At 32.6% G+C, this 72,089-nt stretch overlaps 1 protein-coding gene across 1 annotated transcript; it reads right to left on the minus strand.

The window, feature by feature from the left end:
* Positions 1-16,250: 16,250 nt before the first annotated feature.
* On the minus strand, positions 16,251-58,741 carry LOC129228581 (rho GTPase-activating protein 44-like). Its single transcript, XM_054863264.1, has 17 exons — positions 58,737-58,741; positions 51,715-51,862; positions 46,193-46,272; positions 45,950-46,061; positions 44,207-44,283; positions 42,279-42,402; positions 40,763-40,913; positions 38,467-38,594; positions 35,751-35,798; positions 35,595-35,658; positions 35,260-35,341; positions 30,956-31,036; positions 30,166-30,291; positions 26,885-26,964; positions 22,287-22,440; positions 19,493-19,749; positions 16,251-17,675 (listed from the first exon to the last, which is right to left on the minus strand). Exons 1-17 carry the CDS (start codon positions 58,739-58,741, stop codon positions 16,807-16,809), a joined length of 2,586 nt encoding a protein of 861 aa, XP_054719239.1. The 3' UTR covers positions 16,251-16,806.
* Positions 58,742-72,089: the final 13,348 nt, after the last annotated feature.

The raw sequence follows: 72,089 nt of genomic DNA on the forward strand, positions 1-72,089 counted from the left end.
TCTTTTATGCCTTCGTCCCACAGCCTATTATGCTTACCCCCGCTACAGAGCAATGATACTGAAGAAACTAGATGCTTGATTCAGAGAAGCCTTCATTCAAAATTATCACCACAATTACTATTCATATTGTTGTATGGCACCAAATTGTTGAAACAATGGGTTTTATGTTTGATCATTTAATAGGGAAATCGCATGAAATTTACTGTTTTTTGACCATAACTTTTTTTCTAACGAACAAATATGGTCAAACAAAGTAATGGGACCTAAGTTGAGCTATACTCTATCCATTAAAAGAAGAATCATCAAAATCGGTCCACTAGGTGAGACGCTGTGAGTGGACAAACAACAAAAAAAAAACATACATACGGTATGAACTGATAACCGCCTCCTTTTTGAAGTCGGTTAAAAATAATCAAGAAGTTACTTAGGAAGTTCAAACACTGGTTATCAGAAAAGAATGACATTGAATCGTATCTAGATCTTTTGATCACTCAAATTAATACACATTTATTAAATAATTAGCTTTTGACAATGCTAAATAATTTAAAGAGAGCATTACACAAACAAGTTAACATACAACTTCATCGATCATCTTTTACAGTTTCCTTTGTTCAGCATTATACTACCAGTTTTTATTTTAAAAGAAAATTAGAATTATTTTGAATAAATAACAATGCTGAAACGATTGACGAAACAGCGTACTTCAAACGTAACTTAAATGCTTGAAAAAGAATAGTTAGAGAAAAAAAAAATCTGAAATATGCCCTACGTTACTCAACTAACAGCATGTTTATAATGTCAACAATAACTAGACTGAAATTTCTTATATCTCTCCTTAAAATTCTTGTTACCTGATGTAACTGCTCAACAATAGTTTCAAAGTGACGTTTTAATATCAAAAACGCAGTAGCTCCAATTATAGCTGTGCTAAGCAGCATAAAATCAGCTTTAATTCTCAAGAACGCCTCTTCGGTTTCATTTCCTAAATTCGGCTTTCGACCTGTGATGTTTTGGTACAAATGATTATAAACTTGCTTCCGATAGATATAAACTATATCTAATATCTTGAAAGCAGCAGTGTCGAGAGTTCTGTCAGTTGTTGGATCATTTACGAATAAAATATAAAGCAACATTTCAAGGTACAAAGCTCTAGTTGTGACATTCAATGAATATCTGAGTGTTCGCATCACTCGAAATTCTGAATTTAAAATGCCACCAAGGCTGTAACTTTTACCAGATTTTGCTAAAAAATTAGAAACATTCATTGGTGTCAAATGTCGGTAGTGGGATTCGAGCTTGCTTGCCAACTGAATAGCCGTCATCACACGTAGAACGCTTTGCTGAGAAATTCTATCTTCAATATCTTGCCATTTTAATGGATGTGTTGAATTTCTACTTTTCTTCACACACTGATAGAGTTCTATAACATGGTTAGCTACAAATTTCTCGAATATTTCGACAGCGATGTATTTCACATTCTTTCCTACCTTTAGAAAATTACATGTGTTGAAAATGAACTCGACGACGTCTGAAGACCATTGAAAATCCAAAGCTGATGCAGCTGCGATACGTTTGCTGTTTCTGACAGCTAAATCAAGCAACCATTCTTCTAACAATTCCCGAGACACAGGCTTCGAATTTTCATTTAATTCCACGAACGACATAATGTATTTGGAAAAGCAAAATGGTTGGAAAATAATTCACTGAAGCAGTTCGAACTATCAATAAATAAAGAAGTTTACTTTAGGAATCGTCTGCAAAACGCAAAAACAAAAATCAACTGTTCAAAAAATAACCATAAAATGAAAAATTCCACAAAATGTATTTTTTCAAATCGAAAATCCATGGCTGATACTGATGCGATACGTTTACTGTGATCTGTTAAGCTAAGCAACCATTCTAACACTTTCCCGAAACAGACTTCGAACTTTCACGTAACATATATGTATTCGCAGCTCCAGAGCTCGAATACGCTACGTTGCGGTGTTTAACAACACTAAAGAAAAAGGTAAAACATTCCATTCCACGTGTTTTCTTTGGGGTAAATTACAGGCTTCAGACATTTTATGGTGTAATGTAATTGCAGAAGAATAGAAAAGAAAGCTTCCCACAAACACTATAAAAAATTACTGTCATTCACTAAGCGTCAAAGCAAATTATAAGTTACGGCATTTGTTTGTTTTACCTTTTTCATCCGCATTAGACAGTGGCTGCAGCGCCCCTTATTCGCAACTCCAACGAACTATAGGGGGCACTGCAGTCACTGTTTAATGGCGGAATTGAAAACTAAAACAAACGCATGTGGTAGCGAAGAAAATGCTAAAAGTGTTGTGATTTTTGTTCGTATGTATGATTTTTTCGCTTTATTCGTTTGAAAAGATTTTTCAAAGTCTTGTGGATATTCTGACCCATATAGAAAGAGATTAGAAACCAAAAAGTATTACGAAAGTAAACAATTAATGTAGAACACACAGTAAGTTGTTCTGAAGCAGATTTTCACGATGTTGAATTCGGAATTCATAAATTTTTGGTTCGCTTCGAACGGCATTTTCATTTTGTACCGTTTTTTCTATACATTAGTACATATTAAGTTCAGTTTCGTGACATTTCCAGCATTTGTTGACATTTTTGTCACATAGTGCACATACGTGGCAGACTGTCAAGAGTAACGTTTAACACTAGATAATTTATTTCTATGACTATATGATTGGATATCTAAAGAAATCATGCATTTAATTCATTCGTCATGGAAATAATTTACCTGATATGCGAAATCTTGTCAAGATACATTATTCTTTCACATAATTTTAAAACCATAACACTATAAACAGATTTTTGGCGAACTTTTATTTTTTATTGTTCAAATTCTTAACGTTCTTTCTGGATTTTTCAATCTGTTCTGCGATAAATATTTTCAAGAAAATTTATTTGCATACTGTCTATTTCAGTAGGATACTGTAGTAACAAATTTTATTTAAATCATTTATGTGGAATTAGGTTAAAGAAAAGTGTCCAGTCAATGTTGTTAAGTTCGTTTTTTTTTTCATCGAATTGAAAAACTGATATTTATTCAAATTCACTCAGAACAAAATAAATAAAATGTGTACTCACAGTTTATATATGGTGGTAGTTTTCTTTTCAGTTGATTGACCATTATTTCTTTTTACTTATCGAATTCTGTAATCTTACTATCATTTTATTCCACTCATGATAAAAATTAAAAATGGTTTAACTAAAAACGCGAAAACTCGCCAAGGCTACTTTGCTTGCACAATACAAAAACTACTATAACCCTAAACAAATTTGGCGAAACCTTTCAGCTGAGAATAAAAGGAATAAAGTAAATTCTTTCTCGGTTATTCATTTTGTTCTACGATAATATATTCAAGAAAATATTTTGCATACTATCCATTCCAACTAAATGCTGCTGTAAAATATGATTAGTTAAATTAATTTAAGATTAAAAAAACTCCCATTATCTTACAAATTCATACAAAACAATAAAAATTTTTACCTGGTATAACGTTATCCAATTTTGTTAATCCAGAGTTTTCTTGTTTACGCTTCCACCATTTAATACTTTTTTGAAAGAAATAAGAAAAACTAACATTATTTTGAGAAGCTCGAGAATACTACTAAGGGACGAATTAATTTCTGTAGCTGAAAGCAAACTAAGACACATCGATTGCGTTAATAAATACTCAGAACAAACTGCCTGTGTTTACGTCAACAGACACACGTGATGCGCAACGTGGCAATGTTTTAGGTGCAGACGCAGTTTTATAAATCACCGCAAGGTAGCGTATTCGAGCGCTGGAGTTCCGAATAGTTTATTGCAGTTGAGAATTTGGTCAAGCAAAATGCATAGAAATTAGAAAAGATAATTCACCGAAACAGTTCAAACTGATAGTTCCTAAAGAATTTTACTTCAATTAATCGTCTGAAAAACGTTTCAACGAAAACTAGATGTTCCACAAATAACAGTAAAATGAAAAATTTCAAAAAATGTTTTTTCAAACTTTTAAGTACAAATATAAATAAATTTTTAAAACGAAATAATAAATGGTTAAAATAAATACAGTAGACCTTCGTTTTACGCGGGGGTTATGTTCCACGGAAATCAAAACCGCGTAAATTGAGACCTAATACTAGTGTTAAAATAGGGGTTTGGTTCCGTAGATAACAAAATACTTCATTCTAGTGATGACAAATTGTATAATAAGTTTAATGTGTACTTACATCGATTTTTATGCACAACATGAAAAAGAAAACATAAATTAATTTCGTATCCTGTTAATAAAGAGGAGCTGGCTATGATAGTATTTTGGCAGTCAATTAGAATTTTTCTCTGTAATTCTTTGCAGAGCATTAACGCATCCATGATCACTTGCGCCATTCTAATGATAAAATCTTCCTTCACTAACAAATCAGAAAGATCATTTTTATTGTCTAGGAATGGCTCAAAATTTTCAATGTGAACGTTTTTGGTTGTGTGTCACCGACTTCGGTATCCTCGTTGGTTTTGCACTCCTAAAAGCTCTTCTTCCAGTGAGTTCCGAACTGTGTGAGTTTAATAACTTTACTTCTGGAAAGAGCTCTGGAACCAATCGCATAAAATGTCTCCAGTGGCCCAAGCTCGATTATTAGCACGACAAAATGCAATTTATTACGTGTAATCTGCTAAATTTCCTGAAAAACGATAATTTGATAAAGCGAGAATAAATGCATCAGTTAAATGAAATCTTTTAATTCCAATAGATTTGAAAACTCTTAGCCTATGAGCATTTCTGAGAGCTCGAACACGCTATCTTGCAGTGATTTGAGACATAAGCCAGGGGAAAAACATTTCAATGTTGTGCAAATAAGCCAGATAACTCATTGGACCGGTTATATTCTACATAAGTGGATGGGTCTTGATTTTACTTTTTTCAGCAGCCATTAGTCAGAGACTCTTGAATTGCGAATTCAACAGCAAGTTTTTCTCTAAGAAAACCTCAACAGCTTGCGATGTTTTTTTTTAAATTTATTTATTTTTTAAAGGCTGTGGTGGCCTGATCGGTAAGGCGTCGGACTTGTGACCGGAGGGTCCCGGGTACGATCCTCGCTGGTCGAAGATCCACCGTCTTCATTAATGGTGACTGGGGGACGTTAAATATGCTCGTAGTCATAAAGTCCTAAAAGTGAAACGATACCTCTGGGGGTGCTCGACCAGGGATTGCTCGGTTTCTGTCTGGTTCAAAAAATCAGAGCTATCTTCAGGGTCCCATCCAACTAGTTAAGCCACCCACAACTAGTGGTAGGTACGGGGGACTCTGGAGTGAAAAAAAAAATGGTTATGTTTTCAGCCTACTTTCTCGTAAAATTTAAAAATAGACCCAAGGAAAAAAAAAGCATGAAAGAAGGCCACCTTCAAAAATAAAAAAAAATCAAACAAAAAAACATCCAGTGAAACCAGTCATTCATTTGAATTTTGACGCCTTGAATTCAAATTATGTTTTCACAACCACGAATTGCAGTAGGACCCTACTCGTTAGGTTTCTTGTTTCTACAAATAGCTCATATCACAATCATAATTGCGAAAAACATAATTTGAATACAAATTGTCAATCGTTAGGTTTCTTGTTTCTACAAATGGCTCCTATCACAATCATAATTGCGAAAAACATAATTTGAGTACAAATTGTCAAAATTCAAATGCCGGAGGCTGGATGCTAGATGTTGTGTGTTGGCGATGCTGTACATTATGTGTTGGATGCTGAACGGTTTGTGCTGGATGCTGAGGGTATCTACTCAATGCATTTTGTATCGAAAAAGGAAAAAAAATCCACATTTGTTAACCCACAAAAAAAATAAATAAATAAAATAAATAAATAAAAAAACTACCCGCATTTGTATTTTTTAAAGCCTTGGGGGTTAGGCAATTGTCTCTCGTTTTTGCCCTAAATGACGGGCCTGATGATGTCGAAAATTTGCGATTAAAGAAAATTGAACTGCTAAAGGGTTGTAGTCCTTTGAAATAGTTGAAGGGAATCAACTGTTACTTTCAATGGGTGAATATGGCGGCGGTTTTTGTTCTTGCAGAACCCTGAGCGACTTATTCTTGCGGAGTCCTCATTTTATTAAAGGAAAAGTCAGTAACATTATTACTAATTACAAAATTACCAATCAAGGTATGACGGGTGAAAATTGCTTCTACATTTGAACGAAGCCATTGCCTGTTAGGCGGTGGCAGCGATTCAAGGGGGGGGGGGGGGGCGACTGCCCCCGCATTTTTTTCATCATCAAAGATTGCCTCAATGTTAAGATTTTAATTTCAAACCATTCTGGATGAGATTACCCAAACGTCACGAAATATTGTTTAAAATTTCAGTTTTTTAATCTTCAATTTTGAAAATTTTCCGAGAAAATCTCCGAGCGCACTCCCTTTTTCCTTTAAATTCAAAGATGACCTAAATTTGCATTATAGACTCCAGTTTAAGGGGGAAAAAATTCCCCTAGATAGCGTAAAACTGCATTTTAAAGACTCCAACTTCTTTATCTTTATCTTCTTCTTCTTCTTTACTAATAATAAAGCTGAAAGTCTCTCTGTCCGGAGGATGTCTGGATGTCTGTAGGATGTTTGTAGGATATCTGTAGGATGTCTGTGACGCGCATAACGCCTAGACCGTTCGGCCGATTTTCATGAAACTTGGCACAAAGTTAGTTTGTAGCATGGGGGTGTGCACCTCGAAGCGATTTTTCGAAAATTCGATGTGGTTCTTTTTCTATTCCAATTTTAAGAAAAAAATTATCGTAAGATGGACGAGTAATTTACGAAATTATCATAACGTGGAACTGTAACATGGGCACAAGCCAATTGGCGAGATTCGAAATGATCATAACGTGGAACCGCAACATGGGTACAAGCCAATTGGCGAGAAAATTCACCACACATTATTTGTAAATATACAGGCGAACCAAAAGACCTTTTAATTTTTCTATTACGGGCAAAGCCGTGCGGGTACCACTAGTTACTAATAATAAAGCTGAATGCCTCTCTGTCCGGAGGATGTCTGGATGTCTGGATGTCTGTAGGATATCTGTAGGATGTCTGTGACGCGCATAGCGCCTAAACCGTTCGGCCGATTTTCATGAAATTTGGCACGAAGTTAGTATGTAGCATGGGGGTGTGCACCTCGAAGCGATTTCTTGAAAATTCGATGTGGTTCTTTTTCTATTCCAATCTTTACTAATAATAAAGCTGAATGTCTCTCTGTCGGGAGGATGTCTGGATGTCTGTAGGATATCTGTAGGATGTCTGTGACGCGCATAGCGCCTAAACCGTTCGGCCGATTTTCATGAAATTTGGCACGAAGTTAGTATGTAGCATGGGGGTGTGCACCACGAAGCGATTTCTTGAAAATTCGATGTGGTTCTTTTTCTATTCCAAATTTAAGAACAAAACTATCATAAGATGGTTAAATTACGAAATTACCATAACGTGTAACCGTAACATGGGCACAAGCCAATTGGCGAGATACGAAATTATCATAACGTGTAACCGTAACATGAGTACAAGCCAATTGACGAGAAAATTCACAATACATTATTTGTAAATACAGGCGAACCAAAAGACCTTTTAATTTTTCAGTTACGGGCGAAGCCGTGCGGGTACCACTAGTTACTAATAATAAAGCTGAAAGTCTCTCTGTCCGGAGGATGTCTGGATGTCTGTGACGCGCATAGCGCCTAAACCGTTCGGCCGATTTTCATGAAATTTGGCACAAAGTTAGTTTGTAGCATGGGGGTGTGCACCTCGAAGCGATTTTGCGAAAATTCGATTTTGTTCTTTTTATATTCTAATTTTAAGAAACTTTTTCCGAGCAAATGAATACAACGTGGAATAGTAAATTACGAAATCATCATAACGTGGAACCGTTATGAGCCATGGGCGAGCCATTTAACATAACCAATTGGCGAGAAATTCATCCTCCATTATTTGTTAATATACAGGCGAACCAATGACCTTTTAATTTTCTACTACGGGCAAAGCCGTGCGGGTGCCACTAGTAGAAAATAAAAAAAATAAAAAAAAAATCCGCAGATTTTTTTCTGAAGTCCCCGAGGAAGTTCAAAACTAAGTTCTTATGATTTCATTAGTTCAAAATAAATAAATAAATAAATAAAATACTAGAAGAACCTCCGAAACCTTTTGTCCTTCTTTAAGTCAGTAAAAGAGAAGTCTGAAATAACGTTTTAAAAGACGTTTGAAAAACGTTTTTAAACTTTGCAAAATTTCTTAGAGCGAACCCTAAACCCCTTGCTCTAAGTTTGCTAAAGATGGCTTCAATTTGCATCTTTAAGACATCAGTTTAAGATTTTTTCCCGGGAAGAGCCTTCTTTATCCTTACGTTACCAAAGTCAGTCCAAACTTTTTAGTTTTTATTATTATTATTATTATTAATTAGGCTTTATTTTTAAATAAAATAATAGTTTAAAAACTAAAAAAACACGCTTTCGTAGCAAAATGAACTAAAAAGTGAAAAATAATCTTTGGATGATAGTAGTTGATCAATCACTTAATTTTAATGTAATACAAAAAAGCGTGGGGTGCTGTCCATTTACATTTTTGCTTGGACAACAAATGGAAGAAATTCAAGACAACTGATAAGAAGCTCCCCATGCTTTTTTGTATTACATTAAAATTAAGTGATTGGTCAACTACTATCATCCAAAGATTATTTTTCACTTTTTAGTTCATTTTGCTACGAAAGCGTGTTTTTTTAGTTTTTAAACTATTATTTTATTTTTCTGTTTTTTAGTCTTATGTTGGAGAATTATCAAGCGACGATATTATTTATAAAACGAGTGCGAGGTAATATCTTAAAGTTAAGACAAGGGCACCCCGATGAGAAGCTACTGTGAGTCATTTATGTATGTTTGTGGAAATCATATTTATATTACTTTGAAAATTTGAGATGCATTTGAATAAAAGTTTTGTTCAACAATGGTTTGATCAGCAACGAATTTCCAATTGAAGGCTCACCTAAATTTTGGCATGAAATTAGTTAAAAACAATTATATTTCATGTTCTAATTACCTTGGAACATTGGAACAAATTTTGTCTGATGCAGAAAAATTAAAGGTTTTTGTAGATATTTTTAAATAATTTTTGCGAGCATTTTTTAATGTATTTTTTTAAATTTTTCCTTTTTCACATTGTTGGATTTATGCCAAAATATTGATTAAAATTGGAGGAAACTAACAATTAAAAGAGTTAATTAATTAATTTGATTATACAATATTGCATTGTCATCGGGTCTGAGGTCGCGTGCCAAATTTCAAAAGAATCCGATCGCAGGAAGTGGCTGAAATTTGAGCTGCAAGATTCCGTTACAAGATACATACATACATACATACATACAGGTGAAGCTAATAAAAGCGTGTTAAAAAAAATACTTTACGGGGACAATCCAGGAAATTCCTTTCCATTCCTCAAACGTTGACAAAACTTCAAAAACGGCGTTTTTAAAACTGCAATTCCAAAACATTTACATGAGAGAACATCAGAAGTCCTCCCCCCCCCCTGTCACTCGAGATAGCCTAAAATAGCTTTAAACTTTCTAAAAAAAATTTGCCCCAAACACTTTTAAGCCCCACACGCCGCCTCTGCTTTTAGGTGATATTTTGATAGCTGAAATTGTAACCCTAACTCCAGTGGATTGACTCTTAACTCCAGTAGGTAGCGTTCACTGTTGACCACTTTTTCGTTTCTTCATTCTTTTGAAATGGTAGTTTTACCAGTAAAACAGTTAAGTTGCCAGGTTCAGTTCAACCTTGTCACGATAAAGCCTTTCCCTGCATGTTTTAAACATTACCAAAACATATTATCAAATTATCATGCTGAAGACGTGGCGCGAGTTTCATTGTTGAAATACGCGTGTTACTCGATAATCGGCTATTATATATAGTAAGAGGATTATACTCATCATCAATACGATGTATGTTCTCTGATTAATGCAGCATGTGATTTTTTTTTAATCGTATTTGTTACCTAATTAAGGTTTAAAAGGGGGAGGGGGAGAATCGTAGTAAAATTCTACTAACACAAACGGCACTATCTGCAAAAATGAGTTTTTCAGGTATATTATAAGAAACACGTTTTGAATTCAGTACTAACAATAAGGAAATGGTATTAAATATTTTTTTTCCTTTATAGTGAAAACCAACTAAGCAAGCTCGTGCAATAAAGTTAACATACAATAGCAGAGGCGTAGGAACTTTGTAGAAGTAGGGGGAGCTGGGACACAGTATAAGAAGTGTCTGGAATCTAAGGGGCAGAAGCAGAGGCGCAACCAGAAATTTTTTTTTTTTTTTTTGGGGGGGGGGAGGCTTTTAAACGTTTTTCCTCATAAAAAATTGGCTTCGAAGCTTCCATCTCTTATTGAATATTGTATATATACAATTGTTTATGGAGAGAATGAGGTGATTAAACTTCTGGTTTTGAAAAGGAGTCGGTTAGTACTCGAAGATGAGCACGTAGAAATAGAGGTGTTTCGGGTCTCTCCCGGAAAATTTTCAAAATTCTTTTTCTAAAATCGAACTTATAGGTGATCTTTGATAATGTTAAGGGTAAAGGTTCGAATACCCTCCCTGAAAAATTTTCAAAATTAATGTCTTAAAACGCGATTATATACCATATGTGTTGCCTTTAGTGAAAATATGACTCGAAAGATTGTCCTCGATCGATTTTTCGAACGATTTACATCTCCGTCCCAATATTTCGAATTAGAAGTTCTAAAAACGTAATTGTAGACAACCTTCAATGATGGCAGGGGAAAAGGCTGTACTAGGGCTCTACTCTGGAAATTTTTCAAAATTGAAGTCCTAATAGAGAGCGTTTTTCATGAAATAATCAGATGATGTAATCAGAAAAAGTTCAGAGGTTTTTTCTTCTTAATTTTTTCGAAAATTGTAGTTGCTGAAAAACGCGACTGTGAATCATACTTGTTGGCGTTAGGGGTCCAGCAATTTTTTTGAAATTGAAGTCCCAAAAACGGAATATTACATAATCTCCCATGTTGTTGGAGGGCAAGGCATTCAAAGGACTCTCTTCCGGAAATTTTCAGGGAATTGAGCCTTGAAAACAAAATTTGAGGCGCTCTGTAATAATTTTGGAGGAAAGGGGAGGCTTCGACAGCGTAGCATTTAGAAGACTTTCTTATTTTCTGAGAACTAGAAAAAGGGGAATAGATGAAACAGGAGGGTGGAAAAACAGAACGTTGGATATGTGTTAAAATGAACTGTTCACTATATATTATATTGTTCAGATAAATTTTTAGTTTAAAGTCTTTGAGTCTTTGATAGAAACTATAAAATATTGTTGGCTTTTTTTCTGCAATAAAAGATGAAAGGTAACAATTTTGGCATAAAAATATATCTGTAAGTGATGAAAAAATCGTAATTTTGAGAAAAAAAAATTAATTTGAATTTTGACATCTGGAATTCAAATTATGTTTTTCGCAATCACGAGTGTGTGTGTGTATGTAGGCGTGTGTGTTTGTGTCTGTGTGCAGGTATGAGTGTGTGGGTAGTTGTGTGTATGAGTGTTTGTGGTAGGGGGGAATGTGTATGTGTGTGTAGGCATATGTGTTTGTGTCTGTGTGCAGGCATGAGTGTGTGAGTAGTTGTGTGTAGGTGTGTGTATGTATGCGTGTGTGTAAGTGTTTGTGTATGTGTGTAGTTGTATGTATGTGTGTGTGTATGTGTTTGTTTGTACGTGCGTGTATGTATGCGCGTAAGTGTAGGATATTGACGCTACCTGGAGATGGTTTTCGCTAGAGGGGCAGCATCGTGAGGATCCGGACGACGGTGGTGCTGCAGAGGGTGCTGGCGGGAAAATAAAATGATAGCACATCAAAACAGTCAAATGAAAGCAATAAGCAATCGTGATTGCTCAGAAAACAAGAATAACTGTAACTTTGTAAAGTATAATCTGAGGGGTCAGCTAACTTAAAATGAGATACAGTGGCTCCCAAAAGTGTTCGTACACCTTGAAATTTTGTAGTAAAATCAAAATAACGCAAAACTGAATTCGAATATGAAGTCCTTTTTTTTTCCACACCATTCCTATGATATTCTGAATAACACCCAGTAGTTTTTTTTTTTTTTTTTAAATATTGCCTGATTTTATTTTTGAAATTTGTCAAAAAACGAAGGGTCAGAGAAAAAAATACGCCACAAAAGTCATCGCACACTGAAATATTTTCGAATAAATTCATGATTAAAATTATCATAAGTTGTTATTTTATTATTTTTGCATTGTGATGACACACTGTAAAGACATTTGGCTTTAATTTTTTGTTTATTTATGCCCTAATATTCTGCTTATTATTTTAAAATGGCAGCTATGCGCATAAACCAAAAACACAATTCGAAATTTGATGTTTTTTCTCTCTCAGTAGCCGTAAATTGGTTTGAAATGTCTCTAAATTAGTTAATTTATACCATTCTATAGTGAAGTGCTTGATAAAATGCTTTAAAGACAAGAATCGGATCGAAAACAAGGTATAAGAAAATGTCAAATGCAAAGTTAACAAAGCGTAATCGAAGATTTACAGTTAAAAAAAATTATGAAAAATACATCTTTGAGTGATGAAAAATTTTCTGCAGAATTGAATGAAACATTTTCGTTTAATTTTCCCCTAAAATTATTCGCCAAGTTCTCTGATTACCTGGATTAAATGGGACCTCTTCCTGCAGAAATTTTCTTGTTCGTACGAAAAACAGAAAGCTTACGTTTTTCGCCGTAAAATCAATGATAAATTAGCTCAAAACATTTTGGAACAACGTCTTACTTAAAGATAAAAATTAATTTAACATTTTGAGTTAAATTGTTGCATAATTGTAAATAGAAAAAAATGAGAAATTAAATCTAAAGAACTTAGTTGGGATCAGTTAATCAGGACGGTGAAGGTGTTCTTGTGTGAGGGTGCAGGACTTGGAAGTCCGAAATTTTTCAATGAATCATGCTGTTCAGTGAAATATTTTTAAAAACAATTTTAAATTATTAGTCCAAAATTTGGCAATCGGAAACAACCTCGTTTTTTTTTTTTTTAAATCAAGATATTGATAAGAAGCACACGTTTTGCGTTTGGTGCCACAAATATTGTCATTAAGCTTAGAAATATCTCCTCAATCGTTAGATTTAAACTTAATAGAACATATTTGGAGATATCTGGTGGATATATTACGAAAATACACTATTGAAACGGAAAACGAATTAGAAACAGTAAGACTTGAAGTGCTGCTGAACACTTACTCAGAAATTGTTCAAAAAGAAAGAAAAAAAAAAACAATGAAATCTATTCCCAGACGGTTAAAAGCTGTTGCTGATACTGCATGATATTCTACTAAATAATAACTTAGTAAAAAGTTAGATTATTTACTAGTTTTTTGACATTTTTTCAAAGTGTACGAAGACTTTTGTGAGGTCAAGTTTCTGGCACTTTTTGATTATTGATTTCTTTAAAAATCAAGTTTTATTTTGTTATTAACAATTTTCATGTAGTTTTGTTAAAAAATAAATCATAGATCTTATAATTAAATATCCGTTCCAAAATATTAATTTTAACGAATCGATAATGGCGTACTTCATTGAAAATCGTAAGTGTACGAATACTTTTGGGAGCCACTGTAAGTTTTTGGAAAGTTGAAATTATTTGAACAAGTTCAACATTATTTGAACAAGTACAAACAACTTTAGTAACCTTTTTTCAGTCATGTCTGGAGCACCTTCCATGTTATTCATATTTAAATGCCAAACTGGCTCATTATTATCTCTTTTTGTGATCATTGGACTAATGGCGAATCCGAGGGGGGGGGGGGGCGGCTATGAGGCTGCAGCCACCCCCATACCAGAAATAAATTCTTTCACCCTCTGTCTATGCATCTTAATGTTAAAAAAAATATATATATAATTTCCTACATCCATTCTATCTTCATCAATTAATTTGTTTTCACTCTTCTTAAGGTTGATACACAAATTTGCGATAGTAACAGGAGTGTTAGTTTTCCGAAATTTCCCTTAAAATTTCTGAACTTTTTCCTTACCTGTTCCAAATATTTATACATTTACTCACTGAAAGAAGGAAAGGAGAAGAAAGTGTAGACATAGCTACTTGTTTTTCTTTCTTTCTCTCTCTTTAATTTTCGTGTTTAATATCAATTCTTAAAATTTTGTCTTCTTTCTCGCTGTTTTTCACTATTTGTTTAACATCTTTCAGCTTTTCTTTCTTCTATTTCATTTACATCACCTTGTCAGCATAATTGTTTTACATCCTTAACAAGAATTGAAAATTTTGGCTTCAAATTGCATAACAAATATGTCTAAACGAATGAAAAAACTTTGAATATACATTTAAAATTTAGAGTTTTAACACTGAATACCAAATTTTAGATAATTTCAAATGTAACTCAGAAAGATTCATTAGTCATTAACACCCCTAGATAGCAGATAATGATACAGAACACTTTCGTTTACATTGATAAACTTTGGTAATGACAAGGAGACCTCAGTAAGAATTTTAACTACCTCAGTCGCCCCCAGAACAAAATTCTGGATTCGCCACAGCATTGGACAAAAAAAACCGCATGCAAAACTAATAAGAAAATGAACTGAACTGCAATGCCGCTCTCGAAAGCCGAAACACGAGCTCAAGGTGGGGAGCAAATCCATATTGGTACTGGTACTGATTTCCGCAGGCCGCGGGGTAGAGCCCACTTTTCCGCATTTCTGGAATCAAGAGATGTTTTAACAGTAAAAAAAGGGTGAAGGTGAATTCAAGTGCACTGACCACTCCGTCTGCCCCCTGCTTTTGTTGCTTATTGGGTGGAAATTCCGAAATTCCTGGAAAAGGCAGATCACATTTTTGAAATCAGGATTGAGGAAATCAATGTATGGCAATAAGCTGCAGTGCTGGAATTTTCCGGGGGAGCTGAGCCGGTTTGATATATTCCAGGGGGAGCTCAAGCTCCCCCAGCTCCCCCGGTTCCGACGCCTATGTACAATAGATGAAAAAAATAAAATGCGGTTACTGACTTTTACCTGCCCACGGCAGTGTACAAGTTTACAATAAGCCAATGCCGTTTAATCTTGAGATGCGCCGATAAGCAAATTGGCCGATTACCGATTAATCAGCAGTTAATATTCAACCGTAATTATCATACTGATTTTTTTAGTGCTGCCGGTTTTTCTGTAATTTTTTAAAACATGTTTCGACTCTAGAAATAGTGTATTTTATTCCAGAGAGACTATTTATTTTTCTCCACTTTCCATATTTTCTCAAAATAATTTCAAAATTTTATTCAATTTCACTGAACACATATATATGTTATTGTTAACAAAATTATATTACGTTAACTAGATTGGAAATTTACAAATACTAGGGTAAAAATACTACTGTCGTCAACAGGCTAATTTGGGAACACATTTAATTTGAATTTATTTTACAATTATTAGTAGGCTTTTAATCCAAGACTTTTGTTACTTATAAAAAATATAAGGTTATCCAAAAGCACTATGCTAAAGGAAAAAAATATCAACACATGAAAAGTATTGCAGCATTGTATACAGGTGTACATTTATTCAAAACAGAGAAATAAATTCAAAAATATTACTTCAACGATCAGTTGGTAAAAAAATTAAAACGTATGCACATATTGTTTTAAAAAATCAAATGATATTTAATAATGATTAATTTTTTGTTGAATTAAAGATTGTTAATTTTTAAGAATAGGTTGTAAAATGTGTGATGTAATCATATGTATAGTTACAAAGAACAAAATAACTGAAAAAAAAAAGTCAATCAAAAGCCGGGATGAGGGTATGATAACATAATCTTAGGAAATGATCCTGATTTTCTTCAAGAAATAAAGTAAAAGCATTAGGAAAGTTTTTCTTTTTCATTGGAGAGAGTTAAGGGGAGGTTGCAGTGGGATCCTACACACATTTGTTTATTTGTCCTTCAAAAAATTAATATAAATTACATTAAAAACATAAAAATAAAAAGTAGTTGCAAAAATCAGGTGATGTGTTAAGAGTGGGGGAGTCCCTAGTTTCAAGGTAAAATACTTGAATACCATGTTTGATATTGTTCAACTGCTGGTATACACGACCAAGTAATTGCGCCATGAATCTCAAACCAATGTGTAGTAAAATAAACTCGCAATGAAAAGTAACACTGCATTTCATAATAAAATAAAACATACTATAAACTTCAAATATAAATTTTATTAACATTCATTTTATTTACAAAAAGGAATACAGAGCGTTTACCCCGGAATCACGAAATGCTGATACTTTTCTAGATTGAAGCCCTTCAAAGTAAATTTATTTTCTCTTTAAATCACTTTGAATAAAGAGGCACGTATAAAGCTGACTAGTTATGACTGCCATTTTAAAATTTATTTCTCACATCAAAACACAAATATACACAAGAATTTTATTTTCAGGGTTTTTTTCTTTATTAAAACGGGAACATCTTTTAGAAGTGTTTTTTTAAAGGTTTGTGATTTTTTTTTTTAAATAGTGAAAACCAAATTTTGGAATGTAGAAATCACCGAGATCTATATTTTAGTAACTATTAAATAGTGTATCAAAAATAAAATAAAATTTTAAGCTACATAAATCAGCACTTTTAAATTAGCTTTAATGGATTAAAATATTTGAGGACTAGTTATCACATAATATTCAATTCAGCAAACAAAACCAAGATAACATTCACATCAATCTCAAAGCGCTGAATCAAACAACAGTTCCAACATGGATTACAGTCTTGTATTCTGACTTTCACTATTTACTCTCAATTTAATAGCTGTACCTGAAATAGTTTCCTGATAATTGCTATTCGAAGAATGTTTGTTGTTATTTCCAACTTCTATTACGGTACGATATTCATCATTTTGACTAGACTTTCCTTTGAACTCCAAATTGTTATCCTTAATTGAAGAAGTTTCTTCAAAACAGGTGGAAACATCGTTGCTAGAAAACCACAGAGTAGATTGCCGTTTATCGTCCCCATAATGTTCAAACCATGTTGGAGTTCCACCAACAAAATGACAATCATTTTCAACATCATTTAAATCTGGAGACGGTGTACAAACGCCATTGTTGGTAGTTTCTGATGCATCAGCAGATGAATTTCGGTTAATGACACACGGAAATGCTTCATCAAATTCCGATTCCAAAGAACTTAGAGTTTCGTTGTTGGTGACCATTTCATGAGCTGAACTATTGTATTTAGTATGTTCGTATCTTTCAATTTTTTCCTCTTTGATAACATTTTGATCGATTGAATATCTGTTGTCCTCAGACATCTGCCTGGAATATTTCTCATCACAATCTGAATCATCAGCAAATGACATTTGACAGTCATTATATGTTTCACTGCCAGAGCTAGTCAATGAAATACTGATATCATCAAGTTCAAGTATTTTGTCTGAATCTCCACATGCTTCATCAGTGCTCGCCGACCCGGATTTTATGTACGAATCAGGTCTTTCAGGAGGTGGAACAGTTGGTCTCTCAATTGTCTTGGACACCTTTTCAGCCACAGGAGGCAATCCGTTTTTAGAGTTCCTAGGAGGTTTTGGCCGCGGTTTTGGACGATTATTCACAACAGTGAAACTATTTATTCCTAAATGAAAAAAAAAGGTGTTTTATTAATTACATAGTTTGTATTGAAAGTCAGAAAGGAAGACATAAACAAGTTGATTTCGATATGTATGAGTTAAAATTTTCAGTTCAGTTAGACTTAAAAAAATATAATTCAAAATTAATAATCGTTTTACTAAATGTATAAAAATAATAAATCAATAAAAGAAAGATGTATACAAGTGCCGGAAAAAAAATTGCAGAACTAAATAACAAAAAGTATTTCCACCAATGAAAACTTTTTAATCTGAGTCAGTAAAAATAAATGAATGAGCAAAGGAACTAAGAATAATTTTTAAATACACTGTTTTAGCAAACGTTAGCTTTGTAGTGTTTTTTAGGTGAAATCTTTTTAACTGTTGGCAAGAAAAAAAAGGACATAAAATAAAAAGCATTATATTTGCTGAATACTTTATTTTTAATAGAAATGTTTTGCAATTCAACAACTCTTTTTCAGGAATAAAAACAAATTGTTTCAAATTTTATTTTCTTTTATTGGCAAAGATAAAATTATCCTAAAACTTCGCAGTTAAAATACAATTTCTCATCTCAGAAATTATTTACAAAATAAACCATGTGCCCTTTGCGTTCACTTCACTTCTTCAGTTAATTTCTAATTAGTGCCAATGTTACATCTATGAGAAATTGCATTCCTGTTTTTATAAATAATTTTCTTTCTCGTTTTGGGAACAAAAAAAACTAGAAATGTGTTCAGAATCTGCACAGTTTTCACAATTTTTTTCACAACACTAATTTAAAAAAAAAAATCTTTATAGTATTTTAAATTAAGTGGTTTGGTGCTATAATATTCAAAACATTTAAACAGTCACATTGTTCAAAAAATGCCTTTGAAATAAACAACAAAATCAAAAAATTTCTTTCAGGAACATATTTCATGTCAAAAGGTCTTTCACATAAAGTTTGCCCAAAGTATATACACCTTTGATTTATGGTTCTATAAGTTTTCAGCAGGGCACTAAAGATTAGTTAAGAGATTTTTCAAGATTTTTGCAAAACAAATGTATGTAGGTTCTGCTAGTTAATGTTACTTAGCATTGTAAGCATATTCTGCTCAGCTGTCCATGAAAATAACTAAACAGAGAATATTATTGGGGGGGGGGGGCATTCCACGATAGCAAAAACGAGGATGGTGTGAAAAGCAGACAAGCGCACCGGGAGACGAATCCCATAAGCCCTGTGAAGGGATCAGCAGCATTTTACTTCTGGAGGCAAAGGCACCCAATCTTTCCGCAGTCTTCCAATCTTCTAACTGGGGACACGACAACAATTGGTACAAGCAGAAGGATGAGAACAAGAAGCAAGAAAGTACTGTCTGACCACGGATTGTATGGAAAGACAAACATCCATTTTACAGCCGGAAATGGACGAATCTATTATTTTTCACCGATGTCAGCTTTTGCAAAGCAGAGTCTCAGAGAGTGGAATATGAGCATCAAATTTTTACTTTTCCCCCTTATCCACATAGATTCGCCTTATCTGGACGTTTGAAAATTCCATGCAATCCGTAGTTGGACAGTAGGAGATGATGAAAAATGGAAAAAAGGCAAAGACTTGCCTTTTGAGATCCGTTCCCTCAACAGCAGGTTTATCTTAAAACAGAGTGGATTTTTGTACATAACTATATGTAGTCTTGTTAATCTTTAACTAAACATCAAAACTATCAACTTTGTTGCAGCAATGAAGCCAATTTAATTAACTTAATGAAGCAAAATCACATTGTTAAACTTTGTTTCATACACCTCACACTACATGATGTGAGAAATAAAAATCCATACTAACCATTCATTGCTTTCCCATTTTTCTGTGAATGATTTGTTAGATTGTACTTGGCATTCAAGAGATCTTCATGGGAAAGGCTGAGCTGAGACAGCCTGTTACTGTGGACAATACTCGCTCTTGGCAGGACATTAGCTTGAAACCCTCCACAAGAGAGGGACCTTGTAATGGGATTCTTCAGAGATTGAGTGGAGGGGGCTTTAGGAGCTGGTTTCTTCCTGGGCCTGATAGGAATTCTAGGACTCGGAGATTTCGGACTGCTGCAATAAAAACAAGAGTTCACTGGAAACTGACCAGACGAATATTTCCAATACAAAGGAAAAATACTTGTAATCAGAAAATTATAATGTCACAATGAAAATAACATCACATTAAATTATCATTCTCATTAGTCAGACACTATCAGAGGTAGGTTTTAAAAAGGGTTGCAGAATTATTGCAATATAATCATTGATTTCCCGATTAATGCCCAATAATTAAAAGGTGTCTTAATGTTTCAGTGAAAATTATTATTGGTTAGAGGTTCTCACATGGCTGATCTAGAATTTTTACTCTTGAAAAGATAGTTACTGACTACTGTCATATGTCCAGCATGCCTTACATCTGTTTGAACAGTATCAGTCAAAAGTTAGAGTGAACTTCCAAAGAAGATTATAGAACACATATAATTAAGCAATAAGTTACCGTCGCTGTAAGTTAAGAATTTCGATAAAAAGTGCAGATGACTTTTCTGCTTAGCTCCCTACATCTCACTGATTAGACTAGTAAGCAACAGAAGAATGTGGCATACACTGATAGCCAGGCTATTGCATCCAGACACAGCTGTTTTGTCCTTGTTATGGACTCGTTAGTCTGGAATAGTGAATGACTGAGCTGGAGGCAGATGTCATCTAATTGAATCTAAGAGGGCAAACAAACTGGCAGACTATCATAAAATTGTTAAAAATATAATCGTCGTCTACCAGAATTCTGCCTTAACGGAATTCAACTTTTAATTTTATAAAGTTAGTCACTGGAGCCAGCCTTTTTTCTAAAGGAAACTAAAACTATATATTTGATTCAGATTTCGCTTTTTCAGATTAAAAAAAAAATTTCGGATTCCCAAATGACCATAAAACTTTGTGGTTATTTATGGGTGAAATATATTGTGAAAAGAACCACCTTGTGACAATAACTGAATTTTGATAAAAAGTGCAGATTTTTCTGCTTAGCTCTCTCCTACATTTTACTGATTATACTTTAGTGAGCGACAAGATCAATCTCTCCATCTTACATAAACTACAACCCAGACAACCATTTTAGGGGGTGGTTATGCTAAAGAATGACCCCCGCCCCCTCCCCTCTACTGGAACGAACCTTTGGCTTTGGGCACGAAAAATATTCTTAAAATGCACGGGTGTCAATAAAAAGCATGAAATCGGTGAAGAATAGAGCTTCGAATAGGTATAAACGTTGCAAGCAAATTTTGTAAGCTATGAAAAAAGAAATTTAAAAAAATTTACTTTTAAAAATAATTAATGAATCGAAAAGGCAACAGAAATCGTTCATGCAGTGTTTGAAGGGGTTTAGGGGGCGGGGTCATGACACACATGACTCTCCCCTTGTATCTGCCACTGCTACAGCCACTACATCCATCTTCAGTGGCTTGTTCTTGTGGATCTTTGAAATGATAAATAAACTTGCAAAGGAGGGCTGTGGTCTTTTGATGTCCTTCTCTTCTGTCCTCATCGTTTGGAGCGATCTTCTTCTTATTTGGCACTACTGCCTAGGATAGGTCAAGCCCATCTCAATCAGTTTTCCACATCTTGCCCGGTTAGACACCTTTGATCTTCATCTTCTTGCACCAATCACTTGGAGATTTTCTACACTGTCTAGCCATCTAATGGGTGGTCTTCTTGTCAAATGCACCTCCCTTTTAGGCCACAAATCATGTGGAGTGGTTAATGATTTTCAACAATCACAGGTATTTGAATGGCAAGTTCATGCTCGATTCTAACCTTTGTGCGAGATAAAGAGAGCAGCACTCTTATGACTTGATAGCGCTCATGTTAACCCTTTTATTACTATGCCCATCATACATGATGGGTGGTTCTTGTGTGCCTTGTTATAGACCTTCTAGGAAGGCAAAGGTCAAGTGTAATATACTCTTTGAATGGAGCGTAAATCATCAGAATCTGGTCTCTTTATCTTGCCTTATAAAAATATTTTAAGTTTATTAAAGTTTGTAGTTAAAAAGTTACCAAGAAACAATAACAACAAAGTTTTAATAACAAATATTGCAGCAGTGAAAGTGTTAAGATGCTGTCTTTCAGAGAGAGCATGAAAAACTTTGCCACCAGCAGCAAGTGCTAAAATTATCAAGCTACTGCTGAGTACATTTTGGGCTCAGATAAAACTTAATACCATTATACTAAAAATAAAAGTAAAAGATTTAATTTTTATAGTTTATGTTGTTTGCCTCTCCTAGGCAGGGTATTTATTCCAATCAATTTCTTGTACTCTAACTTTCTTTGGGTCAATGAATGATCTTTGGGACTTAGTAAGTCTCTGGAGAGGGGGAAAAAAATCAAGAACGCTTTGGGTCCAAGTTTCTTCACCAAGTATGAACACAACTTTCTTTGAGTCTTGAAAGTATATCTTATACTGTGAATTTTGTTTCAAACAGAGTACCTATTTTGTTTATGTTCCATAAAGTATTAAATTTTGTATGTTTCAAAAGTTAATTGAATAATTCTAAGGTCAAACATATATTACAGATATAATTTGAGCGGCATCACTTTAGAAGAAATATACAAACCTATTTGTAGGACTACTAGACATAGAATCAACTGCTGAATCACCATTTGATAACTTAGCAGTTGTAAGGCTGAGCTGAGAGCCAGATAGGGACGTAGGGGGGAATCCATCGATGTGTCTTGGTGAAGTAGGAGTGCTGATGTAAAACTCACATTCTAAAGAAAATTTGATAGCACTTTAATTAAATGTATAACAGGGAAACATATTTCTATGATTCAATTACTTTCTGCAGACACAAAGTTATTAAACATAATAAATTTGGTAGTGAGGTTAGAAATCTAGCTGCATTGAATTTAGAGTGAGTGCACAAAAAAATAAATGGCATAGCAAATATTATATCAAATAAAATATAACTGAAGACCTTGCTGCAAGAATGGGACAGCTTTACTTTTTAAATACTTTCAGCAATTACAAAAAAAATTTAAAAATTGAATTTTTATTTTTATGAAAAAAGATTTTTTCTTTATATTCAGTGTTATGTTAGAATTTGACTCTGTGAAACCAATTGCAAGGATATTTTATTAAATATCATGTTACATCAATTATTTGTTAGGAAATGAAACAGCCATTTTCTTGCTCCAAATATATTTAATAATATGAATAAATTTAAATTTTTCTATAATAACTCCAACAGAATTTGCCTCTAATAAGAAAACAAAGAACGCCTTGTGATGAAAAGCATTTCAGTTTAAAAATAACACAACAAAATAGGTAATGTCTTTCTTCACTTTCTATCGAACTGTAGCTTTTTATAACTCTATTTTAAAACCATCTTATGGAATATTGGTTGGAAATAGCTTAGCCTCTTAATTAAAAATAATTTTTCTTCATATATTTAAATTAGAAATACAAAACCAGCAAAAACTGGAGCTGTCAACTTTTTGCACTTAGGCCTTCTTTCCATTATGAAATGAAATTTCAGACTCATACCAACTCATAAAAGCAGGACCCGATCAAGCAAAACTGGTGCCCAGGTCCTGAGTAGATGTTGGTGCTCCACCCCCCCCCCCATGAGAAAATCCATGCAATTTTAAAGTCAATGTTTCATACTAGAAACTACATTTTAAAGGAACATTACTACATTTGAAAGGAAATCTGGGATTTGAATACCAAACACTTGATAGCCACCAAACCAATCACAGTTAAAATTGCCTCTTAAGGTGAAAAAGAGTTAAAAAACAATTTAAAACAGCAAAAAAAAAAATTTTACTAATTCTGACATCAAGCTTTAAAAAAGCTTCTTTCTGGCTTTAACAAAGGCAAATGTGTCGATCAAATAATCAAAATCTATGTTTGATGTTACAGAATTTTCAATGGTCAATAAGGAAAACGCCTGTAATTTATCCTGAGAAATGCAGCTTCTCCAATGATTTTTTACTCTTTTCAAAAATGAAAAGGAACATTCACTGGAAACGCTGATGATAGGCAAGGTAAGAAGAAGCTGCAAGGGTGAATCCATATTCAGAAATGTATGTGTAATGTGTAGTGATCTTATCCTTTTAAAACATTCTCCAGGAGAAGTTTACCTTTTGCAAAAATTTGAAAGCGTGTGAATTCTTCTGGAAAATGTTCATCTATGTCATCTGAGTAATTATTTTGAAATTCCAGAGCTAAGGGACAACGACTTCGTTACGCGAAATGTTTTTAACTTTATGAGGTTTTGAGCTGATTTTTAAAAAAAATTGAGCTTCCTCTCCCTTAAAGTTGAGAGAAAGTAAAATGATCTTTTTTTAAAAAAAAGGAAGTAAGTAACTGAATTTAGGCAAGGCTATTTTGGTGCCCCTAAATTTGTGGTGCCTGGGTCCGCGGACCCTGCGTTAATCAGGCCCCGCATAAAAGGAATGAGAATTCAGTCTAAATAAGGATAAAAGTCACAAAATATTCAGAAAAGAACTGTTGACGATAAAATATCTCAATGATTGCATAAAAAATAGATTACCCATCTAAAGAAACAATCACCACTATAAATGACTGATTATAGTGACAGAGTGTGATGCCAACAGTAAAAATATTTCAAAAACATTTGACATAACTATCTATTTTGAGCATATTTATGAGTGCATGTTTACAATTGGGAATACCATTGTATCAGCTGGTCCAGTAATCTAAGTGTTTAGAATGCAGTAGAAAATGAAGGTTCTGGTTCTCCACTATGGGATTTTCCGAAGGAAAAAAAATAATAAAGCCATTTGAGACATTGCAAAAATAAATCTAAATTACAAAAATATTATCACTTAGTTTCATTTTTGATTAACGCCCCCCTCCCCCATCTGCTTCAACATACAGTGAAATCCTGTTACAACAAATACCAATACAACAAAACACCTGTTTCAACAAAATAAACTTTCATTTTCAGTTTAATTTCCCTGCATTGCTTGAATTTCATTACAATAAAATTCCCGTTATAACGAACAAAAGTTGCGATCTATTGAAGTTTGTTGTAACGAGATTTCACTGTATAACCATTCAAGTGAAAATGGCACTTAAAAACAACTGTATTGCACCACTAAGAGGGGTGGAGATAAATTTTTCAAGGGAAGTGGTCACTTATGCCCCTTGGGTGGACGTTGCAAACATTCTCAAAACAGAAATTTTTAAAGTAGAAAGGAGGTGTATTTAAAACTTAGCATTTAAGTAAAATAAAATAATAGAATATAGCACTTTTTAACTATATATATATATTATATATATATATATATATATATATATATATATATATATATATATATATATATATATATATATATATATATAAACCCTATTTCCTACTTTAAATGTTCAAAAATAGAGAATAGGTACCAACTAATACAATGAGAAATTATGATGATTTCTTAACAGACAAAATAAAAAAAAATATTTTACTTAGTTTAAGAAAAATTAATTTTTTTATCATTGTGCAATAAGTAGCAGTTTTCACATAAATATGATCACAAAATACAAATCAAATAATTACCCCCCCCTCAGTTACCTCAACTTCACAGATTTAATTCACTCACTGGTCATTTATTACTTTTAAACTTCTTATTCCGTAGCACTATGTTTGAATTTTTTTTTTTTAAAGACTGAAATCCATCAAAAGATTGAAAACTTTTACTCCTGCTTATACCATATATTTATAGGCCTATATACATTTTAAAACATTTATAAAAAAAAATTATTTAATAAAAAAAAGCTAACACATAAAAGTACAGTAGAATAACTTTATAATGCAGACCTATAAACTGCACAATTTTTCAAAAGTAAACAATAGGTTTTGAAGTTTAAAAAATCCCTCTGTTTTGCCTTGCAAACATAAAAATGTTAGACAAATTTTTTAAACAGTTTTTTCTTTTTCCATCTTAATACAAAGCTTTTAAATGAAAATTAGTATTCAGAGTCAAAAGAAAATACCAGATGGCTTTTGAAAATGCAAACCATGAAGCTATCAGAAGAGCAGGATAATTTACTTTCTTTTGATTGTGAAACATTTTTATTTGTGAATGACTAATGGAGTTGTTTCCTTCAGTCAAAAGTACTACTTTTAGTCACTGAAATCGATAGAATGAGTAAAAAAAAATAACATGGACCCAGAAAATACTTTTATTTTCCCAACAGTTATTTTTAAATTAATTTTTTAAAATGTCCAATTTTGAAAACAAGGCGTGGTCTTTATGCCGTCACAAATGATGTCCTTTGGCGCATTTTTCACTGCGTTTCCACGTTATGATAATCAAGAAGCACATTAAAATTGTGCTTGACGCTTGCTGTCAACCATATCGTTGCCAATACAGGCGAGTAAAGATGCGAATTAAATATTTTGAGCTGTGAATGGCAACACTGAATGGCATTTCATCATTTGTGATGTCACACGACAGAAGTGTAAACAATGAAAGCGCACTGATTTGAGTATTTTTTTAAAAATATTAAACTTAAACAAATTATTTAAAAAATGATCAGATCCTATGTTTTTAAGCATGCTCTTTCAGAAAAAAATACTTTTAAAATTTTGGAAACGGCCCCATTGTATAATTAGTGTTTCAATACTCATTGCAGATAAAACTCATTCTGAAGTGCTAATAAAAAGATAGATTATAAATATTAGTTTCAAAATTTGTGAAGTGACCTGTATAACGCCAAAACTTGAATAACGGAAAAGCTCTGGTCCCAAGGTGTGCGTTATATCAATCTTCTACTGTATAACAAAAAGAAGTGAATAAATACAAGGTTCAATCTCACTTGATAAACGTAAATGGGTACTTCTAAGTAGGTGTATGTTATTTTCCCATCCACCAGCTTTAAAAAAGCAGAATTATGAAATGATTGAGTGGGATCATGAAGGATAGTGTGCATGACGTTTTTTTCTATCCATGACTAGTTAACTTGTACAGAGTAACTTCTGTCTTAAGAGCACAAAAGCTTTTTTTTTTTTGCAAGGATCCAGGAATTTCTGATTCTACAACTCCCCACATATTGCAGATAATTCTTAAAAGTCATATAAGAAACAAATGTAATTTAAGTAATTGAATAAAAAACAAATAGAAAACAGGGGCTATTAATGAAACAGAATTTTAGCAATAAATTACAATGAAATATCCTTAGTTTTTATGCAAAATTGCATACCTCCAGGGAAAAACCAATCAGAATATGTAATTAGAGAATCAACAATTTGGCTATGTAGATTAGTTGCAGTCATATTCATTCTGAAACAGATATTTTAATGGTTAGAGAATAAAAGTTATTAGTTCCTTTCATATACTGCATAACATAATGTCAAGTCATACTTTTAAATAAAAAGTGAGCGATGAAAAAGGTAGAAGGTAATGAAATTTTAGAACTCAGATAGAAATGCATATTAAAAACAAAAGGTATATATAAACATGTATTATGCTTAGTATTTACACAAACACAAAATTTAAACCCTTTCATGCAGGAAATATAAGAAAATTTTTCTTGATCAGCTAGAAACAGAAAGTTCTTTGTTTAAAACTCTGGTTACAACCAAAACGACTGCCCACCATGTTGTGTACTTTTGTTTGGCTAAACTCATGGGCTTGAAATATTTCTATAATTGCTGGGAGGCAGGGGAGCAATGAACTTAGTTTTTCCAAGAGAGGAAGTCTAAACATAATGAAACTCGAAATTTTGTCAAATTGTAAAATAAGAGCATTCACATAGTCCGAGGTGTTATGAGGAGGGATATTAGACATCATTTAAAAGGGAGAAAAACCACAATATTTCAGCACTTTCTCCAAAGTTGCTGAATTAGAAATTTTTTGGGGGCAGATCCATGATTTAATTTGGGGGGGGGGGGGTGGCAAAAGGTAAAACTCAATTCATTTTATACGGAAAAAACAAAATACATACAAATTTGCACAATTACACTATGTTTCTAAAACCAGGGGATTTGAGCCCCCTGATTTCCTAAATGACAGGCCTGTTGAGAGGTCACAGTGAGCTCCCCTCGAAGTGCCTCTGTTGGGTCAATCTATAATTTAAAGTGGTATCCAAAACCAGTAGGACACAAATGGAAGAAGAATTATATAAATCAATTAATTTTTCATGCCCCCCCCCCTTCGTCATGGTTTCGAAACCAGGACTGTGACGTGGAAATCTTCTGCCCTACAACCGTTATTTGAAACTCTACAATACAAATGTTGACTTTCTACATTGTCTTATCTCTACAGATAATGAAAACTTTTCTGATTCATTATTGTGTTCCTGTGGAATCATACGGGGAGAAATTTTCTAATAATTGCAGCTATTTCAACAATGCCAGAGGGAATCAACCTGTCTTCTACAGAACCCTAAGCCCCCCGGAATTTTGACAGGGGTTCAGCAAGTGATCACTATTTGCTTAATTAAAGAGTCGAAATTTTAGTAAAATTATAACTTTTATAAATATTACATTGTTAAAGGCGACTTTCTCATAAAATTAAATATAAATATTTTTTTAATAGATAATATCAACCTAATTCAGATGTAAAAATACCTTGCAATAAAAAACAATCATATTCAAATCATAAAACCTCTTTTTAGAAATTTGTTAGACAAAATATTGTTACTTTTTTTTGTTATACATAGAATATATTTTAAAAAGCCAAAAAACGCTCATTATTTCCCTAATTATGATATGATGTTTGTATTGATATAAAATAAAGAAGCAATAACAATTTTTTAAGTTTGGGTAATATAGTTCTGCCCTTTGATCAAGAGGTTATTTCGAAAGGGTTGCCCTAGGTACAAAAAGTTTAACAACCCTGAGTTATGCTTTTCAAAAGGTAATATTATTAACAGTTGTTGCAGTTCTGAAAGAGAATGGAAAACTCGTGAGGAAACTGCGAGAAACATAAATTTTATTCAAAAAGTGACTGATTTCCATAAACATAAAAGTATACCAATCTACACTCCAAGGAAAATTACTTTGGGCTCAATTTAAAAATGAAAAAGCATTCTTTTTTATTTTTGTATAAACTACTTTGCAATCGGTTCCCTCCTGAAGCATGGCTACACATATTTACTGATGGATCAAAGCTTGAGATGGATGGCGTAGGCAGAGCTGGTATTCATTGTGAACATTTTGCTCAATATATTTCACTGGGAATGGCCAAGTCAGCATTCGATGGCAAAGTTGAGGCATTTAGAGTAGCTCTGGGTCATTTAGATGCTCTCCCTCACTTGCCGTAATCTCGCTGCCTCTTGCTGTAATTTTCTTGGATTCAAAAGCTGCAATTCTCGTCATTGCCAACTGCACTTAAGACCCTGGCTCTATGTCCGTGATGCAAAGTAGATCCTTAATGAGAGAGTTGAGCAAAGAGTATAAGATGACTGTTTTACAATGGATCCCCTCGCATTGCGACATACCTGGCAATGAAAAAGCGGATGCGATGGCCAAAAAAGAGTTGTTCTGTCTATCAAGCCCCACATAACCTTGCTAACTATAAGTCTTCTTTGTCTATGATAAAGCACATGCTTAAGACAACTCATGAGTCATCATTAAAAGAGCGTATAAAAGAAAAACGGTGGAGAGACGCCCTCTTGAATATCCTAGATTGTCCAAGAAGCAATGCTGTTGCTGCCTTTCGTCTCCAGACCAGGCACGATTGCTTATATGCCCATCTTAGCAAACTTCAAATTGTGGATAGTCCTGCCTGCCTCTTCTCCCTCAGTGAATGCCGATCACCTCAACGTCTGTTCGGTCTTATCACAGACCTGTATTTTCTCCCATTACTGGGAGGCAAGGGACCTGTTGAACAATTTGAACACTTGATTTTTATTTATATTTTGTTCTTGTGTTTGCCTGTTTTGTATTTCATTTTCATGCATTCATTTTCCTTTTCTTTAACTGTTTACTTGTATTTTTTAACCTTGTTTTTGTCTCTGAATAGCATAAGGACAATGTCTGTACCGCCTGCTGCATTGGACGGAGAAAAACTTTTTAAACTCTCTTGTTTTGAGTAAATTTTCTCATTTGTTTTGGTTACTCGTTTTTTTTATAGAACAAGAAACAAAAACAGATTCATTTTAAAGGACTACACAGATCAGAGAATATGAGAAACAATATGCTTCATACACTCAAACCTTTTTTAGTTGGGTTGATATCCACAATTTAAAAAAATGTTCAAAATTATACTATTAAGCACTCGTTTTAAAGATAGGTTATCTCCATTGAGTCCTAATGTGCGTAAAATTTTCATAGACTGCACAAAAAAAAAAAAAAAAAAAAAAAAAAAAAACCCTGCTTAAAAACAGGTTCTGGTGCATAATATAAATTTTTATTGCTTCAATCACATGAAAGCAAGATTTTAACCATTTTCTATATCCTTAAAAGTAAAAAAAAAACCTTACGTAAAACCTTATTTAGAATATGATTTTAAAAATTATATTTAAAAAAATAGGCTTACCCTAAAGCACATTCATCAATTTGAGGCCATATTAAATTGGGTCCCATTACAATAGCAATATTTTGTACGGACATTTTATTTACATCACTATTTTGGCATAATCTTGCAAAAAACTTTATAAGGTACCTAAAATAAGAAAAAAAATACATGGTTCATACAAACTTATACTAAAATAGCTTAAAGCATATCATCAAATACCTAGCACCGTAAAAGATTAGAGCCTAATTTTTCATACAACCATTATTAATGAAAACAACAACGGTAATTTTAAGAGTTCATCGCAATTGCAAAAAAATAAGCATCGTGAAATATTTTTCCAACACGGATTTTTCAACTTTCGGTTCTGTTCTTTTAAAACAAGAAAAATTTTCTGCTCACAATATCAAGGATATCTTTGTTTATGCAAAAATTACAGCGTACAAAAACAAGCACCTTTACAGTATTATTTAATTTATTGAATTGTAACATCTGACAAAATATCTGAGAAAGTTAACTCTATTATTTTTCAATCATTAGCAGTAACTCCAAAGAACAATCAAAAAGTTATATATATATAAGAGAAAAAAACACATGCATCACCTCCGCTCTTCCTCAAACTTTTATTGGTAAGCCCAAATATATTTGAGCTTGCCCCCAGGTGCGCTAAGCAAGAATATAAAGTATAAAGTGAATGAGCAGAAGTTTCACCTATCACTAAATTTTATATCTAATATGTAATGTTTGGGAAGGTGGGGGGGGGGGGGAGAGAGTTTATGCAATCAAAACACCTTCCTTCACAATGTATACAAACCTAAGATTTTTGAAATGTGTTTCAGGCAGAGAATTTACAACACTCCACAAAGCTCGTAATCTCACGTCATGATCTTGCTCCCTGAAATGATACAGAAGACAAATTTTTTTACTATTTTTGACAATTTTAAATGTATTATTTCACATGAAACCAGTAACATGGCAGTATGACTCTTTCAGTATAATTGCAATGACTTCACTTATATCAAAAGTTATTAACACAATAAAATAGTTTAAATATTAAAAAGCTTGTGTATAAGGTGTCATGCTTTCTAATTCAAAATATTTTAGGGAAAAAAAACAATTAACCCTTTGTTACAGGGTGCCCTATATTGTTCATTTGGATATATTGTACTTTTCCCTTGTCTTCCGAAATGTTGAAAAAACAAAATCTGTTGCTTTACATTTCATATCATTGAATAAAAGAAAAAGTTATATTTTTCAGAAAAAGTATTTTCCCCCCTTTTAACCAATAAACAAAACTAGTATGGTGTCCATATAGCTGAATTCGTTGCAGTTTAAGGTGTAACTTTTAATTTGTATTTTGCAATTAAACAATAGAAATATTATATATACATATGAGGCAGTGAGAAGTAAAGGGATGCAAGTGGACTATTTTAAGTTTCGAGTGAAACACGTTTAAGCATAAGGTCCTAGGTAGGCTTTCATTGAATTTTTTTTCTAAATCATGCTATACAGCAGCACCTACCTGGGCTACTAGTACAATCTCTTGCCCCAAGACAGAGGAGAGGTTCATCTACTATTTATACTGGTTATCTCCAAATTTTTAATTTTGCCACTTGCATCCCTCTGCTTCTCACTGCCTCATATGTTCTTTAATTTTAAAGCAACAATTGGTAAGCAAATTTTCTTTCTTAAGAGAACCATTCTAATATGATAACAAATTAATTGTTGTCAAGGTACACATGTCATTAATTTGCACTTTAAATGAATATTAACTTTTTATGACCTTGGTCCTATTGCATTTTTGGACATATCATACTCTTTTGTTGTCTTCAGGCAAGCGCAATATAACAAGCAGTTATTGTAACAATAATATTATAAAAGTAAAATTTGATTTTGCTTACAAAAACATTTCAGATTTATGAGGAAAAAAACATTTAAACTTTTTTTATTGTTGTAACAATAATAATAATAATAAAGAAAAGCGGTAGGGGTAGGGATAGAATTACAGTGACTCCCAAAAGTCTTCGTACACCTACGACTTTCAACGAAATGAGCCCCAGTCCATTGTTTAGAATTAATATTTCGGAATGGGTATTTAATTATAAGATCTATGATCAATTTTTAACAAAACTGCATGAAAAGTTTTTAAAAAATATTAAAACTTAATTTTTAAAAAATCAAAAACCAAAAAGTGCCGGAAATTTTATCTCACAAAAGTCTTTGTACACTTTATAAAATGTCTATATATTATTGAATAATTTAACTTTTGATTAAGTTATTAATTAGTAGAATATCATACAGTATTCATAACACCTTTTAAACGTCTGGGAATAGATTTCATTCTTTTTCTTTCTTTTTTTTTTGCGTAATTTCTGAGTTAGTGTTCAACCACACTTCGAGTCTTAATGTTTCTAGCTCTATTTTCGTTTTAAAGCCCTATTTTTGTAATCTAGCCTCCAGATATCTCTAAATACGTTACATTAAGTTAAAATCTGGAGATTGGGGAGGTATTTTCTAAACTTTAGGACAATTTTCGAGGCACTAGACGCAAACGTTGAAAACCGTGTGCTTCTTATCGTTATCTTGATAAAAAACACAGTTGTTTCCAATAACAAAATTTTTGGCTAAGAGTTCAAAATTGGTTTTTAAAATATTTAAAAGAACAGCATGATTCATTACTTTATCAAAAAATTACAAACTACCAAGTCCTGATGCTGATATGCACCCTCACACTAGAACACCTCCGCACCGTCCTGATTAACTGATCCAAATAAGTTCTTAAGATTAAGTTCCTAATTTTTTCTTCTACTTACAGTTACACAACAATTTAACCAAAAATGTTAAATTTATTTTTATATGTAAGTAAGACGTGATTCTAAATTTTTTTTAGCTTATTTATCATTGATTTTTGCGACGAAAAGCGTAAGCTTTCTGTTTTTCGCACGACCAAGAAAATTTCTGCAGGAAGAGGTCCCATTTCATCCAGCTAATCTGAGAACTTGGCGAATAATTTTAGGGGAAAATTAAATGTAAAATGTTTCATTTAACTCTGCAGAAACTTTTACAGCACTCAAATGTGTATTTTTCATAAATTTTTTAACTTTAAATCTTTGATCACGTTTTGTCAACTTTGCTGGTTGACCTTTTCTTACCTTCTTTTCGGTCCGATTACTTTCTTGAAAGCATTTTATCAAGCACTTTACTGTACAAACAAATAAATTAACTAATTTAGAGTCATTTCAAACCAATTTACCACTACTGTGGGAAAAAAAATTCAAATTTTGAATGGTGTTTGCGGTTTTTTACGAATACCAGCCATTTTACAGTAATTTGCACAATATTAAGGAATAAATAAACAAAAAATTAAAGCCAAATGACTTATAAGGGTCAACACAATGCAAAAATATTAATAAAATGGCACATGATAATTTTAATCATGAATTTATTCGAAAATATTTGAGTGTACGATGACTTTTGTGGCGTGTTATTTCTCTGTATCTTCGTTTTCTGACCCATTTCAAAAAGAAGATCCGTCAATATTTTGAAAAAACCAATGGGTTGTATTTAGAATGACATAGGAATGATGTGAAAAAATATTGAATTTCATATTCGAATTCAGTTTCGAGTTATTTTGGTTTTTCTAAAAAATTTCAAAGTGTACGAACACTTTTGGGAGCCACTGTATATATATCATAACTTTTTATTCTACAATTTTTACTTCCACAAAAAAAAAAAAAAAAAAAGATTTAATTATATTATCTTAATATTTGATGTCAAAAATAAACTTATTTAAAAATAATTACTTTAAAAAAATATTTTTCCTAATTTGCATTAAATTGTTCCTTAAACTTACAAAAGCCTTCCGGTAAAATGCAGAAAAAAAAAACTTTTCAGGAAACAAGCATTGTTCAACAGATTAATATATTTTCTGAAACTCATAAATAAATGTTTAAAAAAAAAAAAAACGTCTTTGTGTATCACTATAGTTTAGGGTTTTTTTTACTTTCCATCATTTTTTACAAAATGAAAATAGTATCGCAATTATTTATGATATTAAAAAAATTCAAAAACAATTTATGCCATAAATCTAAACAATATGAAAATGAAATTAATTCTTTTTGAAATCAAAAATTACATTCTGAACAAAACTTTTAAATCTTAAAATTGTTACATAATAAATATTGCAACTTTCATTTCATTAAATGTGCTTTCACATTAATGAAAAGAAAAAATTTGCTTAAAAAGAACTTTCCTTTATAATTTAAGATTTGAAAATCAAAGCTTTGTGCCAACATGCAAACCCCATTTTGCTTTATTTTTAACTGTACCATACTTTAAAGAGTATAAATAGAACTTCTAAAATGTTTAAATATAAATTCGGAAATGTTTGCAATAAAAAATGCAACATATTGATATTTTGCACACAGTATTGCTTTAATACTTATAGACAACTTATTAAATTTGCTCTTATGTGTTAACCATATGTACATCAAGAAATTAAATCAGGGAAAACAAAAATAGCCTTTCAGAAAAAACAAATAAAAATGCAAAATCAATCAGTAATTTGTTCCAAATACGGAATTAACTTATTACAATGAAAAGGGAGATCAATTGAACTTTTAAAAGTTCCATTTCACTAAAACCAAACTTTACAAATTTTAATAACATAACAATGTTTTTTAATTTCTAGAGTAGCTTTCCTTCAATAACTTATAAATACTGATATAATCCTTTCTATTCTATCCCAGTTTATAAAGTTTTGGATGATAAACATAATACTGTAAACTCCCATTTATCATTTATAAGTCCTTTTGTTGAACAATTCGATATTGTTCTTAAAAGGAGATTACTAAAACCAAGCTCTGTAACATTAATGATAATAATGACTTTTCTTTTACAGCTTTTTAAAGCTATAAATGTTTGTCAAACAACAAAAACCTCTAAGAACAGTAGTAATTTATTCGCCCATGTGGGAAAAATTACTATCTTGCTCTTAAAACAATGTCCTGCGTAGCTTTTCTGGGTACATTGATAGTAGTATCCCAGTAGAATATGCAATTCTTAAAAACTGAAAGGAATTCAATTTCAAAGTTTATATGGCTTCTTCCACAAACTTACATAGCTGCTTCCATAAACTGATCATAAAATTGATAGGTCAGCAAAGGCTCTGGTAAAGATCTCAAATACAGCTTTAGGACACCTACAAAAGATCAATTAAAAATTAAAAGTTAAAGCATTTGCATATCAGAATCAAGCATTACCACTTTTAAATCAGAATTATGCATAAATAGTTATTCTAATGTGATAAGATGTGTAAAAAATTCATTATAAAAAGAATTGGATTTGATTTAAAATTTCAATGTTTATTTCTAGAAGAGAAAATCATTAAAAACATTGTTTATGTAAAATATTATTCATGAAAAAAAATTAAGACAGAAATGCAAAATGATTACCAGCTACATTATGAGGATCTTTATCTTCTTCAATTAAATTTTGTAACCCAGCATCAAAAGCACTCTAAATTAGAAACAATCGTTTTTTACATTTCATGTTAAATTGACGAATGCTAAGCTTTAAGGAAAATTAAATCATTTTATTAGAATACATACCTTCATTTTCTTTATTTTCAACATACTTCCACCTATCCTAAATAGGCCCTGAAAGAAAGTACAAAACTCCAAATCTTAAAAACTTCAAAAGGTATTACATAGGTAAATAGAGCTTTTGCACTGCCTCTACAAGACTATATTCAATCTCAAAAAATAAGCAACAAACAGAAAAGAAAATTATGTAAAATAAAAAATTTGTTAAAATGAAATGAAGTTTTTATAGGTTGTTGAACAGAAGAAAAAGTAATGTTATACAAAATAACAGGGGAATGCTGTAACATATGTAATTAATTGTAACTGTAATTTAAGCAATACGAAATGTATCCGTAACTGGTATGCCACGTGAGGTATGGTCGCCATGTGAGCTGTGAATAAACACATCTACTCAGAATCATGTATAGTAATTACTGCACTATAAATTATATGTAATGATTAATTAAAATTGATCATCGAACTGATCAGGGTTCTAAAAAAACCCAATGTAACAAATACAAATATTAAATATCAAATATACAGTATAAACAATAATGTCCCTTACTTGTGGGAAAAATGTTTAACTGCAAACATTTATGGGTAGGGTGTATTACCACCTCTACTAGAGATGCCCGCATTTTTAGAAATTTGGAACGAGGAAATGAGGTAACATCCAATACAACGAATAAACTAGCAACTACTGAATGGAATCGATTTTTATTTGGGTTATTAGCAAAGTATGAAACATAGGCATTCTATAGAATGAATAGGCATTGCATGTAATGCATGATGTTTTTAGGCAAAGTATGAAACGTGATTTTCTTTTTAAATATTTTTTCTTGGTATTCTATAGAATAACAAAAGCTTTTTGAGCAAAGTATAGAAAATGGTCCTGATCAGGTCATAAAAATAATACCATCAAAGCTTAAAATCCAGCTATAAAATGCATAGGCAGGGGTGTGCACGGAGGGGAGAGGGGATAAAAGGGACACCTGCTGACCCGATCCTGAAGTGGGCACAATATTTTTAAAACTGGGCATGAAATATAAGGGAAAACAATATGGAGTTGGGCTCGGAAAAGTCATGTATGAGAGCCCCAAATGCATGCCCCTATGCATAGGTATTGTAATATTGACCTAAACTAGCTTAAACAAAGAAAAAAATAATTTTTTGTTCAATAAATTTAAGTAAAGTTGCACATTTTGATACTCTCAAACAAACCACCAAGTGCAATTGACAAATTTTGGACATGGTAAAAGTCATGTGTCTTGCCATGCGACATTCAAAACAAATTCAAGATGTTTTCATACTCTTTCCCAGTTTCTCATTTGGCATTCCATAGAATGCCTGAGAAATGTGTGAAATATGAGTCATTTTATACACTGCCTGCCAGGTTTAGGCATTATATCTTCGGCACCATACTAAACTAATGAATGTGAAAATTGGCACTTTTCAGGAGAGCCAAAACAATAATATTTTTCAGCCTGACGAGTTAAGTTATTTTCAATTTTTAAATTTTTTCAGATAACTTTAAGTGTAAAACTATTGTTTAACCAGTTATCGTTATAACCAATAGGTAGTCCTTTTTGAGTACTACATAGCAAACCATCGAATTTGAAAAACGCAATTTGAGATTTTTCACATTTGTTAGTTTAGCATGGTGGATAGTACAATGAATAGGACCGGCTTTCAAACTTTTCTGTAACATGTAACACAAACATGCAGGTTCTATTGCATTACATAGCCAGATGTAGTTAAACAAATATTTTGCAATATAACTGCTTCTGCAATTCACTACAAGGTACAAAATAAATTTTGTTGCTATAATCCTTTTTCTTTTCAAACTATGTTATTTTAAGCAATTTACTGTTAGTTGCTTATTTCTTGAGCTAGAATGTAGTTTAAACATACAATGTAAAAGTTGCATTTCATATATATAGATGTTAAATTTTATTTTAGCTCCATTTCACATGCGAAACAAAGTTTAAGTTTCTTCTAAAACTTAAAATGCATTTCTTTCAAAACGACTGACAAAGCAAAATATCCTTCTTCTATCATCATTTAACAAAATTCTAATTTTATTCCACATCAGTTGTCAAGAATACGTCTGCCACATCTGCTACTTAATTTAATTTCTTGCTAAAACCATAACTAATTTCAAATAATCAAATTACTTTTTGATGCTTCCACTTAGCCATGCCTTTTACTCTGTTAAAAAATTGAAATAACATAAAACTGATTCAAAAAAGCAAAACCTTTGTGCAAACCTTAGAGGTTGATTCCCAGCTATACAGGGATATATCAGCATCATTTTGTTCATTTTATAAAGCAATAATCTCCTTGAATATATTGCATGCAATGAAACCATTCCAGTTGCACTCAAAACAATTTTTAAAATTACAATTCCCTTCATTTCAGTTCATTAAAAAATTTCTGACTTCATATTTTGAGAATAAATTAATGAATTACAAAACAAAATACTGTCTGCCTCGCTTAAAAGAATACCGTCGGTTCCAAAAAATATTATTTGTCTAAGTGGCATGTTAGATTAAGCGGGAAAATTTTCTTTAGCTTTCCTGTGTTAAAAAGTAGAATAAGAAATAACAACATCAAACAGCACAAATAGCAGATTACTGCAGACATGTGTTTTGGCGTTACAAGGAACCCCCTTTTCAATGCAAAAGAAATGAACTTAAGGATGAAGAGACATCTGATAGAAGCTAATAACAACTAGCAATAATACCTCTTCTTCCATCGCAGATTCAAGAAGCCAGCAAACACAAGTTTCAATCACAGTTGCTATTTCTCTTTTGGTCATTTTTAAATGTTCTTCAATAGGAACACCAAAAACTGGGCGATAGGGACAATCACCTGAGGAGAGAAATACACAGAGATATAATTTCAATTATTTACAATCAACCCTAGAGAAGTCGCGCTTCGGCCGATTCCCCACCCGTTGTCAGATATTTCACTCTATCCCACCAGCCCTTATTCTAATAATGGGGCCCATCTGTGTAGCTGAAGGTCAGACTCTACCCAGCCCACATACTTAGTCCTGAGAATTTTCTTCAGTATTTCAAGGTTGCATAGCTTTTGGAAATGTATGTTGGTCATTTAGACCAATAGCGCGCCATCCTAGTCAGGTTTCATTTTCTCCCTGGCACTTCTTTTCTTCTGCTTTTGTCTCACGGATCGCTACGGCGGGGAAAAGACTGAAGCGCAAGCACTAGCGTAACAAAAGGAAACGCAACTTCTCTATGGTTAAAAGAAACCAACTGTGTGGTTTGATATCAGCCAGTAGTATTATTCACATCAAATGAAAGATTAAACTTGATACTTTAATAACTTGAAATTGAATACTATATTTCTGACTTTCTGACTAGTATGCTTAAACTGATGCTTGTAACAACGTGACTGTAAACAACATTTCACCTACATAGGGTTAGTGTAATTTATATAGGCCAAATCTGGACACCTGAGGGAGAAATGTACTGGCATAATGTTTAACCAATCAAGTTTTGATCACATTTTGCTATTGGTATATTTTATAGAGCTATACATAATTTTCAAACAGCACATCAGTAAGAAGCGAATAAATACTTTTGTGCTTGAAAAGTAAAAGAAAAAAAACTTAAAAAGGCAAATTTTGTAGGAAAACTGTATACATGTTGTTCAGGGTTCCTTGAAACCCTGATAAACGTGAAAGCAGTTCCCCTAAAATTTGTAGATTTGTATGTTGTTGTTTTTTTTACATCACATTTGTATTTTGCTGTTAGTGATGTAAAAATGATGGAAAACTTTAAGAAATTAAAACAGAAAGTATGAAACAACTGATCATTTTAATGAAACAGAACCAGCAATTTTTAAAAAAATGTAGTTTTCAAAAAGGATATTGATAGACTTATGTGGAATGTGGTTTAGCATAAATCACAAACATGATTAGTACTAAGTAATACGAAAATTAAAAAATTTGGAAAAATCGAAAATTAATTTATTTAATATTGTTTAACAATATTAAACTAGTAATTGTTCGATCATGCATTAAATGTTGCTTAAGGAAATACAGAAAATAAGCTGTAAATATTTGCAGCATGCATAAAATTTCAGGTATAAAAAATTTCTGGAAGGTGTTATTTCATCGGTTGGCCACTTTCAATGGTTTGAAATGGATGAACCAATGTGTCTTTAAGATCCGATGTTGGTAAGACCTCATTTGGTGTATGCTGTTCAGTTTTGGTCTCCTTATCTTAAGAAAGATATTAATGTATTGGAAAGGGTTCAAAGGTGGGCTACAAGGCTAATAAATGGACTTTCTCATTTAGACTATGATTCCAGGCTTAGAAGGCTAAAAATGTACAGTCTTGAGCAAAGAAGAGACCGAGGGGACATGATTCCGTTGTTTAAATTCATTAAAATGAAAGATGTTATGGGGCTGAAGTTTAGCACTGAAAACAGGACAAGGGGTCATTGTTTTAAGCTATTTAAATCTCAGGCTAACATGGATATTAGGAAAAAATTATTATTTTAGCAGGGTAGTGGAACCTTGGAACAGCTTACCGGAAGAGGTGGTAATGAGCAAAGGAGTAGACAGTTTTAAGAGGGCCATTGATCTTCACTGGGGATTGTAAATTGACTAGAACCCGTCTAGCTGGGCCCATAGCCTGTTGCTGGTCATCACTTTTATATTTGTATTTAAATAACTAAATTACAGACCAAAAAGTAAAAATGTTCCAACATGACTCACTCTCCCTCACATTATTATAATCCAGCATTTAACTAAATACATTAGTCCACAAATTAAAATAACAAGACTACATACACAGTAACTGACATTCACATATCATCGTGCTTTGTTAACTTAACAACCATTATCATTGACTTAACAAATCCAACGAAAATATTATTTTTATCAAAAGCTCTTACAGGTGTTTTTTTTACACAATTAGCTTGTAATTCGATCTTTGAATTCTCAAAAGTTTGTTACTTGCATAAATATTACTATTATTATAACTTGGAGCATAATAATAAGAGTTACTTACTGATTTGAGATTTCAATTCTGGAAGAACGGATTCAAGAACATAAAATGCTTTTCGGTGATATTCTAGTTGAAGCTCACATAATCTCACTATAATTTCGGACATCTCAGGTTCCCTGCTTATGAGATGAAACATTTCTGCAGTCAAAGAATCCTGGCGAATAGAGCAAAAACTTAAGATTATTTACATTGAAAAGGCTTCAACTTTAGTTTTGGAATATATTTAAGACACTTAGCAATTATCATTGTCAGGCGCCTGCACAGAAATTTTGGGTCCCATCACGAATGAGTTTTACAAGCCCCCTCCATATTGTTTACCCCCACGTCCCTACATATATTTCACTCCTCATTTTAAAAATCTCGGGCCCCCTTCAGGCTCAGACCTGGGCCAACAGGTGTCTATTCTCCTCCCTTGTGCATGCCCCTGATCATTGTTACTATTATGGGGGGGGGGGGTAATAACTAAAAAACAAAAACCTATATATAAATGTGTGGTCATAAATTTCATGGATTTGTACACAAATATTGGTTGTGGAAGGCACCATTTATTGAATAAAAAAATTCATAGTAATCAAGAATAAGCGAAATTTCTGAGTAAATAAAACAAGAAAAGAAAATCAAGCGGTAAATTGACAAAATATAGATAACAAATTTAACATTAATAAACAATGGAACACAAATGAGCTCCTCCTAATTTTTCAGGGTTTGTCAATATGCATCAGTTGATAAATATTAGCTATTTATTTTGAAAATACCATTATATCTGATAATTATTTTTGTAACAACGATATTTGCAATGTAAAAATTATTTTTTAAAAATTTTATTAATATCAATAACTTATTATTAAAATTTATAACACTATGCTATAGAGTTGTCTAAACAAAGGTACTCCAATCATAGGGGTGTTACAATTTGAAATTTCAATAATCCAGTAATTCTGGAGATTTTCTGCAAGTATCTTTAAATTAAAGAAGTTTTGCAAAATCTCTGCAGATGTCAGACAAAATTTTGTAACCACATCACATAAAAACCTTCCTGCAAAAATGTTGAGCTTTGAGTCGAATAAGCATCACTTGGGGAAAATTTAGATCTACTTCTAATTAAAAAAATCTACAGAATATTTGCAGATTCTAACAAAAATTTGAAGATTCCATCAGAAAACTTGCAGAATGACTCACTATTGAAACTTCAAATCACAACTATTCTCTGATTTGACCACTTTTGCCTAGACAAACCATTATGTTTGTAATATTTTTACATACTTTTTACATATAACTTATGCAGAAACTCAATAAGTATAGTTCAACCTGTTGGACCTTAGACCATAATAAACAGTCAAGTAGCAACAAAAATACCATTTTGTGTATAGAAGATAATTAATTTGTTTAATAATATATATAATGAAATAATTTTCCACTTTTCACCTAAAAATGAAACTTTTAGAAAGATAAAACTGTTGGGCTGTACTTTTCAAGTTTGGCAATTATTAACAAGTTCTAAGAAATGCAAACTACATACCCGGCATTGTTCAACTTTGCTTGATAAATCTTCAGATTCTTCTCTCAGAAGCTGAACTTTGGCTGCTGCATTTGTTTGCCCATTGCCAGAGATTTGTTGACTACTTCTCATGGAACTTTGGTACCTGGGTAAAGATGTTTTTCATTAAAGAGAAATTTAACAAAATCATTTAAAAAGGCTGTTCAATTAATTTTTTAACAAGTTGACATTATATTTCATTTTATAATAAAAACTAAAAAGTATTTTTTTACACATAGTTCAGGAATTGGCAACCTATGGCTCTCAAAGACTATTAGGCTCAGTAGAATCCTATTACAGGCTCTTGATTGTTTAACTTAAAAACTCATGAATATTCATCAAAGTTGATACCATTTTGTGATACATAGCTTACGCCAAAATTCCATCCAGCCAATCTTCACTTACCCCCTCTCCTCCCACCTATTGAGTCTGTCCCAAAAACTCATAAATCTTACATATTTGCACTGCTATTATTTTTTTACATTTAATTTGTATTTTAAACAAAACTATGCAATACTACTAATGTTAGGTTTATTTTAATTATATAGTTGTAAAAAAAAGTTTATCAATTTCCCTGTATAGATTGAGTCAAATGTCCTGTTAGTAGATAAAATAAAATGTTTGGTCATTCGTAACTAGATATTTCAAAGCAAAATAAAGTTTACTACAGTTGGCTCTCTGTTTAACGACTTTTAAGGGACCACAAAAAATCGTCGTTAAGTAGAAAGCGTCCTTAAATAGAATGCTTTTAACACTATAGTGGATCATCTGGGACCGCGAAAAGCAGTCGTTACATAGGGGAAGTCGTTAAATAGAGCATCGTTAAACAGAGAATCAACTGTATTTTTCAAATATTACTTACGCATGTACTTATATTTGGGTCTCTAAAAAATAATTTACTACACCAGGGAGAAAACAGTTACTTTCAGAAAGGTTGCCATCCCCTGACATAGATAAAATTCTTTTCAGATTCAGCTCAAAATCATTCATAAAATAAATAAACAAGTATGTATGAAGAATTGAGAAAAAAGAAAAAAAAATTCAAAAATTTTGAACTTCATTACAAAACAAGTAATGTGTTCTTCTTAACGGATACATTTCATTTTTCTTAATGCAAATGTTCTTGCTACGAGTAAAGTTATTAAAGCAAAAATTACACAGGTGCAGAAACAGTTTAAAATAACTTTTGATTCATTATTTCAATGCAGATGATTGCAAAAATAAAAAACAAGTTTTTACAAAAAATAAAGTTACTAGAATTTAATATTAGACACACATTTATTTACAACTACAATATTACAATACATAGCATTATAATAATACTTTATTTCTTGGCTTCAATGGCAAATAAGTCTGAAGTAAAAAAAAATACATTTGATTTCAAATATTCCAACAGAGTTTTCAGTTCGTTATTAGTATACTGGATACCTCCAAAAATGTATGGGTATAAGATTGAAATTCTGAAAATGATTTTAAATACTGGTAAAACAGCACACTATTTTTTTGTTATTGTTTCCCGGTTTTAAGCAGACTTGTTTAAAGATGTATGATTAGTGTTGTTTTTTTCTGTGTTTATCTTACTTAATTATGACAGAATAACAGTATTAGAATTTCCAGCATTTTTATTCACAATTCAATAAAAATTGATCAACTTTTATTTTTGTTAAGAACTAGCAGTGCTGTAAAACAGCTTCAAGTGTTCATGACTACTTTACATCCTTAAGCAAAGTGTGTAAAGCAAAAATAAATAAATAAATAAATAAATAAATAAATAAATAAAAATAAATAAATGATGTCAGTTTAAGAATAGACAAAATAATGATGCTTTTTTATGTTGTATGAGGTGGTATAGTACTTGATAATTTACAGTAGTTGCAAGCAAATAATTTTTAGCTTTCAAAGGGTCTTACCTAGTTTTGGCAGAATCCATATCAGAGCTGAGCTTTGTGAGTTGTTTCCGAGACTTAATAATTTTTGATATGTCAATCTATAAAGTAAAATAAATGAATAAGTATTGCAGAAAATGTGGTAAATTGGCAAAATAAAGTTTTGAAATACATTATCATTATTTTATAACCTTCTAAAAATATTACCATTCATTTTTTTTCCTTTTAATTTTATTTTTAAATCTGCTATGTATTTTGGGAAACATGTTAAGTTTTAGATAAAAATTCTACATAAAGAACATGATTTTTTGAGTCTTTTCAGATTATAGAGTGTGGATATTATAACAAAACTGAATTATGTCTCAATTGTTTTCTCCCTAAATGGATTACCGAAAGAAAAATACATTTGCTGATACATGCAAAATTATCGGTCTGAATATCCTACAATATACCCTACCCTACTGTAACTACCCTATGCAACAAACAGGCCTGTCACTTAGGGGTCAGGGGGTTATTACCCCCCCCCCCCAATTTTGGAAAATTAATGTTCTTTCATGAAAGTGGGAGTTAGTGTTAGTCATGGAGCGTTTTTTTGTTTTTTGGTACAATTTACATTGAGTAAAAAATTTGAAATGACAGGCGAGGCAACAATTGCTTATAACCTAACAAAAAATGTTTTTGATGCAATTAAAGCATTACAAGGGCTAAAATTGCTTTCAATTTAAAATAGTAAAATGTAATAGGAATAGTCATAATGTGTCTCACTTGATGTAAGGGTATCCTAACACTTATGATTTAATCAACCAATTCGAAACTTTCAGAAAAACTTAAAAGTGAGTAAAGGAATGTTCTTTAACATTGTGATTATCTATCAGAAATGATAACTGAGAAAATTAGAGATCTGGGATAGATTTTCAACTGAAGTATTTTTTTTTGGGGGGGGGGGGGGGATTTTAATTATTTTTGTGAATTTGATTTAAGTTTTGTGAAACAAGCTTTATAAGTAATTGAAAAACTAATGAATCAATTAACATAAAATATAGAAAACATTAATCCAATGAGAAACTGATAAATCAAAATGAAAAAATAATATATGCATATATTGAAAGGAGACCGGTCTTATGACTGCAACCCAAATATAGATATTAAGATTAAATGCAATTTTTGAGGGTTGTAATCAAGAAATCATATACTTAATTTGTTTCATACTTTTCAGTGCAAACAAAGCTCATAGAAATAATAATCTTAAGAAATAAAAAACATTATATTTTATTGAATGACAAAAATAATAGCATTATATATAAGATGGAGTATAAATACAGAAGCGGTATTATATATAAGCTATCACAGATGAAAAAAATATGTATTCCCTATCAAGATTCGTGTCATGTGAAATAAGAAAATTTTAATCATTAGGCATTTGTAAAAAAAAACTAGTTTCGAGATTGATTTTCTCTTATTTCAAAAATTAATTTACTCATTTTAAAAGAAGGATATGAGCCAAAAACGTACTGCATTAATATTTGCTCTTAGCAGACTATATTAAAAATTTTGTTTTTTAATGATTCAAAAACATTTATTTCAGCAAAATGACCGCTTACTGAACATCGTTCTCCTGATTTCTGATTGCCGAACTGATAGCAATACCACCTCTTTTTTTTTCAAGAAACATAGATATAAAACATTGCGAATATCTTTTTAACTCAAGAAAAGTTCTTTTCTTACAAAATCATTCCTTTACTTGAAAGGCACATGCATTTTACTCACGTTCAAAATATTTTGGAGGGGTTCAACAACGGATTCTTCAACTTGGACTTTATAATTTAATAAATCAGTTGCCAAAGTGTCTTGGATTCGTGCGAAATCGACTAATGTCATTCTGAAAAATAAATAAATAAATAAAATGTTAAATATAAAGCTCCTTACATTTCAGATTTTGAAATCTAGAATAATGCATCTGACTTATAAATAATAATAATAAATTAAATAAAACATAAGCAAAGTGCTTACCCTAAAATCGAATTTTCACCTAAAGACAATCCCCATTCTTCCATGCACTGCGCAAGAGCTGATTCAGGCACTAATTTTTTCTGGGGGAAAAAAGCATTGGTTTTGTAAGAAAGATTTTCTTTTAACTGCTTAAACACACATACATACTTAGTCATAACACTAAGGATGTAAAAAAAAAAAAAAATAAAAAAATAAAAAAAAAAAAAAAACTTTTCCAGCCCAAAAAAAAAAAAAAACCGTACCCAAGAACAAATATTTAACAATGAGAATAATTCAATTGAATCCCGTTACAACGAACCTCTAGGGACCAAAGTTTTGTTCGTTGTAACTGGAATTCAGCTATATTGAAACTCAAGCAATGTTAATAGCAATTAAAACAGAACTGAACATTCATTTCGTTGAAACGGATATCCGTTGTATCGGTATTCGCTGTAATGAGATGTTTCTGTATTAACCACTTGACCGATTGGGTGCCATAAGATTTGAGGTAGGTAGAGTATGGAAATCTGAGATATTTTCAAAAAAAAAGTCATATATATATATATATATATATATATATATATATATATATATATATATATATATATATATATATATATATATATATATATATATATATATATATATATATAGGTCATTCTCCAGAAAACGTAACTTTTGAACGCAAATATTTTTCAATTTCGAAACCTTTTTTTTTTCTCATTCTTACATGAAAGTGTTACCTATTAGAAGTAACCATAAACAATGACCCAGCTAAGTTCCAATTATTTTACTCATAAATAAGAAAAATTAAAAAATGATTTCTTCACGGAAATGAAAAAAAAAAAGAAAAAAGCTTTTAATGTTTAAAAATCGGGGCCAATTTAATATCAAAATTTAGTAAATTTGTTAATTGTGCAAACAATCGGCTACTTTAATGATTAGTGGGAATATAATATCAAGCACTCTTAATTAAAGTACGGCTTAATTAGTAGTTTCAAATATATGTTAAAAATAGTTTTTAGTAAATTTGAGGATATACTGGCAATTTATAATTTTGGTAGAATGCCTGTAATTGATGTATTTTCCTTCCATCAGTTATTTTCACCTCAGAAATAATAACATTGATAAGGTCTGTCACGGAGGTGAGATTCACGGAGGTGAGGATCTTTCCATTAATATAGGCAAAATAAATACATTTTTCATTGAATTTTTTTTTTCTTCGTTGCTACAATCTGCACGTGTTAAGCATATGAAAACATGTTCACTTCTTTTTTTACATCGATTTACATCCCTGAAATTCAAGTTCACGGAAGTGAGAAGTCAGAATAACCACACTAAGTTTTTAAAGCAAAATCTATCTTCTTGTTTTTCTACAAAAATCTCACAACTTCAACTATGGCTGAAAATAAACAAGGAGGATCCCTTGTATCATGGAAAATAGAATTTGATGTCATTACTGAGACGTGTAAAAGAGGAATGGCATTTTGTGTTTAGGTAACGAAGGGGAGAATTTATTGTGTGACTCCTTGTCCTTCTAAAACGAACTTAAACAGAATATTAAAAAATTAAATATACTTAAACAATTAGTATTTGAGATACTTGTGAAAGGAATAATAAATAAATAAGTATATACTCGTACTTTTAATGAAACAAGCTATTAAGCAACATAAACAGTCACACAAGGTGTGTGACATGCCACGGAGATGAGAATTTGCATGTTGTGATCCAAAAATATACCAAAATAAAATGATTATTAAAAAATTGTTGGCAGGTTTAAATAGATATATTTTTGATGAGATTAAAAATCATTGCTAAATGAATTGTTCCTTGAAGTTTTTACTGTAAAAGGCATGTGACAGAAAAGTTACACTTTTTGAAGAATGACCCATGTATAAATTAGTCACACACAATTATAATTCACGTTCTAATTTCCTTGAAACATTGGAAAATTTTTTATCTGAACCAGAAAAATTAGGGGTTTCTATGGATATTTTATTCGAATTTTCACGAGCATTTTTTAAAAATCATTTTTGAGGATTTGTGCAAAAATATTGATTAAAATTGGAATGAACTGATAATTAATAGTTAATTAACCAATTTGATTGTAGAACGTTGCATTGTGATCGGGTCTGAGGGCGCACGCCGAATTTCAAAATAATCCGATCATAGGAAGTGGGTGAAAATTGAGTTGCGAGATTTGAACAAGATCGGAGATCGTGAGCTAGCTATTGAAAAACAAAGCTCTCTATGTGTTATTCAATCAATTTTTTTTTCTCGCTAATATTAAGATTCCGATGTCCCGATAAATGAAAAACTATATTTTATAATTTTTTTTTAATTTGAAAATTCATTAAATACATTTTACGCAGTTAAAAAGTGCACGCTATTTCCCAACATTCATCTCCCCCTGTAAAAGGCTCTTTCGAGTTTAGATTCTTCTGCAGAGAAAAAGCCAACTTTAAGGAAAAATAACTTATTTTTCGCCGCAATGAAATAACTACCATAAATTAACGAAAGGAATAATAATAGCAGTTGAATGATTGATTTGAATTCCTGTAATCGATACAAACAAAAAATTGATTTGCAAAAACAACCTTGTTTTTGGTCTAAATGTCGCAATAAATTTAAAACAGAAAAAAATAGGGTAAATATTTTCTCATTTCTCCATTCCTTCTAATAGAATCAAAAAACAGTGGAAGACTTATTCTTATGGTTTAACTACAAAAAATATACAACGGAAAAATAAAATAAAAAAAAAAGTTAAAAAAATTCAAATGTGAGAAGGTAAAAAAAAGTAAGGGTGATTTTGACACAATTTTTCAATCAGACATATTGAAAACAAATTATTTTTCCCTTAAAATGAATTAATTTTAAAACTTTCCTAAGAAATGAACAAATAAATAAAAGAAAAATATATAACACGTATTTTAAAATTAAAAATTACACTAGAATTTAAAAAAAGTTTTAACAGTTACCAAAAGCAAAACAAAAATAAAGAGTAACTTTTAAAATTTGGGATGAAAGTAAAGATTTGACGTTACAATAAACATTCATAGCAAAAATATAACTGTTTGCAATTGTTTCTACTAAATTTAATTCACTTCGTGGTTTGATTAAATGTTAAGTCTACAGAAAAACGTATTTTTTTTAACTTTTTTTTTTTGTACATTTTTAAAAAGAAAATTTCAAATCCTTATCTCTGCAATTTTCTCGATTCTTCGATGCTAAAAAATAATTTTCAAGGATGATAATTTTTGAGACAAAGCAATTTGAATTTGTACCGTAGAAGTTATGAAATTGTTTTTGAACTGTTCAAAAAATATCCTTAAATAGCCGATAGTTAAACCAGGATTCAGATGTGTTTCATATTTTTTCGTAGGCAGTGATATTAGGCTCTTTTTCAACAGTTCAACAAAAGTTACTTCAAGTAGAAAAAAAATCATTAAAATAAAGTTCCAGCCGATTTGAACGAAACATTGTCAAATTCGAACCATAATTTTATCGACAAATAAATAAATAATAATAATAATTTCGATATATATATATATATATATATATATATATATATATTTGAAGATACAAGACACATAAAGACTTCCTTCTTCTCTTCAATTTAAAAAGTGTAAGATGAAATATAAAATACAATACCGTAGTTAAACTAAGATTAGCTACACCGCTAAATATAGTACTGCTTGTATCGCTTTGATTTCTCGATCAAAAATCGCTCCGTTAGCTCAACTGAAATCCGCCTTTCATTCTAGCTTTCAGAAGCTTCTTCATCAGGAGCTCGACCCCCTTCGAACCATTACTAGAATCTTCTATCCGAATGCGCAAATCAACAGAGCTTAAATCGGAAGATCTAATGAAACGAAGTTTTATTCATGGAACAAAAAAAGTGTTTAGAATAAAGTATTTTGTCATACTCTCAGAAATAGCACGTTCACTTTCGAGGATTCATAAATTGTAAGGACGAATTTCGTCATTTGCGACGATTCTTTCTTTGCTGAATCAATAAACTCATGCCCAAACCTCACGAAATTTTCGTCAATTTGACGAAAGGTTTACTCGGAGACTTTTTCACAAAACAATTTCGTCAAGTATGACGAAAATTTCGTGAGATTTGAGCATGCGTTTCTGAATGAGCAAATCCTCGAGAATTGGTGCGATCATCACCACACTTTAAGGTATGCCAAGAAATACCGCTTTTCCACGTATTTATTGGCTTAAAATCGCATAATTCACATCATCCAGAAAAACTTTTAAATTAAGAGAAACATTGGTTAAAATTTCACGTCAGACTTTTTACTGCATAAGTAAAAATAGGGCATTAAGTTTTTTTTTTTTCAGTTCTTATTTTTATCATTAGCTCTTGAAAATACAGAGCCCACACAAGAGCCAATAGAGCCAAAATACATTTCCCAGAGTGCAATTAGCATACTCAACACAAACACATGAAGAGAAGCAAAACAGCATGAAAAGGTCAAGATGTAAAATATAAGAACATGTTAAAAGTAAAAACAAGTCAAACAGTCAGAAGTTTCTCTTTGGCCTACGAATATCTAATCAAATGAATGTCCAGACACCTCAGGGCATTTATTGACATGTAGGGTCGCTTCAACGGGAGGGAGATCACTGTGACCTCCAAAAACTGTCCTGATTCAGTAAATTTTGCCTGACGATTCGCCAAATTTGGAGCTCCATTCGACAAACTAAGAATTTTCACAAACCCAAAAACTAAAATTTGGGGTGTCCTTGACCCTGACATGAGATGGATCTACAACGGTGTCTCTTCTGCATAATTCACAATTAAGGGGGAAAAAATTAATAAGTCTGAATCAATGTCCTGCAAGGTAATCATGCATACAGACCCGCACCAGCATACCCACGGACCCTGCATGGGGGGTGCGTGGAGGCCCATATCCCTAAGGGGCCGTTAGGCCCCTTAGGGATATGGCCTAACGGCCCAAGAAATTGATTGAAAAAACTTTCACTAAGACTTGTAACGTTGTAAATATACGCCGCTGGCCTCTGTGGAGAGGCCCTACAGATTTTGTTGCCAGGGGCCCCGAAAATTTATAGATACGAGCCTGCATGAATATATGGTATCTTTAAAAGGGATTCCCTGCAGCTCTTTTTTTTTTTCAATTTGACCTGCCTGCTTCCATTGAAAGTTATTATTCACGTATTCTTTTATTAGTAACACTATGGCAGAACAGTGGGCCAAAGAGAGTGAAAAACATAACAATATATAAAGACAGAAAAAAAAAAGTTTCGTGAGCGATCACTCTTCCTCCCTATATTTTACGTACAGATCTACTGATAAAACAACATTATAGTATTATCAAAAAAAAAAAACTTTTTAAAAAGCTTTTGGGAAAAATTCGAAAGTCGACTGGATTCCTATCCTGAAAGATGATGACACTGGATGTCCTAACGGAAGAAATCAACAAGTCATGCGTCACTTTCCGAAACTGCTTCTGGGCAGCCGAGAGGATAATATTTAGTTTATAAAATCGTGACAAGAAGCTTCGCGATCTTACCGAATTCCTGCGATCCGAGCTGTCTTGGGTGAGTCTCTGCATGCATGACGACAGCTTCTTACCGCAGGCGTAACAGCTCTCTTTGATCAGATCTACTCGCTTCTCGGCAGCATTCAATTCTTCCGTCAGAACAGAGCTTTTCTCGTTCCTGAAACAAGGGGAAAAAGACATTTTTAGAAATCTGTACCAGGAATCTTGAAAATGATCAGGGGTCTAAACCTGTAGTCCGCGGACCACTAGCGGCACGCGAGCAATTTTCATGTGGTTCACGAATAGCCTGATAAACATTAATCCACATTATATTTTTTAAGCAGTAATTAAATTCATTATAAAAACCTTTGGAATCATATCATTTCACCAAATATAATTGTTGTGAAAATATTATTCGTATCGTATGTGGTCGGTTTAGAATTGGGAACCCTGTGTCCTCAGTGGTGAAAAGTTTGAGAACCACTGAGATAGAAAACTATGTTCCGCGAACCCCTAAGGTTCCGTGGTACATCATTGGGGGTTCAGCGAATGACATAATATAAAAACCTTTGCAATCATATCATTTCATCAAATACAATTTTTGAGAAAATATTATTCGTATCGTATGTGGTCTGCTTAGAATTGGGAAAGGTACCCTGCGTCCTCAGCGGTGAAAAGTTTGAGAACCAGAGATAGAAAACTATGTTCCGCGAATCCCTAAGGTTCCGTGGTACATCATTGGGGGTTCAGCGAATGACACCCACATGGGGGTGCCACATTTAGTGGGCCCGGGTGCAAACGGAGTCAATGATAAAAAAATTAGGTAAAACTTTTATTTATCTACTTCCTAAGCTTCGTAAAAATGGGGCCCCTTGCATGAGTTGGAATAAAGCCCTCGAATTGAATGTGGCGGCGATACGAGTGGTTAAAAATATATAAAACATATTTGCACATAACTTCGGTAAAGATCGACTTAGAAAAGATGTGTCAAAAATTGTAAGCACACGTCAGTCGCAAAACATAATGCAATGGTAGATGACACTTGAATGTGCAATGCCAATTGCACATTCATTTCATGTTAAAATCTTGAAATTTCAATCTCTACGACTAAATGTTTTTGAGCTATGCAGGTTAAAACCCCTATAGTGGAGGAGCTGACGCATCCGCCATTTTGGAGCAAAATTGATCCAGTGCTTCGCAGCGATAGCATGGCTGCTGATGTTTACATTTCTTTAGCATGTGTTAAATTGAGTCAAATGGGTAGTTGTTCGGCTATTAATCGCGCAAACTGTTCTAAAAAAGGATTTCAGCTCTTCAGATTTCCAGCAGATGCAGAAAGAAAAAAGAAATGGATAATTAGCAGCCGACGAAGTGACTGGCAGCCTGGAAATGGAGCTCGCTTGTGTGAGGTTAATATCGATTTATTTCTCATGATTTTACTATCATTACGTTATAAATGCTCTGTAATCTTTGCTAGCATGTTGCAGTGTTCTACGGAATGTCTTTTTTTTTCTGTATTTCCCTGTTGTGCGATAAGTACGCTTACTCTCACTTGCTCCAACACGGCGGATGCGTCAGCCTCTCTAGTTATAGGAGTTTTAATGCAGGTTACAAGCGTACATAGGTACACACGTAGACACCATGGGAAAACTCGTTATAATTAACTTGGAGAAAGTCAAAAGGGAGATTTCATTCAATACGTTCGTATGCCCCTATGCAATTACGACGGAAGTTCCGAAAAAACTTGTCAACATTCGTTTACGAATCCTTAAAACAAATTTAGGGAACTCAACTTCAACAAATAGCACATTTCAATAATGATCGGTTAGCTCATGATAAAAACCGGATTCAATTCCCATATTAAACATAAATTAAATTCAGATTTTAGCTTACCATTCCCATTCCCTTTGAAAAGCAACTTATTTTGACCTTATCCAAAAGCTTATGGTTGTGTAAAATCTCTTCTTTTAGAAATGATAGATTCAAAAACATAATGAAAAACTGATGAATCTTTACAAGGGAAAAACTGGTCAGATCAATTTAACATTTAGAACTTGAGTTGACCTTATGAGAACAAACTCACCCTCATTTTAAGATGCTGAACATCTTCATCAAATTTCTTTGATGTTATAAAAACCGGTCATTGTTTTTAAGCTACAATTTGAATCCATCATTGTCCAATGTGTGATATTGTATCAAAACAACATCTATGAAATTTATTCGATCTATTTATATTTTTACTCTCCGGTCTCAATAACGGGTTCTCTCTTTTTTTTAAATTGCAAATTAGAAGTATAGTACCAAGAACTTCGCAAAAGAGAGGGAAAATAAATAAATTAATTAAATAAAATAAATGAAACGTAAACCTAAAAATGAAAAAATGTATATATTGGAACAAAAATCAGCAATATTCACATCTACTTTTAAATTTCTGGGTTTGGGATTGATATAATTTTTAAATTTGATATTTGAGCAAAGAGAAAATTGCCGGAGAGAGAGAAAAATGCAATAGTGACATGGAACATTGAGAAAAGATTTAGCAGGAATCAGATCTGTTCCTGAGTCACTGACCGTTCATCCAATGAAGAGTTGGGAAACGATATCAAAAAAGAATCGAAAGGAACTTGATCATCCCTCAGATTTCATTCGGATACACATAACCGGTGAACCGACACCGAATCAACAAACCATGCTGTCGACAGACGGAAGATTTCATTCTAATTAGACATCGTTGAAGTCCACTTTCCTACCGCTTCCCACAGACACACATTGAGATCAACAGTTTCCGAATGTAGGTTTGTTTCAACAAGTATGGCGTGCAAGTATAGTAAACGTTTACTTTAGCGCGGAAACTAAACGTGAAAGGATAATGCTGTGATACGCAAATTGCAAAATATTGAATACTAGCTGTACCCGACGCGCGTTGCTACGCCAACAAAAAAAATACATCATTATACTGATTTTCATGACAATCGGTTGAACGGGACAGAAGTTACTACTCTGCAGTGCCACCTGGTGGCGAGTGGCTTCAATGAGCATATTATGCACCTTCTCCGTGGAAAAATACATATATATAGCAATTTTCATAATAATCGGTCCAGGTATCAAGTGAAGCCGTGACTATACTCAAATTTTGTACTCACGCAGTTTGCAAGATCAATCAATCGCTAAAAATATCAAATAGAAAAAGTTTTAAATCCCCTCGTTGCATGAAAAGCCATAAAACAATAAAGAAAGAATTTATTTGTTCAAACTCAAGAAAAATGGCAACAGCTAACTTCTTATCAATGAGATCTTTTACGCGAATTAATTTCTGCAGCCGATAATTTTATTCGTATTTATCCAATGGATTGTGACTTAAATTGGAATAAAAAAGGAACTATCGATCGGATTTTTTTTCGAACTGGTCTATAAACATTCCCAGTACCAAAAATAACAAACGGTGAAAGTTTCAGCCAAATCTGCCGGGTAGTTTTTGAGTTCATGGATGACATACAGACAAACATTCATTTTTATATATATATAGATACCAGAAAAGCTCCGGTCAAGGGATGACGAGTGAAAATTGCTTTTACATTTGAACAAATCAATTGCCTGTTTGGTGATACTTTGACAGTTGAAATTGTAACCCTAACTTCCGTGGATTAACCCTAAACTTCAGTAGATAGCGTTCATTGTGGACCACTTCTTTTCTTCATTTTCCTAAAATGACAGTTTTATCCGTAAAACAGTTATTCAGTTACCGGATCCAGTTCAGCCTTGTCAAAATAGAGCATTTCCCTGCATGTCAAACATTGCCAAAACATATTATCAAATTATCATGCCGTAGAGTGAGTTTCATTGTGGATGACGTCAGCGTCACTCGATCATTATCGCTATTATATACATATGAGGATTAAGTGTTTCGGGATTTCAGGAAGGGAGCTCTCTTACATATACGTTTCTCCAATACCACTTCTCAAGGAATTAAAAGTTTTGTTTTGGAAAATAAAATCCAAGTCGTTTCAACTTATATAAAACAAGATGTTAAAGTTCAAATCAAATTCCTTCTTTTAAAATTTTTATTTTTTTCACTTGTTATGCACTCGACTTTACATAATCCTCTTTAGAAAAAATGGCATCCGGCCACTGGCATTAGTTTGAATTCTGACATCTTGAATTCAAAACATATTTTTCGCAAACACCAATTGCGATAGGAGCCATTTGTTGAAACAAGAAACTCAGAGAGTAGGAAGAGTTCTATCGCATTTCGTGATTGCGAAAAATCATAATTTCTAATCAAGATGCCAAAATTCAAATTAATGCAATGGGCTAGACGCTGTGCTGGACGTTTTTTTTTTTCTTTCATTTATTATAGTTTCATATAGATCTTTATTTCTGGAAAAAGAAGTGTTAAAGCCTAATAGTCTTCAGACCTCATTTTCATATGAGGCAGTGAGAAGCAAAGGGATGTAAGTAGTAAAATTTAAATTTTGGAGATACCAATACGAATAATAGTCCTCTGCTTTGTGGCAAGAGATGGTACCAGTAGCTCTTGTGTATGCTGCTATGCAGGATGATTTATATTTAAAAAAAAATTAAAAATCAATGAAAGCCTACCAAGGATCTGAACTTAAAACGCGTCTTATAAGAAAATTTGAAAAGTCCACTTACATTCCTTTGCTTCTCACGGCCTCATATGTAAATAGTCAACTATGTAAAAATTCACCTAAATTTGAAAGGAAGTGCAGCAGCTGAGCTCCCGTGAGCTCCCATGGAAATTAAGCTCTGATTTCATGTACCACCAGGGTTGCCCATGGGAGGGGGGAGATTATGGCGCAAGTTGCGCTACCAAAAGGGGGGGGGATTTTTATTTTATTATTAATTTATTCATTCAATTTTATTAATTGATTTATTTTTAATTTAAAATATTTATTTTATTTTATTTTATTCTGTTTATATTTCATTTCATTTATTTATTTAGCTTGTGTGTGTGTGTGTGTCATTAAAAGTCAGAACTTATCTAATAAAATGAGAATAATAGTAAATAATTAAAAATAAATAAAAAATATTTTTAAAATAAATAAATTTAATAAGAGAGCTAAATAAAAAATAAGAAAGGGAAAGAGGGTTGAGATTTTTCTTTTTTTGGGGGGGGGGGGGGATTTGCGTTATTGAACTTGGGGGGGGGGGGGCACCCTTGTGAACCATAGTATTTCACCACACCGTCTTGTAAAGTTGTAAACCAAACAACTAGCTGTCGAAATGATTTTGATTAATGCTAAATTTAGATTGCAATGAACCTCATCGATGTCAGAAAAAAAAATAGAGGATTTACGTAATTTCTGACTCTATACGGGAAGCAGCGTGCTTCAGTTCAACAGTTGCTTTGTTATTTTCAAAAAAAGAGAGAATAGAAATCATACTGTGATAAATAGAACGGCTTCTCGATAATACCCGGGGCCGAGTTTTTGTTTCCTCTGCGCCACTTTACGTCAGTCATCAAAGCCGTTTTGGTTCGAATGATGAAAAATGAAAGAGGAGATGACATCCCATTTCCCATGATGATGTGAACAATAGGAAATGAAACGGGAAGGCGACTGTATGGGTTACATCAGCCAAGGCTGTTTGAATAAAATTGTAGCAATTTTAAATAAATACTTGCAAGTAAAAGATAGCAGATATCTTGCTGAAATTATGAGAAAGAATTTCATCTGGATAAAACCGGATTCGTTTACTACTTCGTGACAATTTTTCAGTTTGGAATTCGAATAGGGCCGTATCGAATCGCGCATACACCCAGATTGTTTTTAACCCTCCAGAACTTGTTGTATTTGATAAAGTTTTTTTGTTTTAAAATTTATTTGGGGTGAAACTTTTTGAAATTTAAAACATTTTTACCTTTTTTATTTAGGTATTGATTTTAGTTAATAGATGTATTGCACATAAAGATCGAATAGCTCATATTTACCATTATGTGCTCTAAATATTGCAAGTTTGTATGCTCTCATTTAAAAGCAATTTTGAACAAGCACAGTGGAGAAAAAAACCATTCATAAACCGTACCTTAAAGAAAGCTCGAAAACCTGCAGTATTTGAAACGTTTAAAATGCCTAAAACCCACAAATATAAGCTTGCTTAAGTTTATCTCTGAAATTAATTTGATAAATTTATTAACAATACTAACTTTATGATCACTTTTTTTTTCATTGTTTATGGCAACGATTAAAAAGTGGAAATACGTTACAATTGTAATTTTTTTAAATTTTGATTGTTTTTATCAACAATTAAAAAGCGGAAGAAAAACTCCTCTAGTGTGGTGATGGGTAAAGTGAAGAAAGTCTTTAAAATAGAGCGTCATTTCGAAATATCAAAAAGAATGGTACTGCCAACAAGCTAAATAACTTGCCTTTAAAATTAATAGCATTTTTTAAGTAAATTTTTTTATAACGGTTTGCGTCTTGCGTGACTTTTGAATCAATCTGTATTATTATGATAACATTAACGGAACAATATTTAACACAGAATTAAAGAAGTTAATTATACTCCAAACATTTCTTAGCAAAGAAGTGCTTTCAGATAAGTTGCAAAAGAACATACTTCACACGAGAAAGTATGTACGAAATTTAAAAGGTTTGTCGTGTACATTACTGTAGGTTCATGAATTAAACTCGATAACGTTAGAGATTCATAACGATACATTTAGACCACAACTACCTTTTCAGGGAACGCATAATGCTAAATTCTATACATAGATGTCACAAACACGATGTGAGTTATTTGAAGCTCAAAACGCGGACACGCAGCAAAGCAAAAATGTATTTAAAATGAAGTGAAACGAGAACTCTCTCGAGCGCCGCTATGTTCGTTCGTAGAAACTGAAATTTTTTATCTAACGGAAGGTTAACACCGAGTTTCGTCCACTCGTCAGCAAAAAGTAGGAACTTTATAAGGATGGACAGATAACTCTTTCGGTTTGGGTTTAACCCTTTATTAGTTACGACCCAAGTTTCTTAAAACTTGGAAAAGAGCTGGGAATTTTCTAATTACATTTCTTCATGCAAGATAAATACCTCATATTGAAAATATTAAACCAAAAAACGTTTTTTTTTTAAATCTGAATTTTAAATCAGGACTTAAAACTAGTAATTTCTCCAATTCACTTTTCATTTAGCAATTTTTTCGATGGGACTTGGTCCCATTCGATGGGATGGGAAAGTTCAGTCAGGGCATAAAGGGTTAAAGTAAATACTAGTGTAAAATAGAAAAGACGAAAAAGAAAAGAAAAAAAAACCCGCCGAGGAAATATGCAATGACGTTCACTTTGGGAAAACATGAATAGCTTATCAAATTTATACAAAAAATCAATATATTTTTAACGAAGTATAATTAGAAAGCATAAGGAACAACTTGCAACCAAATAATTTACATTCGCATAAAAGTTTTACAACATCATTTTGTTTCTTTAATTACACCAATGATGGGGGGTAATGCCGCTCATGGTAGAGTTATTGCTCTCAAACTTGTATAGAGCATTTAAGTACCAAAAAAGTCACATGGGTAGATTATGCAGTTGTGTGGACTGTTCACGCCACTACATAGTAGATGTGTGTGACCACTACATGAGGTTCTCTATGCGACCATTGTCTACGAAGTGTGGTAGTAAAACTACATTTCTTAAAATTTCTCGAATTTTCTTCAAAAGCAGCAGTTTTCAGTCTCCATTCTGTCTGATTTAAAGCAAGTCATCATAATCTGATGTCTTATACTCATCAACACTCGTGAGCCATTTATTGCATTTCATCATTCTGTCGTCATTTATTGCATTTCATCACCATGTTGGATGAAAATTACAAGACGCGCGGGCGGCAACATTAATCGCCCATAGCGGTTCTTAGAATCTGCTTGCAAAAGGTTAGTTGTTTCCTTAATTTAAAAAAAAAAAAAAAAAAAAAAAAAACGTTACCAGTGATGAGTAGCAATTGTGGGCAGGGCCGCAGAGAGTCGGGGCCCCTGGTCAGTTATGTCGCCGGGCTCCCCCCCCCCCCCAAAAAAAAAGAAAAGGGAGAAAAGAAGAAAAAAAGGGGAAAGAAGAAAAGGGGGGAAATAAAAGAAAAGAGAAAAAAGTGGGGGGGGATCAAAACTGCTTACAAGCAAACAATTAAATCTATTTTAAGTGCCACAACAGAGTAGATACCAAAAGAGTAAATTTTACTTAATCTTTAACGTTTTCTCTTATTCGGAGTTTTACCCCATTCTTTCTTTCTTCCCTTCTTTTCTTCTTGGGTCAGTGTCGCCGAGCCGCCCCAAGGTCCGGGTTCCTAGTTTCCGACTAGGCTGACATGGCCTCTCGTCGGGCCTGGTTGTGAGGGTGCGCCCTTGGGGCAATGGCCACCCCTGCACACAACAGACAGGTTTTCAAATAAATTTATAATAGTTCTGCCACTCCTTAACAAGTTACAAAAGCTGAAGAATTCAGTCATTCAATGCATAAAGCATAAAAAATATAAAAATCCTTTAATCTTCAGTATCACTCTCACAAACGCCTATCTAAACCAAATTACATTCTTCCCTTACAAAAAAGAACCCCGCACATACACTTTATTGCCCACTAAGAACGGTAATTTTTCGGCGGAGCAAAAGAAAAAAGAAATATCTTTTCTTTGAAGTGTCCTTGAAAGGGAAAAGGAGGGTCAACGGCAGATCCCGACCCAGTATGTTTCCCACGGTGGGAATGTTGTAACAGAACAAACGGCTTCAAGAGAACTTATTTCGTTGTCGTACGTGAATGATGTAGTCAATTGCATGAACATGCACTCGCACAAAGAGGAGTCATTTCAACTTGAGCATCTGTGTAATTGCAGAGGCGGGTTTTCAGCTGCAAATGGGATCGAGCATAACTATTCGACACCTTTGGGGGGAAAAAAGGGGGGGGGGGCGGAACGATCCGAAAGAACTGAGTACAATGTCTCGGTGCTGATAATGTAAACTGCCGCCGTTTTTATAATTTGCACTGAGAGAACAGATGATATTTTATCGCAGTAATTAATAGACAAAAAACCCCTCAAAAATAAAATTAAAAAGAAAGAAAGAAATTGCACTAATGAAGCAATCTAATCAGGGACGCCCTGAACTTAAATTTTTGGAAAGGTTGAAATTCTCAATTTGATAAATGGAACAGCAAATTTTGCCGAATGGAAATCCAAATTTCGCCGAATGATGGTAGTTTTGCCGAACAGAACCACGAAATTTTGCCAAATGATGATAATTTTACTGAATCGTCAGACAAAATTTGCCGAATAAGGAAATTTTCGGAAGGTCACACTGAATTCCCATCGGGGCGCCCCTGAATCTAATACCCTAATAAACTGGTGTGGAAGAACAAAAACAACGTCGATTATGATGAGAATAAATAAGAACGATATTACATATTTATTGCAACAATACCAAAGTTACCACGACATTTAAACTGTTGCGCAACAATTCTTGCAGTTTTATGACAAACTTCAATATAAAAATTCTCCAAAAAATTTCCATTGACGATTTTACCCAGCATGCAAGGATGTTCCTCACTTGGCGACAACTCTTATGGTAAATAAATAACAAAAATTGGTAAATTGGCATTTCTTTGTCAGCCAAGATCATTTAAATGTTTTTAATCATAATATCATTGCCAATAGCTCAAGCTTAATACTTAAATCACTATGATTTTCAGATAATAATTTTCAAACATTTTTCCAGCGTAGAACAACGCAAAGATCAATGTTTTAGTGAACATACATACTTATTCGAAATTCGAGTGTAATATAGGATGCGCAAACCCATCCTTTATAATTTAGAATACGTAATGCAAATGACTCTCTTTACTCCGATACAGTTGAGGTGATCCAGGTTTGAATGAATCAGGTCACTTATTTTTCCTCGAAATGTAATTTTAGAGATAATGATTTAACGTATAATATTTGATAAGTTTGAGTGATATAATTAAACTATCTTCGAAAATAAAAATAAAAAATTTCTTTCGTAATTCATGCAGATCCTTTAAAAAATAGTGAAATGACTCGGATAACATTCTACTTTTCAAATGAAATTGAATGCGTTAGAATCGCACGGGAAATTTAAACTGATTCAAACTTTATTTTATAAAAACTTTCTTCAAAATACCGTGTTACCCCGGTTTATCCGGCATGCCGGAAAAAAGAGAGGTTGACCAGCATGCCGGAAAATTCGAGGCTTGTTTTCTTCTTCTTTACTAATAATAAAGCAGAAAGTCTCTCTGTCCGGAGGATGTCTGTAGGATGTCTCTCTGGATGTCTCTCTGGATGTCTGTAGGATGTCTGTGACGCGCATAGCGCCTAAACCGTTCGGCCGATTTTCATGAAATTTGGCACAAAGTTAGTATGTAGCATGGGGGTGTGCACCTCGAAGCGATTTTTCGAAAATTCGATGTGGTTCTTTTTTTATTCCAATTTTATCTTTACTAATAATAAAGCAGAAAGTCTCTCTGTCCGGAGGATGTCTGTAGGATGTCTCTCTGGATGTCTGTAGGATGTCTGTGACGCGCATAGCGCCTAAACCGTTCGGCCGATTTTCATGAAATTTGGCACAAAGTTAGTATGTAGCATGGGGGTGTGCACCTCGAAGCGATTTTTCGAAAATTCGATGTGGTTCTTTTTTTATTCCAATTTTAAGAAAAAAAACTATCATAAATTACGAAATTATCGTAACGTGGAACCGTAACATGGGCACAAGCCAATTGGCGAGATACGAAATTATCATAACGTGGAACTGTAACGTCGGTACAAGCCAATTGGCGAGAAAATTCACCATACATTATTTGTAAATATACAAGCGAACCAAAAGACCTTTAATTTTTGTATTACGGGCGAAGCCGTGCGGGTGCTACTAGTTAGTAATAATAAAGCAGAAAGTCTCTCTGTCCGGAGGATGTCTGGATGTCTGTAGGATGTCTGTAGGATGTCTGTGACGCGCATAGCGCCTAAACCGTTCAGCCGATTTTCATGAAATTTGGCACAAAGTTAGTATGTAGCATGGGGGTGTGCACCTCGAAGCGATTTTTCGAAAATTCGATGTGGTTCTTTTTCTATTCCAATTTTAAGAAAAAAAACTATAATAAATTACGAAATTATCATAACGTGGAACCGTAACATGGGCACAAGCCAATTGGCGAGATACGAAATTATCATAACGTGGAACTGTAGCGTCGGTACAAGCCAATTGGCGAGAAAATTCACCATACATTATTTGTAAATATACAAGCGAACCAAAAGACCTTTAATTTTTCTATTACGGGCGAAGCCGTGCGGGGTGCCACTAGTTACTAATAATAAAGCTGAAAGTCTCTCTGTCCGGAGGATGTCTGGATGTCTGTAGGATATCTGTAGGATGTCTGTGACGCGCATAGCGCCTAAACCGTTCGGCCGATTTTCATGAAATTTGGCACAAAGTTAGTTTGTAGTATGCGGGTGTGCACCTCGAAGCGATTTTTCGAAAATTCGATGTGGTTCTTTTTCTATTGCAATTTTAAGAAAAAAAATATCATAAGATGGACGAGTAAATTACGAAATTATCATAACGTGGAACCGTAACATGGGCACAAGCTAATTGGAGAGATACGAAATGATCATAACGTGGAACCGTAAGATGGGTACAAGCCACCTGGCGAGACAATTCACCATACATTATTTGTAAATATACAGGCGAACCAAAAGACCTTTTGATTTTTCTATTACGGGCAAAGCCGTGCTGGTATCACTAGTGCAAAATAAACGAGCTGATGTGTGCCTCACATGACTTCCTTTTACTCCATTTTAATGTCATTTTCCCATTATTGGCAATTTTAATGTGATTCAATAGTTTAATCTCTAAATATTAAAAACGATGGCCAAATTAAAACCAGATAAAAAAAAATCGCCAAATTTTCCGCCAAGTTGGCGACAAAACTTGGCGACCAAAAGACTGGCGATATATCGCCAAGTGTCCGCCAAATTGTAACACCACTTAAGTTTGCATTGATATTAACAATGATTTCCCCCCAAAAAGGTGCAAAAGACCCCCTTAGGAACATCCGAAAGCAACCAAAAGGGGAGGTGCACAACTAGACCCCACTACGAGTCTATGTACCAAATTTCAACTTTCTAGGACATACCATTTTTGAGTTATGCGAGATACATACGCACATACGCACATACACACATACGCACATACATACAGACGTCACGAGAAAAGTCGTTGTAATTACCTCGGTGATGGTCAAAATGGATATTTCGCGTGTCTATACATTCTTAGGCACTTTTCCACATGTGGTCGAATCGAAAAAAAAACTCAACATTCATTTGGGGGTGAGCAAAATGGAAATTAAGGGCGATTTTTGAGTGAAAATTTTTTCGCGAATACAATACTTCCTTTTTTGTAAAAGGAAGTAAAAACAAAAGTAAATTTCCCCATTCAATTCAAATTAGAAAGCAAACCACAGTAAGAAAAAAAAAAAAAAAACCAAAAGTAACCTCCTTTCAAAAAAAAAAAATGTGTATTGCACATAATATGTGCTTGTTATTTATGGTAGGTCATTATTCATGGATTTAATTATATGCCAATATAGTAATCAATTCAGAAGCAATCATCATTACTGCGATTTGTTTTTTTTTTTTTTTGTTTTTTTTTTTTTTAGGTTCCTTTTAGAGAGGTAAGTTTAATTTTTATTTATTGAATAGCAACGGTGAATTCTTTAACCCACTGATTTAGGGGCGGTAACTTATGGCTTAAATGTGTCTTAGTTTTAATTTAATTTTTTATTTAAATTATTAGCTATTCAACAATATTTTTCTTGTTAAAATAACAAATAACATTGTTAGTAAATATTTTTACAAAATTAAACTTTGTTAATACTAATAAGATATGTATAGAACTTATATTCATTTTTAAGCTGAACACATATTTTTTACAGTATTAATTTTTTTTCCTAACATCGATTTTTCCGGCATGCCGGAAAAGACCAGGCAAGTGTTATAGAAAATCTGGTGACCCCCGAATTTTGCAACCTGCCGGATAATGCGGAGTAATACGGTAAAAACAATAGGTAAACAACCGGAAAAAAAAAAACAGACAAGCAAACAATTTTCGAGTTTTAGGGAGGCAAAAATATTATCGATATTTCGCGACATACAAATGATACGTTTTTGAATTAGAATGAATAGGATTGAATCGGAACTTTATGAAAGCGACGCTTAAATGTAAAAGACGTATAATCGAGGAACTTTTAACGATACGAACCCAGCCTATGCTACAGTAAATGTGATAAACTGGTAACGGCGCATACTTACCGGTGATTATTCATAATCACCAATAAATTTGATAATTGTGATAAATTACTTAATATTTATCAAATTTATCGGTTTATTTTCGTAATCACCGGCTAGTTGTAAGGAATGTAATAAAATATAATAAATTCAAAATATTCTAAGGAGGAACAAAGGCTTCATTCTAAAAAATGAGTTTTCAATAATGAAAAATTCGTTAACAATTAAAAGAACGTCATTATAGCATAAAACTTGCAAAAATATTTAAATCAAAAGAATTAATAAAAGTGGTGAAGCTTTAATTTATTTTAGGTACATTAAAAACAGAAAAATTGGATGATATCATAAATAATGCAATATGTATTGTAAAATGAGTAGCAAAATGCTAAATATTCAAAGCCACCAAAAATAAAATACGGCTAATAATGTTATTTCAACAAATATTTCACTTTTATCCAAAAAAAAAGCAGCTTTGAATTAAATAATAACTAGTGCAGTCGAACTCGCTTATAGCGAGCATTGTTTTAACGAGATCTCGGATTTAGCGAGGAAATCAAAATAATTTCGTAGGTACAATGTTTTGGCTATAGAACAAAACTCGCTTTTAACGAGCAAAACCCGCTTAAAGAGAGCAATATTTTTGCAATTCATAAAATGTCTGCTGATTTCCTCTCAGAAAAGATTATTCTATTTTTGGAAAAAGTCCTTTTACATTTTGAATTCAACTGAAAGTTAGAGATTAGACTCAATTCATTAAAACAATTGATCACACGGTCTTTTTTGAGCAATCACATAGCTTATTGTTCTCATTTGACTGTTTTGAATTCCTATGATTTTATTTTCCCCCCGCCTCCCTCTGCAGCACCACTGTCGACCGGCCTCACGGTGCTGCTCCTCTAGCGAAAACAGTCTCCAGGTTGTGTCCATATCCTACACACGCGCATACATACACACACCTACACACACATACATAAACACACACACACCGACACACATACAACTACACACACACAACTACACACACACACACACCTACATACACACTCCTACATACACACATCTACACACATACACACACTCATGCCTGCACACAGACACAAACACACACGCCTACATACACACACACACTCGTGATTGCGAAAAACATTGCGAATTCTAGACGTCGAAATTCAAATTAATTATTATTTATTTATTTATTTATTTATTTATTTTTTGAAATTCGTGGAGTAGAGGAGCATTAAAAATTATATATTCGTTAAGGGGGTCCGGGACACAAAAATCCTCAAATTTTGCAATTTTTTTTTTTAATTTGAAAAATTGCTCCGTTTTTTTTCTGCTTAAGAGGACGTTTGAATCTTGTTTCTACCTTAAATAGAACGAAAGTTATAGTTACTTTTGATGCATGCATCTAACGAATGTGTACATAACTTTAAAACTTTAAACGCGTTTTTCTCCATGATGCAATTTTTCCCGATTTCTTGCATTCAAACTCTTATAAGTCAGGAACCGATAGAGATAAAGTAATGAAATTTAATTTTTATTCGGCGAATTTGAAAAAAACGTTTACTGCAAAAATTATGATTTTTTTTAAAAAAAGTATCTTCGAATTTTTCGAAATTTTTCTTAAAATATTTTTTATTTTTTATTGAATCAATATTTTTAAAATCGTCGAATAAAAATTAAAGCTTAGATATTTGTGCATACTTTTTTGAAAAAAAAATGAAAATTGACCAACAATATTTTGAGTTACAGCAATTTAAAGCAACCCCATTTTTTTGAAAAAAACTAATTAAATTTAAATAAAAAAATAATTCTTTTTCATATTTATATTATGATTTTGCTTATTAAATAAATGATGAATCAGTTCAAAAAATTTCAAAACTCTAAAGTACATAATAAAAAAAATTTTCAAAATGTGTCCCGGACCCCCTTAAAGAGAATGTTATCATTTCCAAGATATACTTCCGGGGGAGGATATTGCAGCTGAAAGTCAAGAAAGAGAAAAAGGGGAAAATGAAAGCAACCATCATACGACAAATGTGAAGAATTTGACTTAAATAGCCCTCGACATACTTGGCTACTAAAACGCAGAAAAAACTCCTAACTATTTTGAAGTCACGGATGCAAATGACGATGTTTTTCGGACCCCAAGTTCCTCGAAAACAACAAGAAAAAGACACTAGGATAGTTCAAATCAAATAATCAACTTATTTGGCAATGTGCAGAAATATAAAATAACAAAGCAAGCATGCATACATTATTATGCTTTTATTTTCACGAACCCGTTTTATACGAGCACTTGGTTACAACGAGCAAATATCGCGCTCCCTTCGCGCTCGTTATTAAGCGAGTTCGACTGTTTTTCTAGATAACATTTTTGTTTAGTCAAATTTAAAACTTGAATAAAGAAAATAATTTTATTATTTGAACTGTTCCATGTCAAAAATAAACTTTTATTACAATTCCCGATAGGGGATTATATAAATAAACTGGTAAGTTTCATTAACTAGAAGTTCATTAACTAGAAAGTCGCCCGTCAAAGTATGACGGGTGAAAATTGCTTCTACATTTGAACGAAATCATTGCTTGTTTGGTGATATTTTGATAGTTGAAATTGTAACTCTAATTCCAGTGGATGAACCCTAAACTCCAGTAAGTAGCGTTCATTGTTGATCATTTTTTCGTTTCTTTATTCTCCAGAAATGAGTCTTACCAGTAAAACAGTTAAGTTACCGGATCGAGTTCAGCCTTCTCACAATAAAGTCTTTCCCTGCATGTTAAACATTACCAAAACATATTATCAAATTATCATGTCGTGGTGCGAGTTTCATTGTTGAAACTCGCGGGTTACTCGATCATTGGCTATTATATGAGAATTTGTCCCATTTATCAATTTTAGTGGTGAATATGAATAATCAGCAGGGCTTATGCAAAATCATCTGCATAATCACATTTACCGTAAACACATATGTATTGCTCCAGCAGGTCAAATTTCCCTTCTAAAAACAGGATTTGTCCGAAAAAAGAACAACACGCTTTTCTCGCGTGGAACGTCTGAAATGCAAGTGACCTCACGCACGACACCAAGAAGCTATTGCTTCGAGTTATTTTTGTCATCGCCCCGGAATAAATGCAGATGCCTCGAGCGAGCTCCACGCAAAAAAAACACATAAATAATTTAAATTCACTACCGGTGAAGAAAGGATTAATAAACATACTTCTTCTTTATCTCTATCTCTCTCTTTTTTAATTCACAACGTAGGTTGTGGAGGATTTCCGTAAATATATACAAGACAAACGTCGTTCATATTCTTCCCTCCAGCAAAAAAAATGCGTAAAAGAATGTCAAAAAAGTTTCTTTTGGTTCTAAAAAAAATATTCGTTTTGCATTTTAAAATTTTGGATTGTAAGGTCCTAAAAATGAACACTTTCGTTATAATATTCTCACTAATCTAAATCCGATATATTAAGAACTTTAAAACTATTTTTTAAGCTTAATAAGTGATCTTTAAGGGGGTCCGGGACACATTTTGAAATTTTTTTTATTATATACTTTAGAGTTTTGAAATTTTTTGCACTGATTTACCATTTATTTGATAAGCAAAATCATAACATAAATATGAAAAAAAAAAATTTTTATTTAAATTTAATTAGTTTTTTTTTTTTTAAATGGGGTTGTTTTAAATTTCTATAACTCAAAATATTCTTGATAAATTTTCAATTTTTTAAAAATAAATTACGCACAAATATCTAAGCTTTAATTTTTATTCGGCGATTTTAAAAATATTGATTCAATAAAAAATAAAAAATATTTGAAGAAAAATTTCGAAAAATTCAAAGATACTTTTTTTTTAAAAATCATAATTTTTGCTGTAAACGTTTTTTTCAAATTCGCGGAATAAAAATTAAAGTAAACTGTTTGAAAAAGATATGCTCCAAGTTTCATTACTTTATCTTTATCGGTTCCTGACTTATAAGAGTTTGAATGCAAGAAATCGGGAAAAATTGCATCATGGAGAAAAACGCGTTTTAAGTTTTAAAGTTAAGTACACATTAGTTAGGTGCATGCAATATAAATAAATATATCTTTCGTTCTATTTAAGATAGAAACAAGATTAAAACGTCTTCTTAAACGGAAAAAAACGGAGTAAATTTTTCACATGATAAAAAAAAATTGCAAAATTTGACGATTTTTGTGTCCCGGACCCCCTTAAAAGAAATTAAAACGCTTCAACACGAATCCTGATATATATATATAATAGCCAATGATCGAGTAACGCTCCTGACGTCATCAACAATGAAACTCGCGCTACGGCATGATAATTTGATAATATGTTTTGGCAATGTTTAACATGAAGGGAAAGGCTTTATTGTGACGAGGCTGAACTCGATCCTGTCACTTAACTGTTTTACTGGTAAAATTGTCATTTCAGGGGAATAAAGAAACGAAAAAGTGGTCAACAATAAACGCTACCTACTGGAGTTTAGGGTTGATCCACTGGAGTTAGGGTTTTCAACCATCAAAATATCACCAAAGAGGCAATGACTTCGTTCAAATGTAGAAGCAATTTTCACCCGTCATACCTTGACGGGCGATTTTCTAGTTGATAATAATAATAATGAAAAAAAGATTCCACGTTCTCCAAAACCACTCAACTAACATGGCCATTGTCTAATTTCCTAAACCGAACATATTATGTACTAAAGCTGCTAAAAAATTCAACAATGAAATGTTAACTTAGCTGCTCCATCTGTTTCGATTGGCTGGTCCTAAGAATGAGATACCAAACATGCATCTTTTTGCCATGTAAAAAGATAAACAAGCTGATAGTTTACGTCATTAATGACAAAGTTGCTTTATGAAAAGTTTCCGCGACGGATAATAAATTCGTTACAAGAGAGCAGTCAAACGCACACGCAATCAAAGGGAGGAAAATAATAATAAAAGTAGATAATAGAAAGAGATCAAAACAAGATAATTGCAAAAACATCTACACCGAAGAATAATTACTTTTCCCTAGCTTATTTCATCGTTGAATAAATAATCCAAGTAGAGCTTAGCAAGGGCGCCCATATGCAAAATTTTAAGGGGGGGGGGGCCTCAAAAGTTTTCCTCACGGTTAAGCAGAATATTATCCCCATGTAAACCGATTTCAGTACAAATTAGAGATATTAAAACTTGACATTTTTAATAACTTATTCATTAATGGCTGGAAAAGAAATTTTTATAAATTTTTGCAAAGAAAAAAGCACTAAAAGCAAGGAAGTTCGCATTTCTAAGGGGAAGGGGTTGAGGCCCCCACTTACCCCCCCTGTATGGGTGCCCTTGGAGCTTAGTTACAAATAGGAACATTACAAAAAAAAAAAAAAAAACATTTTTGTAGCAAAATGAACTAAAAAGTTTTTAAAAAAATCTTTGAATGATAAGTATGAAAAGTAATTGATTAAACATTTAATTTTAATTTAATACAAAAACAGCTGGGGTGCTGTCTATTTACATTTTTTCATGGACAACAAATGGAAGAAATTCAAGACAACGGATAAGAAGCCCCCACGCTTTTTTGTATTACATTAAAATGAAGTGTTTGGTCAATTACTTCATGTACTTATCATCCAAAGATTATTTTTTACTTTTTAGTTCATAATTCTACAAAAGCGTGTGTGTGTGTGTGTGTTTTTTTCTTTAGTTTTTTAAACTATTATTTTATTCTTTTTTTTCTGTTTAGTTTAACTTGTTGAACTGAAAAATATTCATTTCTACATTTCATCGATGTATGTGGGCGGAAATCATATTTATATTACTTTGAAAATTTGAGATACATTTTAATAAAAGTATTGTTCAACAATGTCCTGATCAATAATGAATTGTCGATTGAAGGCTCACCTAAATTTCGGCATGAAATTAGTTAAAAACAATTATAAACCATGTTTAAATTACCTTAGAACATTGGAACAAATTTTGTCTGATGCAGAAAAATCAAAAGTTCTTATAGATATTTTTAAATAATTTTTGCGAGCATTTTTTACTATTTTTTTTCTTTTTCTTTCTTTATATTGTTGGATTTATGCCAAAATATTGATTAAAATTGGAATAAACTAACAATTAATAGTTAATTAATTTGATTGTAGAATATTGCATTGTCACCGGCTCTGAGGTCGTGTGCCAAATTTCAAAAGAATCCGATCGCAGGAAGTGGGCGAAATTTGAGCTGCAAGATTCTATTACAAGTTACATACATACATACATACATGCAGGCAGGAAAAACTAATAAAATTTGTGTCAATAAAAATAACTAAAATCTTTCGTGAAAAAGTAAGACATCACAAAGCAAACAACGCAGATTTTATCCTTTTAAGAAATAATTTCAACCTGTGTCACAGGGTTACGGAGCCGTTGGGGGGGGGGGGGGGGATAACCCAGTCAGACTCATTTATCCCAAAATCAGTTCGAATCCAACTCCGCAAACACTAACAGAGTTGCGGACCTTGAGGGAAAAAGACAGACTCCGACTCTTGGAATCTTAACCTTTGACTCCTGACTCCGAATCTTTTACCACAAAATCAGTCTGATTCCAAAGCCCTGCTATTTTATACTTTTCACGATTTAAATAAAATATCGGAGGCGCGACAGTCTTTGGTTAATGGCTTCTGAAAAAGGTAAAACGAATTCAATAACACTTAACCTGTTCTTAAGCTTAGTAAATAGCAGCAATTTTCTCCATGCTTATGGGGCTTCTTCTTCTTTTTTTTTTTAATTCTTTTGGAATTACATAGAACATTACAAACTGTCTGAAGTCTACGTTTTATCCTAAATAAGGAACATAATGTTTACCTCTTTGGTTAACTTTTTGAATCCCCGCAAGGTGGATTATTCAAGCTCTAGAACTGCTTTTTCTCACTAAAATACACGTAAGCAATCTACTACATTGGTAAGCAATTTGCCAAATGCACGTTTATTTGCCCTTTCTACATGTATTTTAGTATAAAAACGCAAACAAGAACAAGAACAAATAGAAATCAGTTCTCTTAAATCATTTTAAAATTTAAATAAACGTTTGGAAAATAAATTCATTGTCTTCATGGCTTCATGGACAACTAGCATTTCCT

This window comes from Uloborus diversus, chromosome 8, assembly GCF_026930045.1.
Source record: "Uloborus diversus isolate 005 chromosome 8, Udiv.v.3.1, whole genome shotgun sequence".
In the NCBI taxonomy this organism is placed as follows: domain Eukaryota; kingdom Metazoa; phylum Arthropoda; class Arachnida; order Araneae; family Uloboridae; genus Uloborus; species Uloborus diversus.

Bases quoted from the DNA above. Each gene is read 5' to 3' on its own strand.
- LOC129228581 (XM_054863264.1), bottom strand. The intron at 40,914-42,278 runs GTATGTAGTTTG...TCTATTCGCCAG, and splicing joins GCAAAGTTGAACAATGCCGG to GATTCTTTGACTGCAGAAAT. The intron at 35,659-35,750 runs GTATGTATTCTA...TTTCTAATTTAG, and splicing joins TGAAAATAAAGAAAATGAAG to AGTGCTTTTGATGCTGGGTT.